This window comes from Mizuhopecten yessoensis, unplaced genomic scaffold (assembly GCF_002113885.1).
Source record: "Mizuhopecten yessoensis strain PY_sf001 unplaced genomic scaffold, ASM211388v2 scaffold11011, whole genome shotgun sequence".
NCBI classification, from domain to species: Eukaryota; Metazoa; Mollusca; class Bivalvia; order Pectinida; family Pectinidae; genus Mizuhopecten; species Mizuhopecten yessoensis.
The window spans coordinates 1-58,684 of NW_018408834.1; the positions used below are offsets into that span (position 1 = coordinate 1).

The 58,684-nt window shown below is 36.7% G+C and overlaps 2 protein-coding genes across 2 annotated transcripts; one reads left to right on the forward strand and one right to left on the reverse strand.

Moving 5' to 3' along the window:
• Positions 1–4,958: 4,958 nt before the first annotated feature.
• Positions 4,959–26,110, reverse strand: LOC110464598 (putative ankyrin repeat protein RF_0381). Its single transcript, XM_021519898.1, has 5 exons — positions 26,066–26,110; positions 25,108–25,688; positions 19,630–19,939; positions 17,120–17,134; positions 4,959–7,703 (listed from the first exon to the last, which is right to left on the reverse strand). The coding sequence occupies exons 2-5, from the start codon at positions 25,657–25,659 to the stop codon at positions 7,246–7,248; spliced, it is 1,335 nt and encodes a 444-aa protein (XP_021375573.1). The 5' UTR covers positions 25,660–25,688; positions 26,066–26,110; the 3' UTR covers positions 4,959–7,245.
• Positions 26,111–43,669: 17,559 nt separating this feature from the next.
• LOC110464597 lies at positions 43,670–54,681 on the forward strand. The gene is made up of 4 exons (XM_021519897.1): positions 43,670–44,522; positions 51,595–52,410; positions 52,645–52,749; positions 52,866–54,681. The coding sequence occupies exons 1-4, from the start codon at positions 44,349–44,351 to the stop codon at positions 53,403–53,405; spliced, it is 1,635 nt and encodes a 544-aa protein (XP_021375572.1). The 5' UTR covers positions 43,670–44,348; the 3' UTR covers positions 53,406–54,681.
• Positions 54,682–58,684: the final 4,003 nt, after the last annotated feature.

Consider the following 58,684-nt stretch of genomic DNA (forward strand, 5'->3'; position numbering starts at 1 on the left):
AGTATACATCAGATCTAGTATACATCAGATCCAGTATACATCAAATCTAGATCAGATATTGTATACATCAGATCTAGTATACATCAGATCCAGTATACCTCAGATCTAGTATACATCAGATTTAGTATAAATCAGATCTAGTATACGTCAGATCCAGTATACATCAGATTTAGTATAAATCAGATCTAGTATACGTCAGATCCAGTATACATCAGATATAGTATACATCAGATCTAGTATAAATCATATCTAGTATACATCAGATCTAGTATACACCAGATCCAGTATACATCAGATATAGTATACATCAGATCTAGTATAAATCAGATCTAGTATACGTCAGATCCAGTATACATCAGATCTAGTATCCATCAGATCCAGTATACATCAGTATACATCAGATCCAGTATCCATCACATCTAGTATACATCAGATCCATTATACATCAGATCTAGTATACACCAGATCCAGTATACATCAAATCTAGATCAGATCCAGTATACATCAGTTCAAGTTCAGATCCAGTATACATCAGATATAGTATACATCAGATCTAGTATCCATCAGATCCAGTATACATCAAATCTAGTATACATTAGATCCAGTATACATCAGATCTAGATCAGATCCAGTATACATCAGCATTAGTATAAATCAGATCTAGTATACACCAGATCCAGTATACATCAGATATAGTATACATCAGATCTAGTATAAATCAGATCTAGTATACACCAGATCCAGTATACATCAGATGCAGTATACATCAGATCTAGTATAAATCAGATCTAGTATACACCAGATCCAGTATACATCAGATGCAGTATACATCAGATCTAGTATACACCAGATCCAGTATACATCAGATCCATTATGCATAGTATACATCAGATCTAGTATCCATCAGATCCAGTATACATCAGATTTAGTATACATCAAATCTAGATCAGACATAGTATACATCAGATCTAGTATCCATCAGATCCAGTATACATCACTAGTATACATCAGATCCAGTGTACATCAGATCCAGTATACATCAGATATAGTATACATCAGATCTAGTATAAATCAGATCTAGTATACACCAGATCCAGTATACATCAAATCTAGATCAGACATAGTATACATCAGATCTAGTATAAATCAGATCTAGTATACACCAGATCCAGTATACATCAAATCTAGATCAGACATAGTATACATCAGATCTAGTATACAGCAGATCCGGTATACGTCAGGTCCAGTATACATCAGATCCAGTATCCATCACATCTAGTATACATCAGATCCAATATACATCAGATCTAGATCAGATCTAGTATACATCAGATCTAATATACATCAGATCCAGTATACATTAGATCTAGTATAAATCAGATCTAGTATACGTCAGATCCAGTATACATCAGAGCTAGTATACATCAGATCTAGTATACATCACATCCAGTATACATCAGATCCACTATACATCAGATCTAGTATACAGCAGATCCGGTATACGTCAGGTCCAGTATACATCAGATCCAGTATCCATCACATCTAGTATACATCAGATCCAATATACATCATATCCATTATGCATCAGATCTAGTATACATCAGATCTAGTATAAATCAGATCTAGTATACATCAGATCCAGTATACATCAGATCCAATATACATCAGATCCATTATGCATCAGATCTAGTATACATCAAATCTAGATCAGATATAGTATACATCAGATCTAGTATATATCAGTATCAAGTTATTTCGCCTGTAGTGATACATATTAAATGCACTAGATAGCATTCCAGGAAGATATCGTCAAACACTGCCTCTTTATATTGTCAGATTATATATAAAACAAATATACATAATGTTGAAGATGAAAGCAACCGTGTCATGTTCCTTGTACGTGAGGTGAACTTGTCACACGTTTTGACAGGTTTAATGGTGGATGTTCTCTGAACAGAAACATTGTCATATAAATCACTCACTGTTGGGCGAATAGCACAGTACTTTTCTTCGTATTAAATCATTGCTTTTTTTAGTAATTGTATTTAATAAAGAACAGATCTATTTCTGCGTGAAAATGTTGTTTATTTGGTTAATAATGCAGAGGAGATCATTGTTTTGTCATGATTGCATGCTAATACATGTTCGGGACTTCATCATATTTTTTAAAAACGGGCAAACCAAAATATGCTTTACTCAAGACAACTGCTTTAAAAAAGTATTTATGTACGGGAAAATCTTTCATTTGTCATACATGCATGATAATACATGTTTAAGACAGGTTCATATTCTTATGAAATGTGACAGATCTAGATAAAATTTGCTTCTGTCAATCAAGTCATACAATGCAATCGTTTTTAATGTTTTATTATGAAGCCAAATATTATATATATGTATTACTGAATGTGACTGTAGTTTTGATGTTGGTAATTCATTTTGATTGATTGATTCCGAATTCTATATGGGTTAATTTTAATTTTTTATTGATTTTATACTTATTTATCTTAAAAATCGTATTACTCATGAAACTAAAGATCGCGTTAACAGAAATTACTGTATAAAGTAAAATCTCACACTTAACGAAATGAACGTAAATCATATAAAGAAAAGGGAGTTAATGGACAAAAGAAAGCGTTTGACATTTACGTTTTCAAAATATTATTTATCCATGTGCGGCGTAGTAACAGTACAGTTTTGTATGTAGTAATTATTAAGACATGAGAGTAATTCAGTAAACGTTTATATTTAAATCACTTTTCTGTCTACATTTATATTGATTTTGACCTTCCACAGGTTTCCAGTTTTCAGTGTCACGGTGTGCACTGTTAATATTTGTGTACAAGTCCAACCTCTCAGTGCCATGCATGTTCTGACTGTTGGAGTTCCTGACGAAAATGCATCATGGTTGAAGTGTGTCTCCAAATGTTTAGGCTGTCGGTAACTCACGATGAATATTTTATTTTTCATAAATTTGTTCTTCAGTTTCGGTCTGTTCAAAGTGTTCATCTTTTGCTTTATTTTGTCTTTGTATTGGGGATCAATTGGATTGTGTGTCATTACAAGTGGCAAGATAATCTCGTGTCCTTTCCCGTAATCAACCTTAGTGGGAGATATTTGAAACCACAGCTTTATAACAATAATGGTAAAAATGTACAGGAGATTCCTTGACAATTGTTTCTTAATTTGGAAACACATCCGAAAATGGCTCCAACATCTTTTCACCATACTCAAATAAACTCCCCCCTAAAACTTATCATGTTAAAAGGTTAAATTAAACTACCGACTTACTGTCCTATAGAAACAATGCAAATCTCTGTAGCTATATTTACAACAAATTCATTTATACCTACCACTATTAGAACTTACATTCCGTTCCGTTAAATTATAATAAGGAAAATAACCCTTTCTGTTTAGAACGTCAGATTTTTATGATAATAGAACATGACGCTCTACGAAAAAGACTAATTATGAACTGGAACGGCTTTTGGTGGAACAGCATGACCTTCAAACTCTCATAAAAAGCCATTAAATTCTTACTACAGAGCTCCAATCAGCAAAGCAGAAAGTATACGCGAAGATCTCCTTTTCGAAATGACACATAAACCAAACAATGTCCAAGTCAACGGAAGGTGAAACATTTTAAATGGCTCGAAACTGAAGGTTTCTTTTAATTCATACATCATACCTATGTCATAAAAATTAGGCAATATGCCCCTTTAATTACTACATGAATTACGTCATCAGTAGATCAACATATAATGACTTAACACAATATTGTTCTGTTACTATGCATCTAAGGATTTAATACAGAGAACATATTCGTGCAATAGTTTACACGTTGTTTTCTTAAATAACTAGTTCTTTAATATATGATTGAAATATATGGGGGAAAAAATATTCAACTATTCATATGACTCAATTTTTAAGTTTTGTAATCATTATGCAGCTTACGTCATTCAATCATGCATTTTACATAATTGTTTTGATACCAAAAAATATTTTGACTGATGATTGTGTAACGTTTAATTTACATAGACAATAATATGCTCCTATGCACGTTCGCAATGACAATAATCAATATTGTGTAATACATTTTCATTAATTAAAGTGAAATGCCTGTCAATCCTATCAAAACTGTAGAAATCTATTTCGTACTTGGTACTGTATTATGAGGATACAGATATAGTGTCGTGTAACACTTAAGTGCCAGTTTGGTAACGGATTGGCCAATTCAATACACCTAGCAGATACCGTCCGATTTGTGAGGGTGATACATCACAGCGTTTAATCACAGTGATGTGGCATACAATGTTAAACATCACATCATAATTCATTATCGAGTTATTTTTTTCTATAATGACCAGGCTTGTCTTGATCACAGGAGTGCGGACCTATTGACGGTACTAGTAGTTTGTCCATACTGTTCTTTATTAATGTTTACTCTTGTCTTTCTGTATGTTTTGTTCGTTATTGTTTAAAATTTGCATTAACTTTAATTTAAAAACAAAAAAGTTATTAAAGTTTTCAGACAGAAATCTGTTTACGATACACTGCCTCAGACGATCATCTGAATATATTTAAGATGCAATAGCAACAATAAAAGTCGAATAGTTAATTGCTTCGTGTACAATTTCAATATTAACCAGACACAATTCTATTTTATAAGCAAAAACACAGAAAGGCGTTTTTTTCTACAATTCGTTAAACTTCACATTTTGCAATACATTATGCAAAGTATTATATCCAATACTGAGATATGTACAGCATCACAGTTACAGTGCAAATGTTAAGACGTTATTGTTCCATATCCTATAAAATGAATTACTTTTCCCCGACCTCTTACACAGAGTTATAGGATTCACGCCGGCCACAAAAGAAATGAAAAAGATGTTTATAATATTTGTTTCTTGAATTAAAATCAACTCGTTATTTTCTTTAAACAATATATTATCTTTTAATTCAACAAACAATGGTTCTCTCGCAATCACATTGAAATTAACGCAGAATATATTCGTTAATTCAGAATACCCATAGTATACAAAGTGACCAAGAATCAAAATTATTCACCATTAGTAATCAAAATTTTATTTTCGTAATGAGATTGCGTTTTTCAGGGTTCATATGCATCCAATAATAAAGACTGATTATTCCATTGAAGTGCCATGCCATACCTGATTGTGCTCTTTGAAGTCACACCTAAAGTACATGAGTCATTCAAAAGACATAGGCGTATCTTTCACAATCATGTACATATAGAGGTGGGAGAAATAATTTATTAAGACAATGAAACCGATTTAACGACCATATACATTACCCAAAATACACATGTCCTCTTACTTTACGTTTTAACTGAATGACAGCTGTAACAGCTTCAGATAATCCTGTTCAGCTTATTTCGGATCTGGAGTGAATGTCAAAAATAGTCTCCATATTTAAGTGTAAGCACGGCAAGGTAAATATCAGTCCCTACCTGTTAACGATGTGATTTGAATTACACCTGTCCGGTTATCATGTCTGCCCACCTTACCTGTGATTATCTGTTTGATGTATGGCGTGACATTTAAAACAACTGTAGGTGGACAACATTATACCACACATCAATGATTGTGAAGTTAATATCTGGAAGGTGATTGTTACAGTGTAATTATTTACAGTCACGTGATCATCATTTTAATTTCAATTTTTCAATTCGATGGAACATGATTGTAAAATACACGTCACCTAGGCATTGTTGCCTTTTAGGTAATCCTAAACCTATCATGGAGGGTGTCACATGTAGTGGAGGTATTGTCCACCGGAACGCATGTTTCATAATTAATTTTTAGTACGTCTTTACTTTAGTTTTTAGTGTCTTTTTAACACCGTGTAGATATTTAAGCCACATTCTCAGACAATACACTCAAAACATATAGTAAAGCACAAATATAATAAATTAAAGGTACATTGATATCAAGTAATGAGAAAAGTTCATCGACGTGTGTTAAAATATTTTATGAGCATTGATTTTCTGTACATATTATAAAAACAATCATTAACATTAACCTAGAAATACTGTGAATGTTAACCAGAATGAAGAAAGGTTGGTTTAAGAACACTTAAATCTTATAACAAAGGTCAGATTGAAACAAAAACTCAGCTTATGAAAGAATAGAAGGAATAGAAGATAAGGTCTGGCTTCTATTTTTGAAACGGTACCACTCACATAAAATTGTCTGATTGAACAAACGTAAGCACTAGAAACAACTACAGAATGAAGTGACTCATTAGATAAATCAAACAAATATCGGATAACAAAACTGTAAAATCGTCTGAAAATATTTGACTGATCACTGTGGAAAGGAATTTGTCTGCACAACATTTCACCGGTAGCCAAGTACAGTACCAATTGAAATAATTATGTTTCCTCGAGCTTAGGCTACTTTCCAGTCTCCAGTTCCAACCAAATACAATCTATGCAGATACATCAAATAAGACTGATGCTTTATTTTTTTCTACCTCCACGATTGAGTTTTGAGATTAAGATACTACAGTCATATGTCTAAATTAAACAGCTCTCAAAATGTATAAACGGGTCTGCACAGGGAAATACTAGTACAATGTAATCATTCTTATCAAAATCGTTCTAAAATCACAACAGATATGTGCGTGCTTTATAGGAAGCATCGCCATTTTAAATCTCAATGTTTTGTAACGACCAGCTGGTACATTTTGTGGTGTTCCTCTACGCAGAATTTGAGTGGGTGTGCACATGTCGTTGACATATCGTGCTTCAAAAATGTTCAATGCGATACAGTGGATTTAGTCGACATGTACATGTTCTTATTGGGGGAGCTGTACGATGGCGTAACAAACACTTTACCACATATAATTCGCTAGTTTTGTCGTGCGAATAATTTCCTTCTCGCCAATAGGAGAATAGACAGTGAACCGAAAAACAACGAGTCAGTCCATAACTATCGTTCTAATGCTAGGTTTGTTTCGTAACTCATTCCAGGTTACAGTTCCATAGTTTGAATAAGTACAGTTTATCATGATAATCTACTAAGAAATCTTCGTTCGAAATGCAGTTCAAAGTTAGATATGGTGATTTACAAAAATAGAAATAGAATCGAAGGCGAAGAAATTGCTTTATTGTATTGACTGCTACGTAAGTTTCATGAGTCTTGACCCAGCCAAACAGTCAAAAACAAAACCACATATAAGTTTGTCCTGAACAGCATAATTCAAAAGAGCAACAATAATTTATTAATACTTTGACAAAAACGCCTCTGACATAATCAAACATTTGAGAGAGGATGGAAGAGATAATAGACGAACTTTGTTGGGTAAATCTGAACCAAGTGTGCGCCATATCATCAGTGCCGTTGATTGGAACAGGCTTGTGGGTTGGGAGGCCGCCGTCCTCAAGAAGTCCAGCATATCCTTATTGATCCGGAGAGATGTGGGAAGGGCGACTGAAGAACTACCTGACCGCAGATAAGCAAGGTTAGAAGGGTGGTAACCCGCCGAAACCATGTATTTCACCAAATCCCAGGACGCGTTCTCTATCGCCAACTCGAATGGGTCCATATACACTTCCTCATCTGGTCTGCGCGTTATCCTTCCACGTACGTCCATTCGGCACCCGTGCGAGATGAGAGCACGTGTCACGGCAGCGTCTCCTTTGTTGACAGCCACCAGAAGAGGCGTCATCCCAGACTGGACTGCAACAGGAACAGGAAGTTACGTTATCATCAATCGTCAATACAGGTTACACATTTAACTTTGAGGAACCATATATAGAGTATTAAATGGCTCCGCCTTGATAAAACATAAAGAGGAATAAATAAAGGAATTAACCCCACACATCTTTCAAACAAAACCGTAAATCACCTACTGATTATAAGATATACTTAAGATTGTTTTCTCATTAATTCGAGACAAGTGTGAGGAGGGGACTATAGGCAATTGTTACTGTTAATTGTGCTACCCTCAAATCCTCCATTGAACGTTGATAAAAGCTAATCGTTAAATCTAGTTTTCGCAAAGATTACGGAATCTGAAGTAATAAAACATAATTATCTTGATGACAACAAAAAACATTGATAACAAGTTTGCCCCTACCTGGTACGAAAATGATAAATTAATTTAACGGGCAACAACTGCGATAATAGAAAGGTACTTCATTAAAGGGACGAAAGGGCCTAATACTATGTGGTATCTAGGTCTGTATGTTCTAAGAGGAAGCCAACATTCAATATGGCAAGTATTAGTCGTTTACAAAACACCATTATAAATTCTGACAAGATCTTCTGTGAGACAGACTTGAACATACTGTATGTTTTAATGTTATCCCTGCTCCAACACAACACACCGTCAAAGCTTTCCTCTTCTTTTTGTTACAGTTATCATGTACCTGACATTATGTCTATATCAATATTGTAGAGGATATGGGTGGCACTATTCTGATAACAATATATCATTAACAATTGGCATGAGAAAAACTTATGTAGTATGTAGCTGAAAGAAAATGGTATGCATGACAGTAGCATATGACATGGGTACGTTACAAAACAAAATGAAGGTTTAATGAAATCTACAACATGGCTTATTGAACACTGATATGATATGATATGTTAAAGAAAAGTGTCTACTTAATACACTTTAAAGTCCTTAGTTGTAAGTCAAAACATTCCATACAAAAACAACTCTCATTATTGGAAACAGTAACCGGACTTATTAAATTAATTGTGTCTTCTTATTACACAATTCTGTCTTAATTGGTAATCAAAACATTTCTGTCTTAATGGCATTCAAAACATTTCAGAAAAAAACAATTTCCATAAGTATATGCTTTTACAAGTGGATGGTAGACATAAGCAACCATAAACAAAAGTTTCATATCAAACACATTTTCTTGTTTATAAAAACCAAAAATAACATTTAACTGATACAGAACCGACTACCTTTTACAACAATACATTAGGTTTAACACGGTGATCTTCCACTCTGACATTTTAGAAATATCATCATAAATTTCTCTTTAATAAGATGATTGATGACGACAAAAATAGGTAAGAGAAGCATTAAAAAGATCAATTACATTACACCTTCAACAGCTTACTGTAATAAATTAATCCTATGAAATGCAAAATTATTTCCGACTTATATCCATTTGAATACAATTAATCATATGTGCTATCTATTTAATAAAATATTACTGCCCTAAATAATTTCCCTAATATGTATGCTCTGAATGATAACAAAATGACCTATATAATATATATATATATCCGTCTGCTCTAAATTCTTTCTCATAACACATTGTCGGCTAATTGCTTGACTCATACATAGAGGATCTGTCATAAGTGTCCCTTTATATAAAATTCATGATACAAGTGTTGGATTTTTCATGTGTGCGAGCTTCAAGCGAGCAAAGATGACAAATCCATAACGAGTATCATAAATCTGATATGAGGGGAAACGAATGACAGATTCTTTAATCATATAATACAAAGTAAACTGTATAATTGTGTTCTGAAACAAATGTTTTGCACTTAGCCGCCTCTGACACGATCAAAATTGCGTTCGCTTCACAATGACGTGACGTCACATTGATTGTTCCCATTCGATTGTGACGTCATTTCTGAAGTGATATTACATACGTTACATTAAGATAATTTATGTGATGGTTTTATGACACTGCATAACACGGTATTCATATGATAAATGTCTTTATGTCACTTGATTGGTTAGATGAGTATTTAAGTCATAGATTATCAATTCTACCTTTAATAAATTCCTATGAGCGCTATCTATTCAAAACGAATTCCATAATAGTAGTTACTTTGTTATTTTCGGAGAACTATACCAATTTCAGACGGTACTTGTAAGCATGCAATATTTGAGCATTATATTTAAAAGTTGTAATTAAATTTTGATTCCGTTGTATCTGCGAAAAACCGCAAAATTTTAAGTACACCTCAAATAATGAACGGTAACAGTTGTAACATAATATAAAATGTAGCTCAAATAATGAACGGTAACAGTTGTAACATAAAACACCTCAAATATTGAACGGTAACAGTAGTAACATAAAACACCTCAAATAATGAACGGTAACAGTGGTAACATAAAACACTTCAAATATTGAACGGTAACAGTTGTAACATAAAACACCTCAAATAATGAACGGTAACAGTACTTACATAATACACCTCAAATAATGAACGGTAACAGTTGCAACATAAAACACCTCAAACAATGCACGGTAACAGTTGTATCACAATACACCTCAAATAATGCACGGTAACAGTGGTAACATAAAACACCTAAAATAATTAACGGTAACAGTGGTAACATAAAACACCTCAAATAATTGACGGTAACAGTGGTAACACAATACACCTCAAATAATGCACGGTAACAGTGGTAACATTAAACACCTCAAATAATTGACGGTAACAGTGGTAACACAATACACCTCAAATAATGCACGGTAACCGTGGTAACATAAAACACTTCAAATATTGAACGGTAACAGTAGTAACATTAAACACCTCAAATAATTAGCGGTAACAGTGGTAACACAATAAACCTCAAACAATGCACGGTAACAGTGGAAACATTAAACACCTCAAATAATGCACGGTGACAGTGGTAACATAAAAGACCTCAAATAATGAACGGCAACAGTGTTAACATAAACCACCTCAAATAATGAACGGAAACAGTGGTAACACAATAAACCTCAAACAATGCACGGTAACAGTGGAAACATTAAACACCTCAAATAATGAACGGAAACAGTGGTAACACAATCCACCTCAAATAATGCACCGTAACAGTGGTAACATAATACACCACAAATAATGAACGGTAACAATGGTAACACAATACACCTAAAACAATGCACGGTAACAGTGGAAACATTAAACACCTCAAATAATGCACGGTGACAGTGGTAACATAAAAGACCTCAAATAATGAACGGAAACAGTGGTAACACAATAAACCTCAAACAATGCACGGGAACAGTGGTAACATAAATCACCTCAAATAATGAACTGTAACAGTTGTATCACAATACACCTCAAATAATGCACGTTAACAGTGGTAACATAAAACACCTCAAATAATGCACGGTAACAGTGGTAACATAAAACACCTCAAATAATTAACGGTAACAGTGGTAACATAAAACACCTCAAATATTGAACGGTAACAGTAGTAACATAATACACCTCAAATAATGAACGGTAACAGTGTTAACATAAAACACCTCAAATAATGAACGGTAACAGTTGTAACATAAAACACCTCAAATAATGAACGGTAACAGTTGTATCACAATACACCTCAAATAATAAACGGTAACAGTTGTATCACAATACACATAAACTATTGAACGGTAACAGTGGTAACATAAAACACCTCAAATAATCAACGGTAACAGTGGTAACACAATACACCTCAAACAATGCACGGTAACAGTGGTAACATAAAACACCTCAAATAATGAACGGTTACAGTTGTAACATAAAACACCTCAAATATTGAACGATAACAGTGGTAACATAAAACACCTCAAATAATGAACGGTTACAGTTGTAACATAAAACACCTCAAATAATGAACGGTAACAGTGNACAGTGGTAACATAAAACACCTCAAATAATTAACGGTAACAGTGGTAACACAATACACCTCAAACAATGCACGGTAACAGTGGTAACATAAAACACCTCAAATAATGAACGGTAACAGTGGTAACATAATACACCTCAAATAATGAACGGTAACAGTAGTAACATAATACACATCAAATAATGAACGGTAACAGTTGTATCACAATACACCTCAAATAATAAACGAATGAACGGTAACAGTTGTATCACACTACACCTCAAATAATAAACGGTACAGTTGTATCACAATACCCCTCAAATAATGCACGGTAACAGTGGTAACATAAAACACCTCAAATATTGAACGGTAACAGTTATAACATAAAACACCTCAAATAATTAACGGTAACAGTGGTAACATAAAACACCTCAAATAATGAACGGTAACAGTTGTAACATAAAACACCTCAAATAATGAACGTTAACAGTTGTATCACAATACACTTCAAATAATGCACGGTAACAGTTGTAACATAAAACACCTCAAACAATGCACGGTAACAGTTGTAACATAAAACACCTCAAATAATGAACGGTAACAGTTGTAACATAAAACACCTCAAATAATGAACGGTTACAGTTGTAACATAATACACCTCAAATAATGCACGGTAACAGTTGTAACATAAAACACCTCAAATAATGAACGGTAACAGTGGTAACATACATAAAAAGACATATGTAAATTCGTGCTTTTTTAGGATTGACCACGTGTGTTGGTGTGGAATGCAATAAATGTATAACTGGAATAATGGTCATTTTTTAAATGAAACAATAGTCTAATTTTGACTAACGAATCTATAACGAAGACATTAGTTTTTCAATAATTGTCATAACTTGTACATATCAACGCCAATAGAAATATCTTTAACATTGATCATGATGAATGAAGGGTAATTTACATACATATTTGTTCAAAGACAATTGATCCCGTTATGAGGTCCCATTCTAAAAACGAGAAACCAATCTAACCGCAGGCAATGTTACAGCAATATCAGTCTAGCAGTATTTATGTGTTTATATACATCCAAACGTAAAGTCTGCTTTACCAACACCATTAACGAGACATACGCTACACAATCTGTCTAACCACAGTAAAGGAAAATCATCTCCAGTATATATGCCTGACATATATACGCTGGGTTTATTAGAGTTCACAAATTTGATGGTTTTTTTAATATGTCTACAATGTTACACTTGATAAATAAACATTTGGATATCTGGAAACTTTGCGAGACCATACCTTGATTTACATATATACATTGTGTAATAATACGTTAACATACTGGCGCCATCACTGTGCAATTACTGTCTGTCTATTGGTAACATTTCCATATACACTTAATGTTGTTCAGTTGTATCAAGCTTCAACTGTTTATGATGCATCGATATTAATTGACAACAATTCATTTCTAACAATACGTGGAGACACGAGCCTTGTCCTGTCATCTCAGGGTAATCGTTATTAATCCCAGATCAAGTATGTTTTTTTTCAGTTTAAACAACTATAAAAATATCACTGGTTATTTTTTCAAGGTGGAGAGGAGATATTGCAATGTGGTACAACAGGATGAGTATCATGTACGTAATAAAAAGGGTGATCATCCCAGGTCTTGTCTACTTTGTTTTGATGATTTTGGAAACTGTCTTAAAACTGCAATAACAAAATCCTTAAGTAGCTGATATTAAATGAAAGTCTTTTTCAGGTATAAATAAATGTATGCATCGCGCCTGTCACCTAAACATTGTTATCTGTATTGCTTTAATATGATTACATAGAGAAACATAGGTGCGCACTTATCTTATATAAGAGGTATGTCATTGCATTATATATGATCAGATGATGATTGCGATAGGAAAGCGAATCATAAATTCTATACCCTTTTACATTTAGAAACATCTAAAGTAGGAAGATATATTAATAAATTCACACATCTATGCGTTTTTGTAAATATAACTAATTTCTTATATTTCTGCGGAAGCGAACTATCGAAAACTTATTTCAAGAGTTATCTTCATGCACAAAAATACGAAAAGTAGTGATTTAATATTCTTCATTAAATGTAAAATACTTATAAATTGAAACATCCTTTTTTATAATTATCTCTTTAAACAAAAGTATTTTGTAGTAATCAAAATTATGTTTCTTATGTTAAATAAGGAAATTACAGTAATCTAGACACATAGCATTACAGTTCGCAAACTGGTATTTGCGTTTGACATTTTGACAAGGAGCATTTTGATACTAAAATATACTTATGTAGTGACTTAAAACTGAGTTAAAGACATACACAAATTGACAACTTCCGAACAGGATATCAAATTGTAGACGGAACGAATTATAAATTTTGAAACATATACATATTCGTTAACAAAAAATATACATGGATCAATTTCTTTCTATATTATATAACATATTGCTCTATGGCCAGCTGATTCAGTAACCTCTGGACACAAGGTAAAATGAGTAGCCAAAAATCATCTTGCAAACATTTTCTTTGGTATAATTCATAAAGAGGTTTATGATAACCATAAAGACTGATTAATATTATTTAATGTGTTGACAAGAAACAAACAAATGAAAAATTACGGTTATTCGATTATTTGGTAGATAAGCAGAAGAGTGGAGTTACAAAAATATCAAGATTTGCTTGGGGTGTTTTTTTTAAGAAAATTTGAAAGGAGAACTTTTATAAACAACACTATCCCTTGATATTAAGAAACTGGTTTTAAAATTAAATTGTATCTTTTTAAGATATTTGAGCAGATGAGGAATAATATACGATATTTGTTCAGCTTTGAATACAAAGGGAGACGACTTCGACATCCTATCGTGGCCTGTTTAGTCCAATACAAACCAGTCTTACACTCTTTGTAGTGTAAAATATTAGTGCTACCTTACTGTATTTGACATTTCAAATATATATTATAGATTTATCTAGGTCGATTTTCCGAGTTACTGGGGCACTGACTGTAATGTGTTATCCTGGTCATCTGTCGAAATTGGGAGTCTAGGGACAGCGAGATTAGGTCAACTTAAGGTCGCTAGGGGAGGGGATAAGTGCAGGCAAAGAGAGACAAACCTGCGTAAATAAATTTCAATTACATACATTTGTCGCAAGATACTCCATTTTGGTGCCAATTGGCATACTTGCAAAAAGCAAACATCAAATGCTTTAAAAATAATCATCATTTCAAACACACGATACGCATTGTATATATCTAAATCAATTTTTAAAAAAGGTTCAAACTCTTTGTTTTAATTGGTTCGTCGTGCTGACCATAAATTGTTAGTCAGATTTATAAAAAACAACAAGCTGTATGATTTTATTGATTTTTAAAGCTGATTTTGTACGTGGAAATCGTTATGTACATTGGTATTGCCTCTAAAATGGACAGGTCGTTTTGACAATTCGACAAATATACATGGTCTGCATTGGAAGATGTCACTGATAAAGTGTCTTAAAATACATATACAGATATCTCAATAAGTATGTGAGCATAAGTCCTTATATATTGATATATTGGTTCATGTCATACATCCCCTTTATAATGTCCCTTAGAAAATCGACAACTACAAACTGTTACGAAAGGTTGTCCTTAATATACTAACTCTTGGAATAGAATATATTAACTCTTGGAAATACAACACATTAATTCTTGAAATAAAATATATGAACTCATGGAATACAATTCTTAATTATACAAGTATATATATATCTTAATGTGACGTCATCAGTAAATAAAGATTATGAATATAATATTAGGTTGTGGAAGATAATTCTGTATTGAAAAATAAAAACAAAATAAGAAAAGCATTTGTTTTTGAAGATAACGTCTGTATCATATAAATAAATAAAAAACATCTCTTGGAAATACATATGGTTATTGAAATAAAAACAAAACGCAGAGGCTGGTTTACATTATTATTGAATACCACTAGCAAATATGTTAGTAGTTAATGGTTAGTTTGTTAACTAAATTAAGAATGACATGAAGTGTTATCAATAATCGCGTTACGGTGATGTCTAATACAGCCAAATGTTACATCACTGTAATAATACAACATGTATAAATATAGAACATAGCAATACTATAATGACAACCGATAGTACTACAGTGATGTCTAGTTCAGTCAAATGGTACATCACTGTATTAATACAACATGTATAAACATAGAACTTAGCAATACTATAATGACAACCGATAGTACTACAGTGATGTCTAGTACAGTCAAATGGTACATCAGTGTATTAATACAACATGTATAAACATAGAACATAGCAATACTATAATGACAACCGATAGTACTACAGTGATGTCTAGTACAGTCAAATGGTACATCAGTGTATTAATACAACATGTAAAATATATAAATTATCAATACTACTCACTACCAATAATATACAAAGTATAATTGTAACACCAAACAAGCGTTTCAATCGAGTACTGATTCGGGTATGTATCGGCTAAAAGACCCACATACAACAGATAGGTTAATTTACTACAAGTATAAAAATTAATCTTAAGCTTTAGACTTTTCAAAAATTGACCTTGATTCTTAATGCCTGTTAAGTTTCCGTGTTCGTCTTTTTGTGTTTTTCATCTTTTTGTTACATAAATTCGGTCTCACCTTAGCGTGTTTTACCATTTTTGATAATGTTTATGTTGCTTTGGTTTAAACAATAGTATATTTATTGTCAAACGAACACAAGGGATAAGGCACAATTTATTACAACTTTTCAACGCCTTCTCATAGTCCCAGGCTTGTTCGTAATACTCAAAAAATGAATAAAGAATTATGTTAACGCCTTAAGTGAAAACAGGTATATTATTACACGATGAATGGTATTTTTATTCTTAACGAGATAGTTCAAAATCACTTAAAATAGTAAAATAGATAAATAAACAAAGTTGAGTTTTGACTATTGAAAAATACATTGATTTTGTCATCTTAAATATCCTCCAAGCCAGACAAAGCGATTTCTATAACAAACTAACGGGTTATAAGTAAAACATATTCCAAATAAGCTACAAATATTTCCTTGAATCTAATATTCTTTGTAATTATAACACAAAAATGATATGAAAGCTATATTCATCGCAAGTATCTACCCAGTATTGTACGTTCCAAAATCAAAAATGGTCAAATTAGATATTGCCTGTCTAATTGATTGCGAGAAAATGAAGATTAAAATTATATCATGAAGACTCGAAAAACAGCCTGATTTGTGGGAAGGGATGCTAACGATCTAAATGTAGTATTATATTAATAGAACGCACCTATATAAAACGGAATCATTTGATTACCGCTAGAAGAAGGGTTAATCCGTGCGACGTACTGTTTGTGCCGAGGTTATAGCTTGTTTAGTGTTAGTTAGTTTTCGTGATAAAGATAATTTAGTTCATTACATCTACGAGTAATAGTCAATTAGTCTACATCAGATACTTACAATTCCGTAATAATACTGAAAATGTGAAAGCAAGAATTATTTCCCTGGAAAGAAGACAAAAATTCAAAAGGAAAAAACACACCAATCAAGCCTTTCATGCGAGTTGGGAAGACCACACATGGATTCTGGGCCGACTAACACACCAATACAGCTCATACTACAGAAGAAGGCTGAGAGAATCAATGTTTACTGTAGAAAGTATCTATCAAAATCAGTAATAATTGTTGAAAATATAGATAAAATTGAAATCCCGATATCAGATTAAACTTCGAACTATTTAGATTCCGTATACATAATTTTAAATGTACATGATAAAGGATTTAAAACTGTTATCCAATCATGTTTAATAACTATTTATTAACGTTTCTTATTGTAAGACCCATTTACTTAAAGCCTTGTTAGTTTAACAGTTAAATCGATTCATATATCTAACGGGTTTGTTTTAAACTATTCAAAAGTTTAAAGTCGAAAATGCGTGTATATAAATCACTATAATTGCCTGACATCCAGACAAGTTTTAAACTGAACGAAGTTAAATCTCATTTCAATGATAAAGGTTGTTTGTCATGAATGTGGTAAGTATCTAGCTGTATCAGTGCATGTATGCACCGCGGAGTTGACATACACTGTAATAAGTATTATATATTATATAGTATTCATCACAAACATCCATCATCTCTGAATTACTACATTTATCAAAACTTGTTTCACTCCTTATTTTATAAATGTGTTGATGGACTCATCAGCAAAAGGTGGAATGCTTTACATAAAGAGACAGTGAAGATTTATCAACTATCACAATGTCCAAGACTACAATACAATGTATATACAAACACTTGTGGGTGCTTCTGTGTTATTATGTATTTACATTAGTAACTGACATGGTCAGAAAGGAGTATCTATTCATTAAAATCCCAAAACATATGGACATTGTTAGCTAGGTTTAACTAGTCACTGTTTAACTATGTAAATTATCAAAAGACTAAGTAGTTTAAAATGTAAGCTGTCACATAAGACTTGAGCTAGGGCTTTTCTCAGGTCGGTACGGCTGGTATGGGCCATCGCATAATGATCTCCGCAATAACCATTAGCCCAGTTGCTTTGTCTGTACTTGGGTCAGCGACACTTAATGAATCGTTAGGTGTGACCTTGTCTGACCTATGTACCGCATTCAGTAAGTGATGTACCACTTGTAAACGGTCATTACACTTGAGAGTACCCAGATAATAATACCGTAGTAAGCGACCCACCAACAGTGGGGCCTCGATCATACACCCATAACCTCTTCCAGCGAACATTAATACGCGAAGAAGTCAGTTCTAGAAAAGCCTTCAGTCGTATTTAAACCGCTCCAGAAATTAAAAGGGAAATAAGGTTAGTGCTAATCCTCAGAATCTATGTAAATATAATTAGATTTCGGTTCGTTAGACACATCTTACGGCACGATGGCACTAATGCGCTGTGCGTGTTTGTTTTACAGAGGAGATCCCACATGACTTAGAACACCCACATGTTGGTGTTCTATCATCCAGAAGATGACCCGCCCATAGGGTTCTTTATAATGATGTTATAGTCCCTCTCATCTCAAGGAAGGAAGATTAACAACATATTTATGTATTAATATTAGACTCTTTGATATTTTAAAACTCGTATTGATTCTGATATATATAGCTTTAGGTGGGATTTCTTCACCTGTTATTCTCGCAGGTTTGTTAATTCGCAGGTTACCCTAATGGGAAATAGTCAAAACATGTCCTGCCGCGAAGATGTTCCTATGTACAGTGTAGTATGTCCTCGCCAATCTTACTATGATTTTATCCTTTCTCCCACCATGAAAGGGCAACAGCGAAATATATTGATTATTCGTTGACGGCAAAACCACTACTGCTAGTGTAGCTGACAAGATCCGTTTTGGACATTCTATCATTCTTACTTTAAACAAAGGGGAATAAAAAGTTTGCTTAACAACCGATATATAGTGTCTAAATCAGTATTAACTACTCACAGAGAAGTGCAGTGAGGATAAAATTAGCTACTTAATCATTCGCAATCCGACGAAAGGGGAATACAAACGTGTGAATATTGACAGTATAAGATAGTTTTGGTTGTTTTATAATCCAATATTGATATTCTATCTTTACAATGAAGTGTTATGTAAATTACATTTCTTTTCAATTGATCGATCGTCGTTCTCGATTTCGAGCTACCAAAATATGTATATATAAAGAGAGATACTTAGCAATTTGGAAAATGTTATTCTGCCTTCCCGAACGTGTTTCGGATGACTTGCTAATGCAAAAGATACATAACTGTTAACAGTAGAGCAAGTGGAACAACGAACCCTTGATTTCAATGTTATCTACTACTGACAATGTATTTTGGTTTCCTTATTCAGCAGACATGACAGACATAAATAAACTGATTTTGCAATAACTTCTTGGACTTATAAAAGGGCACACTGCATATACGGGTCACAAAATTCGAGCAGACGATCAATTGAATGGTCTTACATGTAACATCCGGACATGCGCCGTTGTCCAAAAAGAATCGCACCAGTGGCTCCACCTTGAGGAACGTTGAGACTATAAGCGGGTTACTACATTTACACTTGGTGATGTTGAGATCGGAACCCGCCTGAGTCAGTTGTACGATTACCGTCATGACGTCAGGGTCAATTTCTCGGTTTATCTCGTAGGCACTTAGGCACTCACTGATGACGTTAGTCAAGGCGCTCCGACCAGCCCTGTCCAGAGAGTTCGGGTCAGCTCCCCAAGACAGAAGCTTTTCTACGACCTTGATGTTCTTCTGTAGCGCTGCTGCCTGTAACATAACGGTTGTATATGTTCCGGGTATACGCATAAATCTGAATTATAGATTTGTACACATGGTTTTAATAAATATCTGATGAATTAATCTAAAAACCAAACTTCAAATAAAAGAGACATTTGTAATTTAAAGCTGTAAATGACAATTCGTAAAAACAAAGAATACTGTCAAACAAAAATTTGCAAAAGTATTCAGGTGCTAGATCATATAATTTTGTATTCGATTATATAACGGATCAAAATGGATACAGAAAGAAAGTTGACCTACCAAAGAGAGCTCGAGTCTGTAGATTTCTTTCTGACTCTGCTTCAATTATTACTTAAGTGTCAAACTTTAATTTAAGACCAGTTCTGACTATGTTTAATTATTTCTTTCCGTGGGTTACTGCCCAGAATGTTAGCATTGCTGTCTATATAAATATAGGTATTCAGTGGTCCCTGAAGCGTCAATACAGCTGGCTAATGAGTTGTTCACAGCAGGTAACTGTATATACGGAACTTCATTCTGACATTAGCAGCCAGATTTATATTTGGCATGTAGGTCTATAGGTTAACAAAACATATGTTGCTCTGAAAATTACACAAATATAATAGTCGACGTGTATACACATGTCCGCTAGAGGGCGGGTCGGTCTCGTGCGTCAGAGGAGTTATGTACAGTTTGACCTGTCGACAGATATAGCCGAGTAAGTAACGCAACACACTCGTTTCTTTTAAACATAGATTATGAAGACATACAGCCGAACCCCCATATTAAAGTGATTCATGGAATACCCGAATATTTATCCGGAATATCTTATATTAAGTATTCCAAATGCACTAACGTATCTCTCATATGCCCATATTTTCTCTTTTCTCAAAATGATCTCGAATGCTCCCACTTCGACATACTTTATTTATAGGAACACCCAAACATATATCATATCGAATACCAAAACTAATACCTTGTTTATTTGCAGGCGTCTTTGGTCCCGCAACAGTTTCAGATTATGACTAGTATATCTCGAAACCAATAAGGACCTCAATGGCTTTTTGTTAGCCGTGACATTTTAGGACTATACGTCTATGACTTCCAGAGCAACATCACAGCCGTAGTTCATAACATTTGAGTGAATATTCTACTCATTTGTGAACTTACAATATATTAACCTATTGCACAATATAAACTAAGAACATGTTTACGGGTAGAATCTGGGAAAAGGCTATATTAACAGGACTAAATGTTCTGAAGGGCAATCGTCGTTTGAATCTTTAATGACACCCCATGTTAAGCTCTAGTTAAATCTTTAATGACACCCCATGTTAAGCTCTAGTTAAATCTTTAATGACACCCCATGTTAAGCTCTAGTTAAATGGAAGACATGAAGAGGGAACCAGGGTAGTGAAAATTAAACCACAAGGACTGTGACCTGTGCATATATTTGCACATGGACTTTTGGTCAATGTCTGCCAATATCTGTGTGATGTGATAGCTATATAGCTCATATACAATTGTAAAATGTTATAAAAATAAATAATACCTGTGGAAGTGTTTTGTGAGTGATGTGAGAAGTGTGAATGTATTTGTATTTCAGTTATGTTAATTAAGAAGGAGTTACATCACTTTAATTTTTTAATTTTTATAATTTTCATTTCAAAATTGATGTATTAATTAAATCAAATAAAAATAATAGAATCCGTTAATTTAGCCACCGCTGGAGAGAATTTATATAGGCTTTGCCTGTTATTCCATCCAGTTGACTTGTATCAACTTTGTCAATAAAATTTGTTGAAATGAAAAAAAACACAAGGAACTCTTCGAAGCATTACCGAAACCAATTATTTGTCAATGAGATTACGATGGCTAGAACGCCTATGGAGTGATTTCTGACAGCTGTCTCCTCGTGTGAATAACCGAGAAGTGATCCAAATTTTCGTATGATATTATCAACATTCTGTATCCATGAATGACAGTTAAATTTTAAAAAGAGTGATTTTGAAATCATTGCCCAGTTTGGCTCTTCTGTCTAATCGTTAGCCCAATCACACTGTCACGAATTTTAGTCACGAGGCGCTGCATGTAATACCTCGCCACAGCTCTTCAAGTGACGGGTAAGACTCGGACACATATCTGTGCATGTCGAAAGGATGTCTCTTCATGTCGCCAGTACTCGGCAAACAACGGCAAGAATATTAAAGTCCCGCTCACATTTTCACGATTCAGGGCTACCAGTTACCACGAGTGCTGGCGAGTTATATCTCACCGAAATGTCCACGTGTTTGCGATAGTATGAACGGGACATGAGTTCGTCTCCTGATCGAGTTGTCTGCCACTCTGATACAAAGGTAATACGAAATCCTCTTATTAACACGAGTTTAATACGTACGATCTGTGTACGACACTTCCTCAAGACTTGTTTACGAGAATGAACAAGTTTATGCGAGCAAAGTCGAGCTCTGGCGAGATTTTGACGAGTTGTGACGAGTGAACTGCGAGAAATGTTCGACTTATGGCGATCTTCTGCGACTTGCGTATACATCCTGGTAGTCCTGCACCGCAGCCACATTCTTTTTTGCCAGAACCTTCTATTTTTGGCGAATGATATGTGATGTAAAGTCAACAGGGAATTGATTCTGATACAAAATATGCACACCCCTTTATTAATCACCGCAACTCGGCAGAACGCGAAGAAATGTGGAACAGAACACGTACAAAATCGAACAGTTATTAAAGGAAGTCGTGCAAACTCGTTGAATACCGGGGGCATGTTGAGCAGAAATCGAAGACATTTTACACGGCGACAAGTATCGACATGTTCATCACAGGTGTACGAGAATGGACGACATCCAATCAACATGTCTTCGACCGAGACAAAAACTCGCACGACGATTTTAAAGCGTATAAAATGTTCGCTGCTGTTTGCCGAGTACTTGCGAAATATGGAGACATATCTTCGACATGCAGAGATATGTGTTCGATTCTTATACGACACCCGCAGAGCTGGGGCGAGTTATACGCGTGACCCAAACTCGTGACAGTGTGAGCGGGCCTTACGGGGAGTGCATATTTCGTGTCATTAGAAGTTTTCCTGTAGACTCCGATTACTCCACATCTGTCTGACAACCATGAGCCCAAAGAAAAAGGTTCCTGCAAAAAAAGTGCAGGACTACCAGAATGTACACCAAAGTCGCAAAAGATCGCGTAAAATCGTACATTTGTCGCAGTTCACTCGTCGCAACACGTTCAAAACTCATACATATGCTACCAGAACTCGACTTGACCCGCTTAAACTGGTACAATCGCGTAGAAAAATCATCGGTTGTTGAGAAATTGTCGTACACAAATACCTATACTCGTGTTTAAAAGAGCATTATCGTACTACTCTCGCATCAGAGTGGAAGATAACTCGGAGTCGAACTAATGTCGCATTCAGCACAAACTATTAAAACTCGTGGAAATTCAGGTGGGTTATAACTCGACAGCACTCTTGGTTACTCGTAGCCCAAAATACTGACTGTGTGACCGGTCCTAAAGACAAAGTAAGGATTTGTTTTTATTATTCTAGCAGTTACTTTTATTTTACTGAGATTTGGCATACACATAATTTTGTGTATTAGTTTGTGGCTCTTTCCCTAATTGATGGTACAATCCTGACTATGTACTTTTGAAATTCATAATAGGGTTACATGGCAATAAGCGTCACAAGAGAAATCTTTGAAAAGATTCTCGAAAGGGCATATCAGCAGACCAAGACCTGATCTTGCGACAGCAGATCATTCGTGTAATCTAAATGTCTCCCAATCAGTCGAGGACCAACGTTGTGTATTAGTTTGACAAAACAGGCCAATACTTTTCCCCAAAAATTCTGCAAGAGGCTAAACACTATTTGTCGATTCGTGAAGGGTTATCCCAAAAGTACCACACCTGTGCAAAAACGGGGATATATAAAAGAACTGGACTACTTATATTATTGACAGCAACTACTTAAGCGTGTAACCGTGATCTGAAGGTGGTGTTCTCTTCGCTTTCACGTAAAATCAGATGTAAACAAACCCTTTACACGAATACAACATCGCCGAAACTAGCGTAGATAATAAACAAAGAAAAGATTTCCACGGAAGCCATTGAAAAATACAAGGACAATGAAAGGATGTGTTCTGGGAGGGTAAGCGTTTCACCGACAACACCCGCCAAGTAATCTATGGTATAATCCAAGTATGACAATTCTCAAAGAGAGAACAGAGGTAGTGTCATCAAGAATACTACAAAAGAACACCTACACGCTCAATCAAAAGAGTTGATATTCATATCTTATAGGGAAAAAAGAATATTTCCCAATACAAATTATGATAGTCTCCGTCAACTTACTTTTCTAGGAATATTGTGTTGTAAGTTTGTCCGTCAGCTAACTATATCAATCATGATAAACCATCATATTCGGTTCAATATCTACTCAACTGCGACATGTTAACATCTTGTGTAGGAGTACAGGGATGTCATATCAAGAAAAGGAAAGTTCAAGAACGGAAAATCAGCTTAAAACAAAACAGATCACGATGCAGATGTAGAACAATCATAAATCTCATTCTGTTTAATGAAGTGCAATAATTACACTTTGTAAGTTGTATCCAACGAACCATTTTTCTCGTTTGTCTAAGTTTGTGATTTACGCGTATTCAGACGCCGATAATTGAATGGCATTCCTGTACACAAGACATTCCGAAGGACAGCATTAACTGAAGTCAATACAAAATTTACCTCAATTATCAAGTTATTTCTTTAGGAAAATGTGTGTCCGTAGGACTGTAACCTAGTATGTACATAGGCTTCTACGCATGTGTTTCAAGGCAAATTCAAACGCTTTTATTATATTCTTATCATTATAGGCAGGTCATGTGAAGTTTCAAGCTAGCTACAGACTTGCTTTGTTGGCGTGTCCTTAAATTGCCTTTGCTGTTGATTGAATGCTAAATTCTATAAAACTAAACCTTGCTTTGATTAACGGAATCTGTGAGGATCGGGTGTTAGCAATATTCTACAACAAGTATTTTACTTTGCCCATGGTAGAATATACATGCCAATTTGCCAACCAACTATTGTCTTGGTAGATGACCCGTTGAACCGGAAGTAAATATATATATTATCTTATAGCATTTACGACCTACCGCAAGAGCCCGACCTACCTGAAGAGCTGACCTTTTACATCGAAAGTCCCTCATATTGACAACAGCCCCAGATGTGAGTAGCACGTCCAGAAGTGTGATTTGGTTTGGGTACGGTGGCTGAGAGCAAAGATTAATCAGAGGGGTCAATCCACACATAGTGCTAGCGTTAACGTCACTTCCGTACCACAGTAACAATTTGACAGCCTCTTCACAACCTTCCTCTACTCCAAAATGTAGTGCAGTTTTACCGAATTTGTCCTGGCACCTCACAGAGGACTTTTTCCATGACAACAAAAATTTTGCCAGATTAAGGTTCCTGGCAATGACACAGTGCATTAAGGGGGTCTGTCCCCATCTGTCCCGGATGTTAATGTCAGCTCCATTTCTTATTAGAAGTTTCGCGCACTCTACACGTCCCTTTTCACAACAAAGATGGAGCAGGGACTTTCCGCTCAAACGTCCGTCGTCCTCAAATAGATAGTCGACATCCGCGCCACCTACTAGCAATTTGTGTAGCTTTTTATGATTATCCTGTTCCAGCGACAGATAAAGATCGGGCAAAACCGCCATTCGTTCATACCGGAAGCTCCCGAAATCACCTAAAAAAGAAAAGAAAAACAATGTTACTTAACATGTAACTTTTTAATGTAATTATGTATTGTTAGAGTTGTCATGGATCTCCTTTATCCGATTTCGATTGTCCGCTCACTTACTTTCGAAAGTTTTAACTATTTGTTTCCGAAAATGTCGTTAAGTCGGTAATTTTACCGACATCAGAGTGTCCAGTTCTACGATGTCACTGTTTGTGAAAACTAAAATATTTGGGGAAAACCAGAAAATCATTAAAAAAATATGAATATGCTTAAAATATTCAACCAATTATTCCGGATACCTTTTTGTCGGAAATCAAATTGTGTTCGGATGACAAGAATCCATTGGGTTAAAAAGAATATTATTTAAACAGAAATGTACATGCATTGACGGTAGTATTTCCTCGATACGTCCAGTTCTACTCCGTGTGACTAAATGAATGGTTTGCGATATTTTACCGAATTGATGTAAACCTGTGTAGCATGTATAATTCTCTATACGCTCGTGTGGACGGGGATTGGTTCGTGGCCAGTATATGTCAGATCAACAGGTTTTCTGTGTTTCTTATCCAAGTATGGAAGCCACTCCGGCGCACTTGTAGTACGTGTCCATGGACTCATAGCACTGCAAACAGAGTACTGGGTGTTAACTGGACGTTACATATAAAGTGGTTTAGAAACAAAAAACATAATTACAAAATACATAAGTGATTTGTTATCGATATATCTGCATAAGCAATTAATACGCATTATATAATAATGGTACTAATTTACATAGGCAGCTCGCTTGTTTCCAAATCCGTATGTCGTTTTTATCTTCTGAAAAAGCGAATAGTATTTGCCATCTTTAAAATTGCAACAATAACATATACCTTTAACTTGGTAATACTATTTTACTATATCGATAACCCACTTTATTTTCAATACAATGATTCCGCTGCAACATGCCGCAATTACAAATGTTGACGTCACAGATGCCCTGAGGTTTTCTCATTATGTCTCAACAATTTTCGGGGAGATGGACTATAACTTAATAAAAGCCGTTGTCTTTGTATTCCAAAACGTAACCAACAGGGTAGTGTTGGTCTGAGGAAAACGTAACCAACAGAGTAGTGTTGGTCTGAGGAATAACGGCTGCATCTCCTCGTGGGTAAATTATTTCAATCTTTAAATATATCTGGTGTTCATCAAGAAGCCGGAAATGTCCTTTATCGTGACCATGTATTAGGTCACCTGCTCGGTATTCTACGGTTGTAAAAATCAGTAGTTAAATAGTAATCACCATACCATCTTGGCTTACCATGGAGAGATCGACACGATATTGCAAACAAATATATTTCTTCTAACAATTGTGGAATGCTTAGTATGGCATATAAAAACTAGTTTAGTGTTCATAATTAATTAGAGCAAAAAACTAAGAATTATGAAAAAGAAAAGAATTATGAACGGATGAGGAAATATTTTGGTAGAATTTCATCGCAGACGTATCATCAGCTGACTGTCGTGTAGTTGTCTTGATTAGGCTCCCGTACTTCGTAGAACTAATGACGTAAAAAACGGAGCATTGTCACCTCCGGCACGGTCCCACATGTGTACATGACGCTATAATAACTCTGGTGTATATCCCCGTACCATACATACATTGGCATCGTCCCCACCCCATCGTATCTCAGGTCGATACATCTACTATATGCTTTAGTCAGCAGAACGCTGAACTATTGCCTCGAAATAGTCCATCTACTGAATAACTCGAAATCAGCGCCAAAACTGTTACGTCAACAGGATTCGTAAATGGCCTATATACCTTACTATTGACGTATTTCGGAGAAGTTACTGTAAATTACAAACACTCGCGATACCTGTATATTGTGCAAAGGTACTGGCCACAGTCTATTTTTCTTGTGACCTGCTATAAGGACACAGATAGTGCAAAAACAACATATACAGTGTGTTCCTAAGTTACCCTACAAAATGAGTCAGAAAAGGTAAAAATAGCAATAAAACGGTACAAAATATATTTATATTCCTATTTAATAAAATCCGTTTGAAAATCGAATACCTTTATATATTTATTTTTTGAAATTTAACTACCCATCGGCATAACAACACAAATATATTTGGAGCAACCCATTGGAAACATAAATATTTCTGACCAGTCAATGTGATACGTTCGAACTATTTAGACGAATTCTGCAAATATAAAAAGAACTGCAAATGTTTCCGAATTGTCTCGAATACAGTTCAAAATGAGGTATATTCATTGCAGCTCTCTTTCGAAATATTTAACCGTACTTTTAACCATAATATTATGCAAAAGAATCTTACTGTTCATTGCGCGACGATCAAAGGTAACGATACCTCGGGATGTAGCGATGGTAAGTTATCGATCTCCATTGAAATTCCAAAAGATCATCTATATTTTTCCCGTTAATATTTGAACGCCAATGTAGTTTTATCATTTAATTACAGAAAATGTATTGACATCAAGTGCACCAAGTACACACATTAACCAGCTCATGCCTAGTGTGTGATTTTCTCTGGCTGGTGTAGTGTTTGGAATTTCTGTGAATATTTCCTCCGGCGGGACGTTCATTAGATTAATGTTGCCAAATCATTGATCAGTCAGAACTATTGACTTCTGAAGCGATGTAATTAACGAAACGTAATTCATTAGTTAAGCAAATTGAAAACTATTTTCCTAATAAATAAAATGGTGATTAAGAACTTTCAAGGATTTTTCATTTGATTCCAGTGTTATATATACATAAAAAGGTATGTACGTTTTGGCAGAAGATTCGATTCCAAAGTACCAAAATATATGTACGAATGGTGTTTGTCTGGGGGTTTAACTTCCTCGCAACAGTTTAGATCATCATATAGACGGGTGCCTAGGAAAGTGAGAAAAAGAAAACAATTTTAAAGGTCCCAGGTGTTACAATGTGGACAGTGGATCAATTTTGGTAACTTCAGTATCCCCTCACAGAGTGGAAAACACCCCGATTGTGCAGGGCCCCAACAACAATCATCTCGTACAACATACAGCCGTGATACACATACATGTAGTATACAGCATGCCAACCTGCACGTGTAAACAAAGGAACAATCGAAAAACCGTGTGTAAACAAAGGCTCACTGAAGACATTTCCACTGTCGTGTGTCCAACACACGGACTATTACGTAGTTTGGTTTTGAAGTCCTTAGTCCTTATCCATTGGTCACTTAAATACCCCTGTAAAATGTATTGCGAAAGGTGATTTATATGGAACGATTACACGATAGTGAAAAAATATATACTTCTGAATTAATTATTGATACACTCTATGTTAAGGCGAAGTTTGTAAACAAAAAAAATATTGTCAAAGACATTGAAAGGTCATTGAAGGGTCATGTTTTAATGCTATCTTGAACTCAAAACGTAATACACTTATCGGGTCACTGCTTCAATTGTTTTTTTCTTTTTTTCATCCTCTGTGACCAACTTAAAATTAAATAACGTAAATATGCATATATGATCTTTATGTATACATCCCCAAATCTCACTGTTATAACACAGGGACCTGAGAATTTTATACAGCTTACTAAGGTGTTCAGAGTAATTTTACACGTTTTAGGGGGTTTATATCAACTTTCGGTAAAAATGCCATCCCAAAATGATGATATATATGGGAGTGAGATTTTTACCGAAAGATGAATTACTCTGAACACCTTAGTTAAGGTTCAAATATAGAAGTAACAAATTATCAAAATGTCACTGTGCGTTATATTACACAACAATGAAAGGTCATGGTCTTTCTATGACGTTACAAACACGACGATTTGGTTCTCGTTTGTAATGTATTTGTAAGAAAATCACTCCATTAAAGCAAGTCTGCGTTAAAGTCCCTTTAAAATGAGACAAAAGACGTATTATTACATGTGATCGCAGTAACGTTATCACTTTAGACATCTCCACCGAATGTATATAATTTAAAATAAATTATATTGATGAAAATTTTAATTAGTGAATAAAAGTCACATAATGTTTAAGGAAACATATTCAAATGTGAACATTTGGAAAATTTTAATATGGTCTTCAATCAAGGAAAATAACATAAAATGCAAGTCAGCTAATTTACATAATGTGCCGTAATATACAAACTTAGGTGTATCTCATTATGATGTGTGACATTCTTATTGATGAAATGAGAAGATTTAAAAACTGTACATAATAAAATTATGCATAGTCATTATGATTGGAACATCATTAAATATTCATATGATCATATTTACATTTGCATGGCATTGTCACTATATAGCCTCTTTGGAAGCTGTGTCGTTGATGGGATTTTAATGACCATGCAGCACGAGACATAATTATTAGCGTATTAATACAACACTGACCGGAACTACAATATCCAATGTAAATAAACATGACGGCTGCTGAAATATCGCTAGGCATTATGAGATTTGACAATGTCATTGTAAATTTATGTGCAAAATAAAAAATAAAATAAAAAAATACTTTTATTACAACAAAAACAAGACCAAGGTCTGCAATATCGTACAAAATGCACATCGTTGAAATCACCAATGCCGGCAATGGAAACAGTTTATCGCTCATGCATTTTATCAAAAATATCGTCTGTTACACTGCACTGATCAACAGGGGTTCGTTACAAATGTCTGAAATACCCATATTTTAAAGACCTACTGACACGCATGTTACAGACCTACTGATATGAGTCACAGCACACAAAAACATTTCAGACATTTGTAATGAACCCCTTTGCTCCGTTGCAAGATCACTCACTTCAAACTCGTCTCGCAGCCACTGTTTCCTCAGTTTCTGACGACATGTCAAATAACAAGGCTGTTATAGACTGTAGTCAGATTCCCATACAATCAACACATACATTCAAGTCTGGATTCTTCATAAAATGAGCAAAGAGAAAAGTTCGAATTAACTTCCAAAAATAACTCCCTCGTGGAGGGCAAAATCGGATTTACGGTGTTCACTGTATTTATCCATGCGCTAAATTTGTTCCGGAGAAAAATCGAAACAATTTCAAATCTAACTTTCAGCTCAGAGTTCATATCATACGCAATTGTATTTATACTGAATTGTGTAATAATATTGAAGTGTTTGTTTACTTTGTTTGCCAATCAGCACGCGACAAACACGCTGTTCAAACGATTGAACGAAATTTTGTTGACTGTCGATAAGGCGGGCATTTTGAATTTTGAATATAAATTATAAGTTAAAAAAGAACATAAGAGGCAGAGAAAACGTAAATATAAGTATTGAACTGTTTTGTATGGTATTTATAATCTATTTGAATGATACAGTGCGCATTATGATTTGTTTGCTTGCAAAGCTGTGTCATTCAAATAGATCATAAATACATGCAAAAATCCATTTCATATGAAATCTATGAAACGAGGATGTTAAATTGTGTTCAGAATACAACATTAGGGTCCAAAACTCAGGTAACCCTGATAAACGGGGAGCTGGTTACAGATTGTCTGATTCGTTGATAGTGTCACAATTACTCCGAGTTTCCCGAAGTCAAGCCGAGGAAAGGGAGGAAATCAACCTTATATAACAAAGGCTAAGTATCGATTAAAACATCCGCTAGGCTATCCATAATGTAGCTGTTACCCACACAACCGTGTCTGTTAAAAACTAAAATGACAAAACAGTGTCATATCATTATCACAGGAAGTACTAAAACCTAACACAAAGGCCCTTTAATTACAAAACACTTAATTCCGGTATACAAATGTAGTGATACTGTATCGATTTAGAAATGAAACATATTTCTTAGCTAGTTTGACTAAGTATGTATGTGTATGATATCTTAGGTCGTAATCTCACTCATGTACAGCTTCTTGTATTTGTAATATCCACGTGGTGTACGGGATCTGGCATCAGCTCAATAGGTTTTACGATGTATATTTTTACTGGCAAAAGTATGCACACTTGGTCTGCCTGTAAGGGTGAAGGGACATTAACGATTTACAACCCCAGCCACGTCACAGCTGATTAGCCCGGCAAACAGGCACAGGAATGTCTAAAACTTTAGTTCCAACAGTCAATACAATTAATATTCCTGTAGGACAACAGTTCCTAATACAATATCTACTTCTGAAGTACAATTCTTTATAGTTCAGAGTCATGGTCCTATAATTCTTAACCCGAATGCAGACTAATGAAATAACAGCTATTAGCGTGTCATGATTATTATTTTGTCTGCAATCAAGTTCAGAATTCCGTCTAGTGTTATTGAAGTATAATTACCAAAAGAATACAATTCAATACTTTGATTTGTGTTTTTACTTTGATTTTGACAATGAATTAATTTTTGCTATCGTAATTAATTGTACTACAAATTTGTGGTAGATATCCAATAAATGGAACAGCCAACAGCCATTATCGGCAAACTAATTATTATGACGTCACAATTGTAATAACGCCACTATAAGAAAGCCAGAGTTATGATCGCATAACTCAAGCTGTGTATACATAGTGACAATGCGGAAAATATGTAAATATTACTCCAATGATTTTTAAAGTATATTTTCTTTAATACAAGTTCCCTGAGCCCTATGACATTGACAAAGTTAGGTTTCCAAGGGTCCGGAAACAGAATTGCCAGTGTTACATCCCCAGCGTTCCGAGAACATCATATCAAGGATATTATTCCCGAGAGTCAGGAAGCATTATCGATGTTTAGCTTCTTTAAATAAAATACGTAAACGTAAAAGCTTAACCACCTTTATTGGTGTGTTTTTTTAACTATGTCAATCTAATCAATAGTTTTGATTATTAGATGAGCCACTAAAACGGTCGATTTTTTCAAATGAGATACGTGAGCCATTCAATAAATACTGTCACCAAACAACCCCCGTACGAACGGGCAATACAATAGCTTAGCGTCTTGCCAGGCTGTAATAGCATTCAAAGTGACTAGTCTCTACTTTCAATGCTAAAATAAAGGTCGAAATCTTAAATACGCTCCTATATAAAAAGCACGGTGTGTTTTACAGATACCAACAAAACAGGAACATGCAGACTTGTGCTGCACGTAATACACCTCTGCCGTCACATTGAGAATTGTTTTCAGGTGGGTGAACAAATTTGAAACTGGTAAAGTTGACATCAAAGAGGATACACGGTCAGGCAGGCCAGTTGTTGCAGCACCAAAGAAGAACATTGCTGCTTTGAAAACAATAATTAAGGACGATTTTCGTTATACTGTTCCTGAGATAGCTCAATTGGTTGGCAATCAGACTGCAGTACACATCACATTCTGACCAAGTGCTGGAAAGTAAAGAAGCTTTGTGCCTAGTGGATCCCCCATTGGCTGACATCTGAACAAAAGGCCAAAAGTTTGAAATTTGCTAAAAGTGTATTGAAATTGGGACTCCAGACAGCTATCTGAGTTGTCACTTTCAGGGGATGAGACCTGGGTCTATTACTTTGAACTCCAGAGGCGCATTAATAACAAGTAATAGTTGTCGAGAAATCATTAACAAACCAGTGTCGCAAGACGTATAAAAAGCGCCAAGAAAGTTGTATATACCATTTTCAATTCGTTTAGGCCTGTGGTTCAAATAACGTGCAAGGAAGAAAAAAGCATCACTGCCTAGCTTTACAGAGACATGGTACTGAAGCATGTCAAAAGACTTATTTATGAATGGTATCCAGCTAATTAACAAAAAGGCTTCATCCCACAAAACCAATATTGTACAGGCTTTTTTAGAAGCAAGAGAAGGTAGTAAAGAACGATCACCCACTCTCTTCAACAGGATACAAGTCCCTGTGAATTCTTCCTGTTCCATGTACTTAAGAAAATGCTCTCTGGGGCACGGTATGCCTCTAGGGGTGTATTTGGTAGTGCAATCTTCCAGTGTCTTGCCAATATACCTAGGGGAGACTACCGTGCAGCGTTTACGTCATGGTTTGGTTTGGTTCGGTTTGGTTTAGTATTGTTTAACGTCATATCAATAGCGTCAGATGTATGCGTGAAGTGTATGCGTGTGTGTTTTGGGAGGCTGCGAAATGTCCTGTTTGTCTCCTTGTGATAGCGCGGAACTGATGCCGACTTAATAGTGCTACCTCACTGAAACATACTGCTGAAGACGCCCAGCAGGGCACCCCACCCGGTCACATTCTACTGGCAACGGGCGAACCAGTCATCTCACTCCTAAATTGCTGAGCGTTAAGCAGGAGTAGAAACTGCCATTTTTGCAGACTCTGGTATGTCTCGGCCAGGGGACAGAACCCAAATCCTTCCTCACAAGGGCAAACGGTAAACTAAAGGCCAAAAGTGAAGCATTGTCAAGGGACTTTACGTCATGGATAGCGCGATTGCGAGAGTGCGTCATTGCTAAGGGGGTATACATCGAAGGATTGTAATATTTATGTGATTCCTAATAATAGTGACATAATTTATTGAATGGCCCTCATATTATTATGTTTGTTAGTTAAGTAAGAGCCACATTTCGATTAGTACATTTGTACTTTCTAGATAGGTTTTGAAATTCAGAAGGCGACCTTTTCGGATAAATTCGAAATTCGAACCACTATCAGTTTTTATATTATTTATGTAAATACTGACTATATACGTAAAACCTGCAAAATATTTTATTTCGCATTAAAACACAATTACATTGCTTCATTACAAAACAAAAACAAAGGAATGTCCAGGCGTCAAGGAAACAATAATTTAAACCGAAAATCGATAAACTAGGTCAAAATATGAACCAAGGAAATATTTGCAAGGAGACATCTGAAAATGCACAAGGACAATACAAACCAGGTGTTCCGGAAAGCGTCAGCTTTCTCATCGACAACACCCGCCGTGTGAATCTAGGTCAAATCCAAGTAAAGTAACGTTCTCATAACAAGAGCCGGGGTAGTTACAAGATAATAAGGTACACTAATGAGCATAATAATAAAACACAACAACCTTCATAACACAACAAGAAATAGAACATTTTACATTGGGATCATGACATGTATAGTCTTCCTCAGCCTGCCTCTCTGGACTGTTCGTTTTCTACATGTATATATCTCTTTTAGTGTATTAGTACAAGATAAATATGTCAATTATGCGTTAACCCTTTCATCGCTATGAAACTTAAGTAGGCTCTACCATGCATTGATCTAATAGTGTCCGTTTTGGTCTACAGTGGTGGGAGTTAAACAATCTAAAATCAGAGGAAAGCAAACTTTAGAGTAACGATTACGAACGCGCTATGTGCATGCTACTAATCCCTTAGGTTTGCTGAACGATTTGCCTTAGGAATAATATCAAAAGTGTCATTATTATGTATATACAATAATTAGGTGTTCAGACGAACTAGTTTTTATTACACAGCTTTAATCATCTCAGAGCGTACATTAACAAACTGTAAGCAAGGAAATGTAGACTACGTGAGATATGTGCATCCTCGCGTAACCTAGGGTGATATGACCATTGCCTTACCCCCGGGGGGAGGAGGATACCAGAAATAACCGTGGAATGTCCTATTGTCGGTTTAACAGTGTACTTGTATGTGATTGAGGAAACGAAGAGACAACGCGAGGCGATCGTTAGCGCGTGCACCTCACGCGCACTGTCACACCAATCACCTGATATCAAGAGATATGAGCCGAGTTAGGGCATTGGTTAAATAGCGCCCCTCCGAAACGTATACACTAATGTATAAATAACGCTACAGTTTATATGTACGTTTATTATCTCGTGTAGAAATTAAACATATGGTATTAGTATATTATAGATAAACAGTAATATAGATAAACAGTCTGGCACGAGCGCACGTGTGTGTAGTGTGAATTCCATACATTCTAGACAACAGTAACATATATAATCAGTTTCTATATCAATTAATCGGAAACAAATATACAAAATGGATATAAATTCGTACATGCAACAAAGAAACCGACTGATCAATAGACGAGAATGCTAAGATTTAAATGAATGGAAACATTGATATTGTTCTGCTTACCTTTGAGTTCTTGTTACTCTCACATGGTTCTCTTACCCGCCGCAGAGTGATAAACTGCAACAGATGCTGATGTTATTTGGAACTCCTCGGGACCCGTCCCCGTCGTCTATAAACAATGACGAAAAGTGTAACACTTATCGAATATACCTGACCTGGGGTCGTTAATTATGTCTGTCACAGGGTGGGATATTCACAACACAAAATGTTAAATGTAGAGTTATCGTGGATTATCATGAGCGCTGTAACTGGTTCTGTAGTGAAGGGATGCCAAGTGCTTAACCAGCTAAGGTAGATCTACATCCCAGGCAAGGTCTGGGACAACGCTCACAGTTCAGGGCGCTATTACCCAACTGTAGTACATAAAGTGCAATACACCGTGTGGGTGTGTCCACTTTTCTGTCACATGGTGGAATACATTCTACGGACACCACTGTCGTATAATGGAATACATTCTACGGACACCACTGTCGTATAACGGAATACATAATACGGACACCACTGTCGTATAGCGGAATATTTAATACTGCATCATGGTGGCAAGCATTATTTTCACATAGTGAAATAAAAACTACATTTGTACTGACATAATAAATAATGAAACGGACCGTATTGTCACAGAGTAGAATACATACTACGGACATCTTTGACAAAGGATGGAATACACACATCTTTGGCATACATGATAAATGTGTACGAACATCATTGTTTAAGGGTGCAAAATAGTACGGTCTCATGGACACTGTAAAATAATACTCAAACAACATTGTTGTTTAAGTATAAGAAAACATTACTTTACTCAAAGAATAATTGATATCTGGAATAGTCTCGCACAAGATATTATTTCATCTCGTAACATATTTGATTTTCAAACAAACTTCTGGAAAGATCTTGGGTTGAAGTACGAAGATACAGCGTCTTATGTATAGACTTATTTTACGTTTACTAAATGTATAGAGGCAGCTATGCCAGCGTCCACTAATATCCTATTAAATCCTATTAAATGAATCAATCGTTTGAATAGACCGGCACGTTTTCTCTCTGTTTCGATTTTTAGCTGCGTCATTATAATGCTTCACTTTCCTTGCGATTCAAGCGTCAAAGCAACCCAAATAAGCGAGATGTAAAAATCAAAAGCAGACCGAAAAAAATACGAATTTAGTACGTATTTTGGAGAAGCGGTAAAGAAAGTCTTTTTCAGGTTTTTTCTCGACTTCAGATTTTAAGTGCGGTAATTCCCGAAGAACCAATTTTTTAATTGGTGTGGCCTAAAAGAGAGGTATAATAATATGAACATCAGTGTCACAGGGTGAAGTACACATGACGGGCTTGGATATTGCAGGCCCGTAAATGCAGGGTAGAATATATTACGGGTATCACTATCACATGATGGAGTATACACTATGGGCATAACTATCAAAAAATGTAATACACTACGGGCATCAATTTCACATGATATAACATATACTATGGTCATTATTATCACATGATATAACACATACTACGGTCATTATTATCACATGATATAACACATAATACGAGCATCATTATCACATGATATAACACATAATACGAGCATCATTATTACACGATGTGATGCATACTACGTGCATCATTATCATAAGATTGAAAACATACTACGAGCATCATTATCACATAATATAACACATAATACGAGCATCATTATCACACGATGTGATGCATACTACGTGCATCATTATCACAAGATTGAAAACATACTACGAGCATCATTTTCACATGATATAACACATACTACGAGCATCATTATCACACGATGTGATACATACTATAAGCATCATTAACACATGGTTGGATACATACTACGGGCATAAATATCACATTGCGGAAAACATACTACAGGCAACATTTTCAGATGTTGGAATGCATACTTCGCGCATCACTTACGCATTGTGGAATACATACAACAGGATTTGATACATACTACGGGCATCAGTATCTCATGGTGAAGTACATATCAGGGTCATAAATATCATATGGTGGAATACATACCCCTGGCATCAGTAGCTCATGGTGAAAAACATATCACGGGCATCACTATCACAGGGTCGAATACATAATACAGGCATCAGTTTCACATGGTTAAATACATACTGTGGGCATCACAATTACATGATATAATACATACTACAGGCAATACTATCACAGGGTCGAATATATAATACAGGCAACACTATCACAGGGTCGAATATATAATACAGGCCTCACGGGCATCACTATCACAGGGTCGAATACATAAGACAGGCCTCACTGGCATCACTATCACAGGGTCGAATACATAAGACAGGCCTCACTGGCATCACTATCACAGGGTCGAATACATAAGACAGGCCTCACTGGCATCACTATCACAGGGTCGAATACATAATACAGGACTCACGGGCATCACTATCACAGGGTTGAATACATACTACAGGCATCATTATCACCGGAATGAAAACATACTACGGGCATCACTATCACATGGTTAGATACATACTACGGGCATCACTATCACAGAGTTGAATACATACTACAGGCATCATTATCACAGGGTTGAATACATCCTACAGGCATCATTATCACAGGGTTGAATACATACTACAGGCATCATTATCACAGGGTTGAATACATACTACAGGCATCATTATCACAGGGTTGAATACATCCTACAGGCATCATTATCACAGGGTTGAATACATCCTACAGGCATCATTATCACAGGGTTGAATACATACTACAGGCATCATTATCACAGGAATGAATACATACTACAGGCATCATTATCACCGGAATGAAAACATACTACGGGCATCACTATCACATGATGCAATACATACCACGGGCATCACTATAACAGGGTTAACTACATACCACGGGCATCACTAGCACATGATGCAATACATACCTAGGGCATCACTATCACATGATGCAATACATACCACGGGCATCACTATCACATGGTTGGATACATACCACGGGCATCACTCTAACAGGGTTGATACAATGTACATACCACGGGCATCACTATAACATGGTTGGATACATACCACGGGCATCACTTTAACAGGGTTGGATACATACCACGGGCATCACTATCACATGATGCGATACATACCACGGGCATCACTATCACATGATGCGATACATACCACGGGCATCATTATCACATGATGCAAAACATACCACGGGCATCACTATAACAGGGTGTGATACATACCGCGGGTATCACTATCACATGGTTGGATACATACCGCGGTCATCACTATCACATGATGCAATACATACCACGGCCATCATTATCACATGATGCAATACATACCACGGGAATCACTATCACATGATGCAATACATACAACGGGCACCATTATCACATGATGCAATACATCCCACGGGCATCACTATCACATGATGCAATACATAGCACGGGCATCACTATCACATGATGCAATACATAGCACGGGCATCACTATCACATGATGCAATACATACAACGGGCACCATTATCACATGATGCAATACATCCCACGGGCATCACTATCACATGATGCAATACAAACCTCGGGCATCACTATCACATGATGCAATACATACCATGGGCATCACTATAACAGGGTTGGATACATACCACGCGCATCACTATCACATGATGCAATACATACCACGGGTATCACTATCACATGGTTGAATACATACCACGGGCATCACTATCACATGATGCAAAACATACCACGGGCATCATTATCACATGATGCAAAACATACCACGGGCATCATTATCACATGATGCAAAACATACCACGGGCATCACTATCACAGAGTTGAATACATACTACAGGCATCACTATCACAGGAATGAATACATACCACGGGCATCACTAGAACAGTATTGGATACATACCACGGGCATCACTATCACATGAACATACTACAGGCATCATTATCACCGGAATGAAAACATACTACGGGCATCACTATCACATGATGCAATACATACCATGGGCATCACTATAACAGGGTTGGATACATACCACGGGCATTACTATCACATGATGCAATACATACCACGGGCATCAGTATCACATGATGCAATACATACCACGGGCATCACTATAAAAGGGTTGGATACATACCACGGGCATCACTATCACATGGTGCAATACATACCACGGGCATCACTATCACATGGTTGGATAGATACCACGGGCATCACTATAACAGGGTTGGATACATACCCCGGGCATCACTATATCATGGTTGAATACATACCACGGGCATCATTATCACATGATGGAATACATACCACGGGCATCACTATCACATGATGCAATACATACCACGGGCATCACTATAACAGGGTGTGATACATACCACGGGTATCACTATCACATGGTTGGATACATACCACGGGAATCACTATATCAGGGCTGAATACATACTACATCTAGCATTGTTTAAGGGTATCATAGGATTGGATTCATATTACAATGCAATACATACCACGGGCATCAATATAACAGGGTTGAATACATACCACGGGCATCATTATCACATGATGCAATACATACCACGGGCATCACTATAACAGGGTTGAATACATACTACATATAGCATTGTTTAAGGGTATCATAGGATTGGATTCATATTACAGTATCCCCACCGCTTCAGTACCCAGAGAAATCTGACGTTGTTGGACATTTAAACCAAAACGTTTCGGCATATTTTTGAAAGGCGAGAGTGCCATCTTATCATACAATGCGCATCTGCCTTGTTACGTCGTCCTTTGTCACCGGCTCATGGGTCTTTCATTAATATGTACCACGTAGATGTTTTGCTCCCCCTGTACTCGGCTCATCAGCCCTACCTTGCCCCGTATGCCTCCCTGTAACCTGCTTGGCAAGGTAAAGAGAAGTGATAATGTGTCTGAGTGCTAGAAATGTTATGCGGTGCAGCAGACAAAAGAAGACTACCTCGCTAATCTAATAAGCCACCGTATCATTGTGTATATTTGTCGTTATACACTGCTAGTGACGGTTACACGGACTAAGGGGGGTAATCGCCGTAATGTATCAGTATCGGACAGCAGTCAGCGTTCTCTCTTACTACAGTAGACGGCGCTGACCCCGATTGGCGTACGTGTTTGGTGTTTCACTGTAGTGTAAAGTGCACGTGAATCACGTGAACACTTGGTCTTAAATCATGTACTAAACTGCATTTTCAGAATAGAATTCCTTGCTTTAATTTTGACAAGTATGCAATCAACACCACCGTAAACCTATAGCATTTTATTGTTAAATATTAGGACAGTTTTATTAAAACCCAACATGTACTTTCTCAGTATACTCGTGATCAATCATTTTAGCCACTGCTGATAAGTTACAAGTTGTATCGCTTCCTTAATCGGATATTTAAGAAATAATGGCAAAATGTAATCGCTAAAAAGTACAAATATACCAGGTATTGCAGGGGCTGGACCAGAACAAGAGCTTATCCTGGTAGCATTTCAGCGTTCGTCTCGTCGTGCCAAGCATGTACACTTAATTATGACAAAAAGTAGGGCTATGGTATGGTGATCTCAAACGCTTTCATGTTTTGACCCATTCGGGACTAAATTTCTTGGTGTGGGTCAGATCCCGGGAGTATTTCCGATAGAAACATCGTGTTTGTCTCTTTATGCCCAGCGATGATCCACATTCTTTCCATGCTAACACCTGCAGGTGGGGGTCGGGAAAAGAATACACCTGCTGTTACCAACTGCAAGTATCGTAGGAGGCGACTAATGCGGAAACCACCTGCATAATTGCTTTGGTTTCTCTATTTGGGGAACAAAGGCGACCACAATCAAAATGCTGCACCTATTGCATTTTGGGATCTTTATAATTCTTTCTACTTTTAACTACCTTTTATTTCCTAGCGCTTTGCTTGGCAACACCTCACTTGTTTGGCCTTAATGTTGAGCGTTCGCCTAGGTGAGAAAGGCAATGGGTTCTGTCCCTAGGCCTGGATATACCAAAGTCCTTAAAATGGTAGTTGTTATTCCCTGCTTAACGTTCAGCATTTAGGGGATCAGATCCGTGCTATCACAAGGAGGCAAGAACTCTAAAATATCCTGTCTCCTGCATACATACACGCAAACACGCTTACACTACACACATGGAGGCACGTCCTTAAATAATCTTAGCTGTTAGTTATATATATATAATAGGATGTTAAACAAAACTAACCCAAACCAAACCTAACCAATCCATGCTATAATAATAGTATACAGCATTTGATATAGCGCCCTATCTAGCTAACATAAGCCATTCTAAAGCGCTTTACAGTACATGGTATACAATTAATACTAATATATCCCCGCGGTTCGGTGAATAGCGGGAAGTATATGTCTTATCGGTTCGATACGGATATTACCGAGGGTGCTCGACCAATCGGATTGGCGCTATATGTAGCACGTGCGATACGTGTAAGTGTATCGGGGAGCGTTGCTGATTTTCTAGCCGCCTTCCATCGCGACGGTCACATTAATTTGATTAATATATATCTTTTGGCAGGGTCAGTGGATTAGGGTAACGTGGCTATGGTAGAGTAATCCCAGCAATTTGAAGTTTCGAGCCTTAAAGGGCTGGTGCACCTTCTGATTTGTTTGGTTTACCAGTTATTTTTCAGGTTGGGTGGCTCGCTCGGCCCCCTATTCTCTACTATATCGCACTGGTTTTTTCTTGTGTATCATTAGGGAAAAGATACACGTGGGTATAGATACACGTACAGAATGATATACATGTATACTTATAGCATTAGGTTTACATATTAATTGCCTTCGGTTCCTAGTGGGCCAAAGGGATTAATATCAGCATATAAATAACTATTTGTCTTTTTAGATGGTGTATTGTGAGACAGTGTACTAGAATGAAATAAAATATAAAATATAATTATAGTGGCGGGTATCTACGATCAAAGGGATCCCATTCGACCGAAAGATCCAAATGCATTAACGTCAGTATATAAGTTTAGTACATTGTAATAACGGTTTTCTCTTTAATCATTTCTTATGTGTAATTGTTACATGCTAACTGTTTTCTCTGTGTTATATTTTGAGATATGTAATTGTTTGATATGTGTATCTTGACTAAGAGACGGATTGCCTCAAACATTTGACAATTTGGTTTTGTCCGCATTGTCGCTAATCTATACAAGAAAAAACAGCCAACGAACATTTGTTTGTTCGGACCTAGTACCCATACAGGCCCTTACCGACGTTTAATATATGAGACCTATAAATATGTCCAATGGATGTTTGTCCGATGCACAGTGAGAGCAAATAATATATACATTTCACGTGAAACATTAAATATTTAAACGTGTATCTATCAGTGTAGCCCAACCCCTGTTGGCTGTAGACAGGTGATAGGTTTCACTTGTCTCGACGGTCAGAAAATTTAAAAAAAATAAATAATCTAAACTACGGATTGTTTATGGTAGGTATAATCTCAGTGTATTTGACAATGGCGGTTGTCCTTTTGAACATGCCGGAAGTAGTGTAATGTACTTAAAATGCACCTCGATTGTAAACTTGGCTGTGTTGGACTATTTTGACGGGAGCCTTGACAGATACACTACTTCTAATCCAATAAAACATACAGTATCGTTATTTTCTTTGACGAGAACGTCATACATTTTCATGATTGCGTCACAGTATACTTTTAAAGCTCCGTCGTATACTTTTTGGGGTACGGCTGCTGGCTAGAATTAACACGTACTCCACCCTTCAATTACAACACATGATAAGATGACAAATAAGAACGACGTTGGTTCAATAGAACTTACCTGTACAGTCAATGTTATACAAAACAGATCGATTTAAGAATTTTGTTGAAATCCCTTATTCGAGCGCCATCTGTTACTTAAAGGACACGTCGTATATTGACTGCCACATATACCTGACTAACCCGACATATTCAGTCGTTATCGTCAGGATAGCCTTCACAGTGACATGTTACGTGAAATTAACAGGAGTCAACTATGTCAACTGTTGACGTTAAGGTTTCGGATAAAAGATAAACGTGGTAGTAAAAGAGACAGTAATGTAACTTGTTAAGGGGTACAGAACTTTAATTACTCGTGGGTGGTATCACGTGTACCTGAGTATGAAGGAATATGATTAGTTGACCTTATTACACGTGAACACGAGTACGGGCCCTACTTTTGAGCAAACTTGTGAAAACGGAATCTTTAGGAAGACGATGGTTTAGGAATTGTATAACCTGTGAGGACCATTACGGAAACTGGGTATAAGTACACTGCCGGACTTTAGTAGATTTGAGGATGAGTACTTTATATTAAATACTGTGAACAGAAGTACCGTGGATTGTACTTTTACTGAGGAGTACGTAACGTGAAGTGGATTCTAGTACGGAGGCTTTGGTGCACGTGGGACTACAGATTTCCACCTTAAATAAGGTGTACGGAGCCTTAATAATTAACTTGTGAGGACACGTATGGATTTTTGTATTCGCGAGTAAAAGAAGATGGCTTACATTATATGTTAGGACGAGCCAAGAGTACCTGTAATCACAAAATAACGGGACACTAGTTTTCTGTGAAGACGAGCACGGGACGTTTAAGTTCACTCCGGGCGTGTACGGCGCCCTCAGTTCATCAGACAATGTTGAGAAAGAAAAACCATCGCGACCCAATAGGGAGTCTCGAGCTCGGAGGGGCCGTACATATGACAAGCTCTTTCCGGGTCAAAAGGTTTAGCTATAAGAAAATACTGAAATATCTGGTGCTGATTATTCTGGGAGTCGCCATTCACTCAATATATCGGGAAATATTCCAGGTAAATATCGTTATCAGACTTACACCATTACCTCCCTCTAACGATACGGTAACACCTATAATAAACTTTATTTACTTCATTTGACAACAATTATGAAACAACTTATTTCAACTTATATCTTTCACCTTTGTTGGCCAGGATGTTAGTGCGAGGGGGGGGGGGTTAGTATGTAGTGTGGAAGGAAACCGGAGTACTCGGAGAAAACACACGGAGGCCTTGGTACACTATCCACTGCGCTACCCGATCACCCTGTAACGCTTCATGTATCGTACAACAAAACATAGTTCAATGCTTACTTCTTCGCGGAAAGCTATAACATGTCACTATTGAGGATGTCAACCCATTGATTAATATCAGACTTTGTTATCTGGAAAAAAAACCAGCAACATTTGTTTTTTTAGAACGTATAAGGCTAGTTTAGAACTTATGAGGCTAGAGAAAAGAAAAGTATTACCTGGAAACTAGCCAGACCAAGTCTTCTCAATGCCGGACATAGATTATGTAACATCCAAACAACGGCTTGCCTCTAAGTTAGGTCGATATATTACAGAATCCTAGCCATTGTCGAAATAACTGGATTTCGCTCAGATACATTTAAACGGTATTTTGTCTTTAACTCAACAGAGAAATACAGCTTACGTGTGCACTAATCCTGAACACGTCACCACTTTACAATAGGATCGACTCATAACAATAGGCAACATAACTACACCACAATAGGATCGACTGGTAACAATAGGCAACATAGCCGCACCACAATAGGATCGACTCATTACAATAGGCAACATAACTACACCACAATAGGATCGACTCATAACAAAAGGCAACATAACTACACCACAATAGGATCTACTCATAACAATAAGCAACATAACTACACCACAATAGGATGGACTCGTAACAATAGGCAACATAACTACACCACAATATGATCGACTGGTAACAATAGGCAACATAACTACACCACGAGAGGATGGGACTCGTAACAATAGGCAACAGAACTACACCACAATAGGATCGACTGGTAACAAAAGGCAACATACCCGCACCACAATAGGATCGACTCATTACAATAGGCAACATAACGACACCACAATAGGATCGACTCATAACAATAGGCAACCTAACTACATCACAATAGGATCGACTCGTAACAATAGGCAACATAACTAAACCACAATAGGATCGAATCATAACAATAGGCAACATAACTACACAACAATAGGATCGACTGGTAACAATAGGCAACATAACTAAACCACAATAGGGTCGACTCATAACAATAGGCAACATAACTACGCCACAATAGGATCGACTCATAACAATAGGGAACATAACTACATCACAATAGGATCGACTCGTAACAATAGGCACCATAACTCCCCCACAATAGGATCGACTCGTAACAATAGGCACCATAACTCCCCCACAATAGGATCGACTCGTAACAATAGGCACCATAACTCCCCCACAATAGGATCGACTCGTAACAATAGGCACCATAACTCCCCCACAATAGGATCGACTCGTAACAATAGGCAACATTACTACACCACAATAGGATCGACTCATAACGATAGGCAACATAACTACACCACAATAGGATCGCCTGGTAACAATAGGCAACATAGCCGCACCACAATAGGATCGACTCATTACAATAGGCAACATAACGACACCACAATAGGATCGACTTGTAACATTAGGCAACATAACTACACCACAATAGGATCGACTCATAACAATAGGCAACATAACTACACCACAATAGGATCGACTTGTAACAATAGGCAACATAACTACACCACAATAGGATCGACCCATAACAAAAGGCAACATAACTACACCACAATAGGATCGACTGGTAACAATAGGCAACATATCTACACAACAATAGGATCGACTCATAACAATAGGCAACATAACTACAACACAATAGGATCGACTGGTAACAATAGGCAACATAACTACACCACAATAGGATCGACTCGAAACAATAGGCAACATAACTAAACCACAATAGGATCGAAGCATAACAATAGGCAACATAACCACACCACAATAGGATCGACTCATAACAATAGGCAACATAACTACACCACAATAGGATCGACTCATAACAATAGGAAACATGAAAACACCACAATAGGATCGACTCGTAACAATAGGCAACATAACTAAACCACAATAGGATCGACGCATAACAATAGGCAACATAACCACACCACAATAGGATCGACTCATAACAATAGGAAACATGAAAACACCACAATAGGATCGACTCATAACAATAGGCAACATAACAAAACCACAACAGGATCGACTCATAACAATAGGCAACATGACTATACCACAATAGCGTCGACACATAACATTAGGCAACATAACACCACAATAGGATCGACTGGTTACAATAGGCAACATAACTACACAACGATAGGATCGACACATAACAATAGGCAACATAACAACACGACAATAGGATGGACTCATAACAATAGGCAACATAACTACACCACAATAGGATCGACTGGTAGCAATAGGCAACATAACTATCCCACAATAGGATCGACTAGTAACAATAGGCAACATAACTACACCACAATAGGATCGACACATAACAATAGGCAACATAACTACAAATTGCGTCGACGCATAACAATAGGCAACATAGCCACACCATAATAGGATCGACTGGTAACAATAGGCAACATAACTACACCACAATAGGATCGACTGGTAGCAATAGGCAACATAACTATACCACAATTGCGTCGACGCATAACAATAGGCAACATAGCCACACCATAATAGGATCGACTGGTAGCAATAGGCAACATAACTATACCACAATAGGATCGACTAGTAACAATAGGCAACGTAACTACACCACGATAGGATCGACACATAACAATAGGCAACATAACAACACCACAATAGGATGGACTCATAACAATAGGCAACATAGCCACACCATGATAGGATCGACTCGTAACAATAGTCAACATAACTAAACCACAATAGGATCGACTGGTAGCAATAGGCAACATAACTATACCACAATAGCGTCGACGCATAACAATAGGCAACATAACTACACCACGATAGGATGGACTCATAACAATAGGCAACATAACTACACCACGATAGGATCGACTAGTAACAATAGGCAGCATAACAACACCACAATAGGATCGACTGGTAACAATATGCAACATTACTACACCACAATAGGATCGACTAGTAACAATAGGCAACATAACAACACCACAATAGGATCGACTAGTAACAATAGGCAACATAACTACACCACAATAGGATCGACTCTTAACAATTGGAAGCATAACTACACCACAATAGGATCGACTCGTAACAATAGGCAACATAACTACACCACAATATGATCGACTGGTAACAATAGGCAACATAACTACACCACGATAGGATCGACTGGTAACAATAGGCAACATAACTACACCACGATAGGATCGACTCTTAACAATATGAAGCATAACTACATCACAATAGGATCGACTCGTAACAATAGGCAACATAACTACACCAAGATAGGATCGACTGGTAACAATAGGCAACATAACTACACCACAATAGGATCGACTCATAACAATAGGCAACATGACTACATCGCAATAGGATCGACTAGTAACAATAGGCAACATAACTACACCACAATAGGATCGACTCATAACAATAGGCAACATAACTACACCACGATAGGATCGACTGGTAACAATAGGCAACATAACTACATCACAATATGATCGACAGGTAACAATAGGCAACATAACAACACCAACATAGGATCGACTGGTAACAGTAGGCAACATAACTACACCAAAATAGGATCGACTCATAACAATACGCAACATAACTACATCACAATAGGATCGACTCATAACAATAGGCAACATAACTACACCATAATAGGATCGACTGGTAACAATAGGCAACATAACTACACCACAATAGGATCGACTCATTACAATACGCAACATAACTACACCACAATAGGATCGACTCATAACAATAGGCAAAATAACTACACCATAATAGGATCGACTGGTAACAATAGGCAACATAACCTTCAAACAATAGGCAACGTAACTACACCACGATAGGATCGACACATAACAATAAGCAACATAACTACACCACAATAGGATGGACTCATAACAATAGGCAACATAACTTCATCACAATAGGATCGACTCATAACAATAAGCAACATAACTACACCACAATAGGATCGACACATAACAATAGGCAATAGGCAACATAGCCACAACATGATAGGATCGACTCGTAACAATAGTCAACATAACTAAACCACAATAGGATCGACTCATAACAAAAGGCAACATAACTACACCACGATAGGATCGACACATAACAAGAGGCAACATATCTACACCACAATAGGATCGACTGGTAACAATAGGCAACATAACTACACCACGATAGGATCAACACATAACAATAGGCAACATAACTACACTACAATAGGATCAACTGGTAACAATAGGCAACATAACAAAATCACGATAGGATCGACACATAACAATAGGCTACATAACTACTGTACATCACAATAGGATCTATGCATAACAATAGGCAACATAACTTCATCACAATAGGATCGACTAGTAACAATAGGCAACATAACTACACCACAATAGGATCGGCTCATTACAATACGCAACATAACTACACCACAATAGGATCGACTCGTAACAATAGGCAACATAACTACACCACAATAGGATCGACTGGTAACAATAGGCAACATAACTACACCACGATAGGATCGACACATTAACAATAGGCAACATAACTACACCACGATAGGATCGACAAATAACAATAGGCATTATATCTACACCACAATAGGATCGACACATAACAATAGGCAACATAACTACACCACACTAGGATCGACTGGTAACAATAGGCAACATAACTACCCCACAATAGGATCGACTCGTAACAATAGGCAACATAACTACACCACAATAGGATCGACTTGTAACATTAGGCAACATAACTACACCACAATAGGATCGACTGGTAACAATAGGAAACATAACTACACCACAATAGGATCAACTCGTAACAATAGGCAACATATCTACATCACAATAGGATCGACACACAACAATAGGCAACATAACTACCCAACAATAGGATCGACTGGTAACAATAGGAAACATAACTACACCACAATAGGATCGACTGGTAACAATAGGCAACATAACAAAATCACGATAGGATCGACACATAACAATAGGCAACATAACTACACCTCAATAGGATCGACTCGTAACAATAGGCAACATAACTCCACCACAATAGGATCGACTAGTAACAATAGGCAACATACCTACATCACAATAGGATCGACACACAACAATAGGCAACATAACTACCCCACAATAGGATCGACTGGTAACAATAGGCAACAGAACTACACCACAATAGGATCGGCTGGTAACAATAGGCAACATAACTACACCACATTAGGATCGACTAGTAACAATAGGCAACATATCTACACCACAATAAGATCGACTGGTAACAATAGGCAACAGAACTACACCACAATAGGATCGACACATAACAATAGGCAAAATAACTACACCACAATAGGATCAACTCGTAACAATAGGCAACATAACTCCACCACAATAGGATCGACTAGTAACAATAGGCAACATAACTACACCACAATAGGATCGACTCGTAACAATAGGCAACATATCTACACCACAATAGGATCGTAGTTGGTCACCTCAACAACCTTAATCAGAGAATTATAGACAATACAAGAGTGATAGATTTAATTTATGATAAACCAAGGAGAAGATAATATTGAGTTATTTACATGTAATTACTTCAAACACAGTCTTGTTGCTAGATATTTTAAACTTTTCCACCAGCCTCAGCTGTCTTCGCTTAATACATTCATCCAATCAAATCCATTCATCTGATTTATTGTCATTTTTATTTGCATATGCGTCCTGTAATTCAGGTACTTGGAAAAACTTACTTAAATTCCACTAAAACATTCAAAATAATATCAGCTGAGTTTCGTGCATTCTCTTTCCAACTAACTGTAAATTCACATAGTAAGTTACATATTAACCTGATATATGAAAGATTCATACTATTACCTAGCATTACGGATAAGTCGGGAGGAACAGCTTGTTCACTCGTTTGACTAATATTTACTTTAAAATGCCAATTGGTCAATTTCCATCAGCTGCAGCCTTATACTTTGTCGTAACGACGCCCATGCTGCCGAAATCTCGACAGTCGTGTTCACTGTCTATAAATATTTAAAAGCCAATCAAAAAAAGGAAAGTATACAGAAAAGATCAGGAATGAAAAGTAGTTCACGTGTTGCAATGGGGGCAGCAGATCAATTTTAGTATTAATTTGTGTTATTTCGTTATTTCGTCTTTTCAACCCGAAAAGACGAGAATTTACAAATCTTAATTGTCCTCCTTTCGTCTGCTCGACCCGAAAAGACGAAACGATAATTTGAAACTACTTATTCCAGTGTTTTCGCGGTGAAAAGACGAAACAACACAATGGTAAAACTCAGCCACCGTGCGTACTATCATGTCCTCTTAGTAAAGGACACAGAAGATAACCCCCTAATCAGCAGGGCGCCAACATAAGTCGCCTTTTAAGTATTTTTTTTTAGTTTTTACAATATCCTCTTAAAAGAAGACAAGATATGAAAGCACTCTCGATTTTACATGGGGATGGAGACATTATTCGCCTTTTATGACTTTGCCACTGCATACAGCAGGACTTTCACCGAACCTGCGCGGGTTCAATTCCAATGACACCTTATTGATGAACGTCATTCATGTTTTATCATACTACTATTTCTCATACCTATTATGTTCGTCTTCACTAAAAGATCATAGATTCAGAAACGTATGAAACTAAATATATATGTAAACTATGATAGAGAACACGAAAACGGACCTGTTTTATGATAATTTATCGAATATTTGTCTTTAAAGTACGTTGATTTTGATTACAGGCTCATCATGTAGAGGAACTTCAACAAAATGACACCCCAGTACAAGACAGTATTCATCTTGAAGAACAGAACGTCCTTGCACCACCTGATAAGCAGTCACCACAAGAAGCTCCGATACAAAGGGAGCCTCCTGGCGGACGAGTTATAGATAACGATAACGCTAACAGGGGTTTTCATCACGAAAACTCTGTAGAGGAGAAGGCTAAACAGATCGACAATATGGGTTTTAAAGAACATGACAACAACATGGCCCAACCAAACGAAATCGTGCACGATCCTGTTGAGCAAAATCAATTGTTTAAGGAAACAAATGAGAGAATTGTTGATGAAAATGAAGGTTTGGGTAACTTCCGGAAAGAAGCAAACGAATTTCCAGTCGAGGTGGATCCTGGCCCGTTTGAGAAAATCGTGGATCTGGAGGAAGACGTGCAGGAAAACCTGAGCAACATCAAGGCGGAGGAAGAAATACAAAGAGAGATAGCCAACATCATGGAGGATGCTTATGAGGATATCAAGTTAGAACATCCTTCCGAAAAGCACGTGCAGGAGGCATTATCACACGATGACGTCATCGACGTTGTACCACCCAAGGAAATAGAGAAAATGAAAGAAGCTGTGAATAAGGTAGAAGCCCTGCCTTTAAACTACCACGAGGTTGTGAGACCACATGACCACGGTCTCCCTAACCTTGTAACGGCCGCCCTGAAAAAGGACGTGTTGAAGCTAGAACAACTGATCATTTCCGTCCAGCGCTTCTTCCCCAACGAGAAGATGTATATCTACGATATCGACCTCGAGCCCAGACAGCACAAATTGGTAAGTTTTCTTCTCAATAGATGTACAAATCAATCATCGAGATAATCTTGAGTCGAGGCCATGCAATATTGAAAGCCTACATTTAATGGCGCTAAAATGTTTTCTTATTTAAGGAAAATAATCATGTATAACATAGATCTAGAAACTTAACGGTTTCGACGGCTGTTTCGTTGAATACAAGGAACTCTTAGTTTATTTAAGAAAGACAGCTCATTACATTGTTTTCACTTGCAGCTAGCAGCCATGTGTAATGTACGCATGCGCAGTCTGATGGTGGATGTATTTCCACCGTTTGTCAAAAACATCACCAACTTTCACTGGCGCCCGCTTGTAATGCACGTAAGTACCTAACAAAGCAACGTTGTGTATAATTTGAATTTCAATTGTGATATTTTTATTGATTGTAAGTCGAACATTAACAGGCAGAATTAAGATTCATTATATTATTCTCGCAGATCGCCGTAACAGAGTTTGAACACATCACGTGGTTGAACCCTAATATGTGCCTGAAGAATGCGAAGAAGCTCCTGACTCAGGTGCCAAAGGCACATGACACGAGCGTGTTTGTGATAGGGCAGGCCGCCGGATACACAAGCTTCGCCGTCACACACCCCGACATGTACAAGTTCATCACGACAGACCGAAAGAAGTTGGCATCAGTCCCGCACATCGAAATTTATGCTCTGATCATGCACAATACAGAAGAGCTCCGAGAAAACTTGATGAAGCCACTACTCTCCTGCACAATGAACCCAGCATGCCTTGCGCCACATGGCGCCGGAAGCAACTGTGATTTTGACTTTTCCGGGAGACTTTATGCTAAGTGTCATCAATATGATGAATCGGCAATAAACATTCTTCTGAAAAATTGGTTTCAGTTCGACAAGGCAAAATTTATGTCAGGGAATTGTTGTTTTACTAACTATAACCCTAACGAAAGAATACGGCCCCAGATCTGTCATAGAACAAGGGGTGAAGAGATAGAAGATTTGTAAATAATTATATAGGACTGAAGAATTTAAATGATATATTTCCAGTCAGGAATTCTTTAGATACCAATGTATTAATGGAATTAATCTTTGAATTAAGATCTACGTAAAACTTGCTTCGACAAACGATTAACTGAACCATGAAATATTTATGATTTTTTGTGAAGTTATTTTCATACATATTGCTTTCCCGATGAAAGTGCAGAATCATTATAGGGTTTGGACCCTAGAATTCCAATCCATTTGTTGTTACTGTCTGTGTTATACATTAGATTAAAGGTCGCTAAATTGGTGTGAAAAATGTCGGAACAAGCATTTTCCTTGAACTTAATTAACACAATGACGTCTTCAGTTGAAATCAATATACGTATGCTGATTGTCACTGTTATTTTAATATTACGTCCATAGCGGGTGAATGACAGCTTTTTGCTAGATTGGTAACGTCATCATTATTTTAGCTTCTTTAAGATAAAGCTAGGATACACAGACTATGTTTATTTTAATTACGCGTGGTAAAATGTTGATATGAATATCCAACTGCTTTTGTATGCCAAACCATATGAATTCCAGTTGGAATGCGAAACTTTGGCTGAGATTGGTGTGGGGACAAACTATACAATACACGACCTTGTCCCAATAAACACAACATCTTGTAGAACATGATGACGCGTATATATAGAGCGTGAACTCCGTACCTGGCGATCCAGACGATTGGACCGATTTGACCGGATGAACAAGCGTTGTTCGTTTATGAAATAAGACAGGACTAAGTAATATGAGGCTGCTTTCATGAGAGCGTTAAAGACAAAGCCTTGCAAGGCATGCAGAAACGTTTGCAGGTCCGCTATGATTTATTACAGAAAACAAACAAACAGGTTGAACAGGATATGCGAAAGGGGGGTTGGTCTTGGTCCGGATCCTTTCTATGGTCATATATTTCTTCTCATTGTGGATTTACGATTAATATGTGGCGTAAATCACAAATCGTAATTTAAATTAGAATATATTTTCTCATCTCCTGAGCTTTGTAAGACGAATTGTGTTAAATATTGAATAAGAGATCACACAAATAGACCATATTTAATTGAACATATACATTATATTATACCAAGTAAGCTCTGTAACGATGTGTTTAACCACGGGTGTTTGGATATCATGGAACACGCGCGCTTCAATACTACACGAACGCGCAAAGCTGTTCCAAAACATAACCACGCCCGTTTTCTGCCCCTCGTTATATTATTCCTCATACTTCTCCCACACACACTGCGTGGATGTTGAATATTTAAGGAATGATTTTTATTTTTTCAACATTTATGAGGTCATAACAACAATGGGTTTATGGACATATTGAATGAATCGCGTTAGCGATTCATGTAAAATATGTCCAAAAACCCATTGTTGTTATGACCTCATAAATGTTGAAAAAATAAATATCATTCCTTATATTTACATTGACGAATCCTTTCAGTGGATCGATATAACAACGAATAAAACAAATAAACAGGGTTTGTTCCTGCTTATACACGGGTGCAACGCAGTGGCGAGAACAGTGTTTTTTCGCGGGGAAATGTGACACTATCGTGAGAGATCTTAGCAACCGTCAACAACAATAACACAACAAAATGTAGTTCCATATTCAATGTTTATTTGTAGCACAGGACACGTGAATACGTGGATATTTCACAAAGCACAGTTCAATAATATTTTAAGATGTAAGAATTAAGCATCTAGTTCGGTCGTTCCGAGTGAGTAGTTTTTGTAGTGTATTACTACGCAGTGTGATCAGGTTACTATCAGTTCCCACGTGCTGAGATTCTATGAACACCTGTGTTATGCATTTATGAATGTATTTTTTGTCAATGGGTCTAGGCATCCAGAATGTAAATATTTCTGAATGATGGTTTGTGATATTAAATAGCATTGTATGGTCAAATCGCAATGTCTCTTCTTGTAAATAAATTGTAAATGACAATATGTGTTCGTCATTATTTTACCTGATAACAATGGGTATAAGTTGTAGTCGTGTATCATTCAAACAGATTATCAATGCAATATGTCGTGAAACATTGTAAGTTTATCTTAAACTACAATATTCCTGAAATTGAGTAAAACTGATTCATTACATTATTTGCCTCATTAACACAATCCTTTTTGCCAGATCTATGCAAGTGGAAAAGTTATCGTTCTGGACATTCTTGCAGATTTCGAGTTTAGTTAACCAGGAAAATGTTCACGTATACAAGTTGCTTTGTTGATATTGAAATGTGTCACAAAAACAGCAAAAACTGGACAATCAAATATTTTCATTCTACAGTGTATAAAATGAAATCCTTATGAGCTTTGTAACAATTGTGATATTTTGGTTAATATATTTGTTTTCTATCACTGTGACAAATTCACCGTTTGTGGAATAATAATTGTGTAATTGTATATCAAAGACAGTAACACATGTTCACATTATTCAATTTCTGTCGCATAAAACAGTAAACCAGGTCACTTCCAGCAGGAAACTATGAACGACATAGTCAGCTTTTCTCACAGATTAAAACACTCGAAATAAACATAGTCGTTTGGAGAATAGGCACACGTGATCAGGACAATGCTATCAAAATACGGATAGCAAACCAGTCTATCATAGCAATTTTTTTTTCTTGTGACAATGAACAACTCGACTTATTGTTATGTATTTGCATTGGTTTCATGCACAGAAACAATAAACGACTATTTTTCCTGGAAAATGTATGCTTTATTCGGAACTACTTATACACATATGTATATCAATGCGCGGCTACCAGATGTATCTAGTATTGCACTAGTCCGTTATATGTATACATAGACACAATATACTTGTATTTATTCACACACTAATCCGGGAGTCCAGCGCGGGAGATCTCTCCCCACTGGGTTTTCTTAAGTGCGAGACTTTTGACGGCGTCGCGGCGTAATGTCGTTTCGGGTGTTGAGATAACATTTACCTCTGTATCAAACACATCCTGGCTTTCTCTGACTACTATAACATCTGCATTGTTGATCCTTACACTTCAGGATCTTTGTAGGAAATAATAACAAAACATTTTTTGCAGCTATATTTATCACACAAACAACCTGACATCAGAAATGCAACACATTATAACCAAAGGCCTTTTTCTTGTAACGATTTCTCTCTTGACTACTTCTACTTTTACATTATAATAACCGCCTTCAACAAGTTGAAGATTATGTTATATTGAGATCATTACATAAGGAGGGGAAAATAAATAAGTAAATAGCTTTATAATTAAATAAATAAATGAATAAATAGGGATTTATGGTAATTTAGCTATGGCGGATTTGAAGGCAGTTATTTTATTAAGTTCACAGATGTCTGGAGGGAGGCGGTTCCAATCAGATATTGTTCGTGGGAAAAATGACCTGGATTTTACAAAAAGGTACTTGTAAGGAATGAGCATGGGCGTGTCTGGTGAGACGTGATGGGGGCTTTTAGATGTCCATGGGTATGGCTATTTGGTTGTGTACAATCTTATGGAAGGTACTGAGGCGCATATCCTTGCGTCTTTTTTCTAGTGAAGGCCAGCCCAGCGTATTAAGCATGTCACCAACGCTGGACAAGTTCCGGTGCCGGTTTGTGACATACCGAGCAGCTCTACGTTGCACCATTTCTATGTGTTGGATGTCTGTCTTATTGTTTCAAGAGATGGTCTGACGAGGGCTTTGTATGGGTTTTCCTTGAGAGATGTGGAACCTATTTTAAGATTTCTACGAAGGAAGTCTAGGGTGGAGTTGGCTTTTGCACCGACTTTATTTATATGAGTGTCCCACTTGAGGTTAGATTGAATGTTAAGGCCCAGATATTTGGCATCATCTACATGTTGGAGCGAATGACAATACACTTGTCAGGGTGGAATGACATTTTCTACTGTGCAAGTAGGTCTAGATCAGCCTGTAGCCTTAGAGCATTACTGTTTGATTTGATAGCTAGGTAGGCAATGGTGTCATCCGCAAATAGACGGACAGTTGCACCTAGACCCACTGGCATGTCGTTGATGATGAAGGGCCGATGACCGAGCCCTGGGGATTCCAGACATGACATTCACGTACTCAGACTTTTCACCTTCAACAATGAGAGACTGTGTCCTGTCTGATAACAGGTCTTCTATCCATGTGGTAACTATGTCACTCACACCGTAGTGCCGCAACTTATGGATAAGGAGGGAGTGACTTACTTTGTCGAAGGCCTTTGAAAAGTCCATGATGAGAATGTCGGTATGGGTGCCACTGTCCATTTTGTTGAAAATATCATCTATGATCTTGATTTGCGAAATCCATGCTGAAGTGGGTATAAGAATCAAATACACTATTTACTTGTACCATGTTTGTAATCCGATTCAATTGATGTGTTGCATGATTATATATACCTACGTACTACGTCTTTCCAACATGCCAAAGCACTTCCCGAAATTCGTTATTTTTATCATCACATCAGATTGACAAGTGTTTAGTCCTACACGTTTTTGGTGTGTTACTTCATGATCATATACGCCACTATACTTAATACTGCGAAAATAACTTCGAACTTTTCATCAGCCATTCGTCTGTTCGTGTTTCAAGAATCATTTTTCTCTTAATATTTGTGAAGGCACGACCCAACAACAATCTTTCCTAATACACGACGACGACCTTTGTACGGTCCAAGCTAAAAATTGCCGATTTATGGCTTCGTGTGGGATGGAGGGAGAATATTTTTCAGCGTAAGTAAGGACATAAAAATGATAAAAAATAAGTAATGCAAAAACTGTTTTTGTACAAACAAAACTGAAAACTAATTATAAAACACTCGCAGTAGGTAACACTTTTGTCGATAAGTTACTCCAAAAAAGGGATTTTTTTTTTATCTCAATCAGCAAAACATGCATAATAACAGAAACAATATGACATGTTGTAGACGCACTAGTAAAACAGTATGTTATACAGGAATTATAGTTATAAACCTGTAGTTAGAGTTGTCTCCCTTCGAACAACATCAAAACAAATGTATTTCTATTTTGTTGCCCATCATTCGGCATTTAATTTGTATCTTCACTAATGGGGAACATTTATAGTGGTATACAACTTAGTTCCGTTCATGCGGATATCGTATCCATGCTATCATATAAGGTGACATGTACAAACACGTGATGTTTATGTTCTCCACTTACAGCTCGATATGGAACGACATGTTTAGTTGTTGTTTGCTTCCCTAATTTGATCCTGTATTGACTCCCCCCCCCTCCCCCCCTCCCCCC

Bases quoted from the DNA above. Each gene is read 5' to 3' on its own strand.
- LOC110464598 (XM_021519898.1), bottom strand. From the start codon at position 25,659: ATGGCGGTTTTGCCCGATCTTTATCTGTCGCTGGAACAGGATAATCAT. The intron at 19,940-25,107 runs GTAGGTCGGGCT...GTTATGTTACAG, and splicing joins GTAAAAGGTCAGCTCTTCAG to GCAGCAGCGCTACAGAAGAA.
- LOC110464597 (XM_021519897.1), top strand. From the start codon at position 44,349: ATGTTGAGAAAGAAAAACCATCGCGACCCAATAGGGAGTCTCGAGCTC. The intron at 52,411-52,644 runs GTAAGTTTTCTT...TTTCACTTGCAG, and splicing joins AGCCCAGACAGCACAAATTG to CTAGCAGCCATGTGTAATGT. The intron at 52,750-52,865 runs GTAAGTACCTAA...TTATTCTCGCAG, and splicing joins GGCGCCCGCTTGTAATGCAC to ATCGCCGTAACAGAGTTTGA.